General features: G+C 37.7%; 3 protein-coding genes, 1 long non-coding RNA gene and 1 other non-coding gene across 5 annotated transcripts; 3 read left to right on the top strand and 2 right to left on the bottom strand.

The window, feature by feature from the left end:
* Window positions 1–269: 269 nt before the first annotated feature.
* LOC142170486 (uncharacterized) lies at window positions 270–851 on the top strand. Its single transcript, XM_075232409.1, has one exon. It carries the CDS (start codon window positions 270–272, stop codon window positions 849–851), a length of 582 nt encoding a protein of 193 aa, XP_075088510.1.
* Window positions 852–19,081: 18,230 nt separating this feature from the next.
* On the top strand, window positions 19,082–19,187 carry LOC142170829 (small nucleolar RNA R71). The gene has a single exon (XR_012700442.1). It is a non-coding gene; the product is annotated as a small nucleolar RNA R71 (small nucleolar RNA).
* A 4,074-nt stretch (window positions 19,188–23,261) lies between these two features.
* LOC107820610 (uncharacterized) lies at window positions 23,262–26,453 on the bottom strand. Its single transcript, XR_001655958.2, has 2 exons — window positions 24,570–26,453; window positions 23,262–24,451 (listed from the first exon to the last, which is right to left on the bottom strand). It is a non-coding gene; the product is annotated as an uncharacterized LOC107820610 (long non-coding RNA).
* A 1,010-nt stretch (window positions 26,454–27,463) lies between these two features.
* LOC142170485 (uncharacterized) lies at window positions 27,464–31,111 on the top strand. The gene is made up of 6 exons (XM_075232408.1): window positions 27,464–27,788; window positions 28,413–28,799; window positions 29,335–29,945; window positions 30,095–30,370; window positions 30,910–30,983; window positions 31,081–31,111. Exons 1-6 carry the CDS (start codon window positions 27,464–27,466, stop codon window positions 31,109–31,111), a joined length of 1,704 nt encoding a protein of 567 aa, XP_075088509.1.
* Window positions 31,112–43,577: 12,466 nt separating this feature from the next.
* LOC107825522 (protein SOSEKI 5) lies at window positions 43,578–45,441 on the bottom strand. The gene is made up of 3 exons (XM_016652385.2): window positions 44,591–45,441; window positions 44,399–44,468; window positions 43,578–44,301 (listed from the first exon to the last, which is right to left on the bottom strand). The coding sequence occupies exons 1-3, from the start codon at window positions 44,820–44,822 to the stop codon at window positions 43,710–43,712; spliced, it is 894 nt and encodes a 297-aa protein (XP_016507871.1). The 5' UTR covers window positions 44,823–45,441; the 3' UTR covers window positions 43,578–43,709.
* Between the last annotated feature and the right edge of the window lie 15,374 nt (window positions 45,442–60,815).

Raw genomic sequence — 60,815 nt, 5'->3', positions numbered from 1 at the left:
CGGACCAAGAATTTTGTGCAAGCGGGTTCAATCGGAGAAGTCCATAACTAACATAAGCGGTATAAGCCGTATAAGCGGGTTGAAAAGTAATTTCTATACAAAATTTACCTTGCTTTAGCCATAATTTATACATATATACAGTATTATTTTTTGACGAAGCAGGTTCAGTTGAACCCACTTCTCACCACTTGGGTCTGCCCCTGCCTGGAACAATATTGATCTCGTTAAAGCTCACAGGGCCAAAAAATTATGCCCTGTGGAGCAGAGCAATGAGGGTTGCACTGTTAGTGCAGAACAAGTTAGATTTTGTGGACGGTACATGTGTAAAAGGATCGTACAAAGGAGAATTGGAGATACAGTGGGAAAGATGCAATGATGTTGTGGTTTCGTGGTTAGGTAGAACTGTAGCTAGTGAATTGGTGCCTAACATCATGTATGCTTCTAGTGCAAAGAAGGTATGGGATGAGTTTAAAGAGAGATTTGATAAGGATAATTTGACCAGTATCTATCAACTTTGGGTTGAGATTGCAAGTCTGAAGCAAGGAACTGAGTCGGTTGCCTCATATTTCTCTAAAATGAAATATCTATGGGATGAATTGGACATTTTGGCACCATTGCCCTCTTGTGACTGTGAAGAATCGAGGCCCTATATGGAACATCTAGTGAGACAAAGATTGTTGCAGTTCCTTATGGGTCACAATGAGAGCAACAGTCAAGTGAGAAGCAATGTACTGCAGAGAAAGCTAGTTTTATCAGTAAATCAAGCTTATGCAGTAACTGTGCAGGAGGAGAGTCAAAGAGCACTAGGTGTTGTGGAACCAAACAAGGAACCACTGACAATGCTTGCATGAAGAGGTCAGATGTTCAAAGGCAAGAAACCAAGGCTGATTTGTGAGCACTGTGGTTATAAAGGTCACCTGAAAGAGAACTGCTACAAAATAATCGGCTATCTTCCAAATTTCAAAAGTAAGAAGAAAGGGCAACTAGGTACATATAAACCTTTTGCTAATAATGCTAACATAGATGCAGGTATTGAAACTAAAAATCAACCACAAGGAAACTATCTCACAAAATAACAATACAAACATTTGGTAAACTTGTTGGAGAAGACTTCTCTAGCAGAAAGGAGTGCAAGATCATCAGAGTTAACAGGATCCTCAAACATGGCAGGTGTTATGTCATTGATGTCTAATATATGTATCCAATTTATATGTATATGATTGGATAATAGACTCAGGAGCATCACATCACATAACCTTCTGCAAAAATGTATTGGATTTTATTAGACCTATAGAGGGACAAAATAGTTATGGAGTGCAAACATCTACATGAGATAGGTCTGAAATCACACATGCTGGAAATGCTACAATCTTAGAGAATCAGAAAATTAAGAATGTCTTATATGTGCCAAACTTTAAGTTCATCCTGCTCTCAATGTCCAAGTTGACTAAGGATCTATGCTGCTATGCATGTTTTTCCCTGATTTTTGTGTGTTTCAGGGACTATATAGTGGCAGGGTGTTGTGGATTAGTAAAGAGGATAGTGGACTCTACATACTTAGTAGAGGAGTTGTTGCTGCTGCTGGTTAAGGAAGGGGTGACAACTACACTGTGACATTAAAGGCTAGGACATGCCTCTACACATGCTATGCAACATTTGCCAGACTTGAAGAATAAAGTGAAGCTAGAGATGCAAAAGGACTATCAAATTTTCCCTCTAGCTAAACAAAGTAGACTAAAATTTCCCATCACTAATAGTAGTTCAAGTTGTGTGTTTCAATTAGTGCATGCTGATGTATGGGGCCCTTACAAGGTACCAACCTATGATAGAAAATAATATTTTGTCACTTTGGTTAATGACTATAATAGGTATACTTGGACTTGTTTGCTGAAATCAAAATGTGAAGTCTTTGTTGTATTGAAAGATTTTCTTTCCTTGATCAAAAATCAGTTTGGTACAATGGTTAAGACATTAAGGACAGACAATGGAACAAAAATTTTCAACAATTAGTGTAATGAGTTGTTAGTTCACTTGGGATTGTTCACCAAAGCAGTTGTCCATATACTCCACAACAGAATGGAGTAATGGAAAAGAAGCACAGGCACATCATTGATGTGGCTAGAGCACTTAAGATTCAAAGTTATATGCCAATCAGATTCTCGGGGAGAGTGCATTAGGACAACAGTATACCTAATCAACAAAATACCTACAGAGGTCTTAAATAAAAGAGCTCCTTATGAATTGCTATATGGTAAACAACCAAGTATAGATCATTTGAGAGTATTTGGTTCTTTGTGCTATGCAAGTACCCTCCCTAGAGGAGATAAGTTTGCTCCTAGAGCAAGAAGGGCAGTAATGATAAGGTACTCAGAGAAACAAAAGGGGTAAAAAAATATTTGATTTAGAGTCTAACATTTTCTTTGTCAGCTAGGATATAAACTTTAGAGAAGATGTCTTTCCTTTTCAAGGTAAAGAAGCATGTCAGGAGGATTTGTTCACTCTTGTTCCAGTAGACATGAATACTAGTGCATCAAGAACAAATGTTGATGATGTTCTTGTTGCAACTCTGGAAGACTTGCAATGGAAGTATGAATACAGAGGCAATCCCTGCCATTCTCCCTCAACCAAGCTAAACAGCAACAGACTCATCAGATACAGACTTGGATGAGTCAGCAAGAGCAAATGTATATATGCCAAATGCATTAGAAGATGTTGTAGTTGAACCTCCAGCAGTTATGAAGAAAACTGAAGCAAATTACAAGAGCAGCAAGCAACACCTCAACAATTACAGTCATTTGAACCTGTTGATAATACAGAAGCTCCCACTATTAGGAAATCTACCAGAGGCACAAAACCAATAATTTGGCTCAAAGATTATGTTACTAGCTGGAAGTCATGCTATCCCATCTCTCATTATGTCAACTACACATATTTTCCACAACACTACCAAGCCTCTACAGATTTTTCTGCCCTTACAGAACCAAAAACTTTCTATGAAGCCTCTACAAATGAGAGACGGATTAAAGCTATGCAAGAAGAAATTCAGGCACTTGAAGCCAACATGACCTGGGAGATAGTAGAGTTACCACCAGGAAAGAAGGCAATTGACTCAAAGTGGGTATACAAAATCAAATACAAGGCAAATGGTGAGATTGACAGGTTCAAGCCACGCTTGGTAGCTAAGGGTTATACACAATAGATAGGTCTTGACTACTATGAGACTTTTTCACCTGTTGCAAAAATAGTCACAGTGAGGACTGTGATTAGCCTTGCAGCCTCTAAGGGGTGAAAGTTATTCCAAATGGATGTAAACAATGCATTTCTGCAGGGTGATCTTTGTGAGGAGGTGTATATGACTTTACCACAAGGATTCAGTAGGTAGGGGGAGTGTCAGGTTTGCAGGTTACTTAAGTCTCTTTATGGACTCAAGCAAGAATCAAGGCAGTGGAATATAAAGCTGACTACTGTTCTTACTAAGGCAGGATACCTACAAAGTGCCTATGATCATTCCTTGTTTACAAAGAAGTCAGGATCATACTTAGTAATCATCCTAGTATATGTGGATGACTTGATGATTACTGGGAGCAGCAGTGATATGATTGATGAAGTTAAAAGGACCTTACATAAGTCCTTCAAGTTGAAAGACTTAGGAGAGTTAAGATATTTTTTAGGATTTGAAATCATGAGGTCACACAAAGGCATCTTACTGAATCAATGAAAGTATGCATTAGAGATTATATCAGAATTGGGACTCAGTGGTGCTAAACCTACAAGTTCACCCCTTGAGCAAAATTAAAAGCTTACTATTATTGACTATGATAAGCATGTAGGACTCAAAGGAGATGAGGAGCTAACAGATATTGGAGGCTATCAGAAGTTGATTGGAAAGTTGATCTATTTGACTATAACCAGACCTGATATCTACTTTGCAATGCAGGTCCTAAGTCAACTTATGCAACATCCAAAGCAATCACACTTAGAGGAAGCTATGAGAGTGGTGAAATATATAAAAAGAGCACCATGAAAAGGAATACTATTGAAGAAGGGATCGTTAAAAGAGATTTCAGCCTATTGTGATTCTGACTGGGCAGCCTGCCCAAACACCAGAAGATTAGTGACAAGCTATGTCATTAAGCTTGGTGAATCACTGATTTCCTGGAAGCCTAAGAAGCAACAGACAGTAAGTAAAAGTTCTGTAGAAGTAGAGTATAGAAACATGACAGCTGTTAGTGCAGAATTGGTATGGCTAGTAGGATTGCTGAAAGAATTTGGTGTATCTTTACATATGCTAGTGAAGGTTTTCTGTGATAGCAAAGCAGCTTTACAAATAGCTGCAAATCCAATCTATCATGAGCAGACAAAACATATAGAGATTGATTGCCACTTTGTGAGAGAAAAGATCAAAAGTGGACTAATGTCCACTCACTATATTTCTACAAGAGAACAGGTAGCAGACATGATGACCAAGGTCCTTTGAGTTGCTCGGCATCAAATGTTAATGTCCAAACTGGGAACGTTCGATGCTTTCCATTCTCCAGTTTGAGAGGGAGTATCAAGAGCATTAGATTGAATTGGTTAGTTAAGAAACTAATTGAGGGACCTAAGTGTAGACAAAAGAACTTTAAGGGTTATATTGTTAGAGGGGTGTGAAGGGCACGTGATTCTGTTATATAGAACAGTGCCCTTCCTTAATTCAGTTGTATCATTTTTCTTTTACTGAAGCTAAAAATTTTCTCTCTACTCTCCATCTCTTCTCCCCATTTCTCTTCCTAGATTTTGTCATACGCAACCTTAGATTCATTTTACATGTTATGAAGCTTGATTCATAGAGTGTAGATTCAACAAATTGACAGCAATGGACCCGTTAATATGGCACTGCCACTGACTATATGGATCATGTATGGATAGGGTTTTAAACAGAGCTAGAGTGTAGGAAATGGATTCGGTAGAACCTAGTAATTTTAGTGATTCAAACCTTTTATTGTCTTAAAAAAATATTTAATATATATAAATCATTAATTTAGACTCAATAACTCAAAATGATTAAAATCCTGAATCATCAAGATTTAAATCATGACTCCACATCTGATTATAGGTCAGGTATGTACATATATAGGAACACCTATTATTGGTCTGCTATACATGTGTCACGACTGAATAGGATTATAATGGATTAGATGAGGTATGAACATTTATACTAAGAGGTCGTTTGGTAGAGTGTGTTAGAGAAAATAATGCATGCATTAGCTTTGTGTATTAGTAATGCTTTGTTTTGTGCACTTTTTCAACCTATGTATAATTAATACAAGTATTAGTTATACACTCTATTTGGCATTATCCTATGTATAGCTAATGCATAGAAAACCATGGCATTAGCTATACAAAGGCTATTAATGCGTGCATTAGCATGGTTAAAGGCAAAATTATCCTTAAAGTCCCTTAAGTTAAAGAATATGGAGGGCATTTTTGTAAATAATTAAATTTCTTAAAAATTATGCAATGCATTTTAATTTTTAATACACCACACCAAACAATGCATAAGAAATAATTTTTGTATAACTAATGCTTGCATTACTAACCCATGCATTACTAACCCCTGCATTACTAATGCACCTTATTTAGTATTATTTTTATACGCCCTGCCAAACGACCCCTAAGTCTATGACTGGTCTATATTTGGAAGTCATGCATGTATAAAAGGTTAGTCCTTGTTCTAGCGCGTACATTTGAATTTCAAAAATCATAGTGTTGACAATAAGTAAAGTCGTTGTGGGTTCGTTATGTAGTTATAGGAATTTATTGTGTAAATTTTTATTATAATAATACTACTAGAATGAGTTGTATTGAATTGAATGGGACATTGGCTGGCCACTACTGCTATTTGTATTAGTAGGGTTAGGTTAACAAGACCAATTGTACAGCTACTATATGCAGCTAGTCAACAACTCGATATCCATTTTCTTGCTTGTATTAATGTTCACGACCACGTAATATATATATATATATATATATATATATATATATATATATATATATATATATATATATATATATCTTAAGATGTATATATACTCGTACTCTTTGGCATTACACATGTATATATTTTCACAACACGATCAAATTAAATTTCTTGAAAAGTCTATGTAATTGCTTTATAGACCAACTAAAATGAGGTCAACTAATTAAAACTAAAGAAATTCACATGCCGAATACTCATTCAAAAGGGTAAATAATTGGGTTGGGTGTTTAAAAATGGGTAATCTGAGAAATTTCTTTTTAAAAATATTATTTTATATGTAAATTAGAGTCTATTGGCCGGAAGTTTACCTCTCCGGTGACTGTTATATTTTAGTATACATAGGTATATATATATAGTATCATTATATTATATTTACGAAATAAATTTAATCTAGTATATCCACTAGTTTTATATTGTACTGTCATATTTTTTCTTTACTTATATTAAGTGGTGACTTGATACAATTGCACCTAAAAGAGTTGGCGTATTATAAAATTTCTGCGTTTCGGAGTGACTAGCGCGGCCGCGCTCGAACCGCGCATGGGCCGCGCAAATGGCGTTCTACACTGTCGCTGCTTCCTGGACTAGTGCGGCCGCGCTTGGGCCGCGCTAATCGACTTAACACTGCCCCGTTTCTTCTGCTCTAGCGTGGCCGCTCTAAGGCCGTGCTTGGCCCATGCTAGAGTGGATCGGCTATTTATCTCTTCTTTTCTTTCTTCTTTCACTCGTACTCAACTCCGAGAGGCTTTCCTTTCTTTAATTAGCTCCAAAAACTGTCCTAAGTCTTCATAAGCTCAACTTGCTGCTGCAAAACATAAAATTCACAATTAGAGCCATTTTATAGTCATTTAACTTTCCTAGAACAATGAAACATAGTCAAGTTGGGGCATAAATGTCGCCAAACTACATGAATCTAGCCTATTATCAACACCCCACACTTAAATTATTGCTAGTTCCCGAGCAATTCACCATACTCTACAAAGGTTCCTTCACTAAGTTTTTCCTTAACGTATCACACCAAGAACATATCACCAAAGTTGCATCTAGTAGCGTAACATCTTTGCCTCAAGAGTTGACTCTCACGTGCCGTGCAATATTCATACTTACTCAAATTACTCTATACAGAGGTCAAGACTTACCTTTCCTTCGTGAATCAAATGCTCTCACATCCCACAAGAGAGTAGTTCCACAAGTAATAATATTAAGAACAATTAGGAACTGAGATAGACAAAATTCACTCACTCTCATAAAGAACATTCATATGCCACAAAGATGCACCATAGGCTTGCCCGTAGTGTACTACTCTACTAATCGAGCTCATTCAGTCTAAGATTAATTAGGACTTCATTTGCTTGTAATGTAGGCTAAGGGACGGGTAGGATATATTTGGATGTAGTGACTAACCTCCCTAAGTACTTTTAATACAATTACTTTCGCATTCAAAACCATACTTATGTCAGACCAGACATTCCATCACACTTCTATTTATAATACCCCGGCTCTTTTAGGTGCAATTGTATCATGCCACCACTTATCAAAGACTATATTTACTTATTTTCTTTTCACTCTCTCTCTTTTTTTAAGTGTAGCTTATTATTTGATTTTTCAAAATACTGCACCTCTTTTCTCTATTTTATTGGTTCCACTCAAAAACCAAACCACCACCCCACACTTTAACTTTTGCATATTTCATAACCATTCAAGTTCTCATGGGAGGTAAAAGAGTTCAAACAGATGGGCCGTTCAAACAATTGGGTAAGGTTTGTAATGTGGTTTCCAAAGAAACAAGCTTATAGGCTCAACGGGATTAACTACGATGTATCGCATTTAGGTGGGTATACTTTATATATCTAGCTTAACAAAGAAATGTCTATATCACTTCTAAGACTGAATGAAGCTACTATTTTGCTTTGCAAACACACACGGCAAGTTCTAGGCATCAAATGCAGAGCATAGAATACAATACAAATCACATGGCACATGACTCACTCCAGATTGGATTATCAAAACACTCTCGTTTGAGTACTCAAGTCAGTTACAAACATACAATTTAAGGCACTCTAATAAGAATCATTAACTGCGACTAAGCGTCACACTCTAGTATCTACTGTGTTCAAGTATATCAACACTAAGGGATTCTCTTCCTATCTCAGCTCATAGGCCATAAGTACCAAATAAAAATTAGAAACAAAATAAACAAAAACTAACTACACCCGGTTCAAGCAAAAACCTTGGAAAAGAACCGCGACTCAAAGAAAAACCAAGGGGGAGTTACTACACTACCTAAAACAGAAAAAAAATTTGGTATTTTCTTTAGACTTACCTCCCTCAAGAAACTGTCTAGAAGATCCGTCATCAGGAAGAGTCCAACATATTTTTGATTTTTTTTAAAAGGTCGATTTAGACCCTCAAGAACCCCGCCGAATGAGATTCGTCGTCGGGATAAGTCGACTCACCTAATTCGACTGCTACTCAAAGCCACAAAACAAAAGAAAACATAAAACAATCATGTTCTTACATATATACACATACACTGAAGTATCCCCCACCCCACACTTAAAAAGAAGACATGTCCTCATGGCATACAAAATAAAGAAATGTGAGGTAAAGGAACTTCCCTGATGGATCAATCTTGATCGGAGACCGTCCCCGGGTCCAGATGACATGCACGACCTAGAGCTCATAGCCAGCCCATTATTTTCTTCTCAGATTTAACCTGTTGGGTGGACACCGCATCAACATTGTCACACCTCCTTTTACCGGCACCGCGGGGGGCGTAGGAGTTTTTTCCAATTAAAGGACAATCGAAACAGGATTTGTTTATTTATTTCAGAGTCGCCACTTGGGAGATTTAGGGTGTCCCAAGTCACCAATTTTAATCCCGAATCGAGGAAAAGAATGACTCCATCTTACAGTCTGCGCACCAGAAATCCGGATAAGGAATTCTGCTAACCCGGGAGAAGGTGTTAGGCATTCCCGAGTTCCATGGTTCTAGCACGGTCGCTCAACTGTCATATTCAGCTTATTTATCTGATTTTATACAATTATGCGATCATGTGCAAGTTTTAACTCTTTACCGCTTTTATCATTATATTTTTAAAAGAATGTGAACATCGTTTAAGAACATGTCTTTGGATTGCGTCACATAAAATGCACCCGCGATCCGGAACGTATTTTTATTCAATGTTTTGGGATTTGGATTTGGGTCGCATAAATGCGCACCCGTGTTTAAGAATGTATTATTATTAAAATCGTGCCTAAAGCGATTAGCGTATTATTATTTATGGGTAAGACCGTGGAATTCACTAAACAGTCCATCCCGAATTCTAAATACTCAATTAAACATTTATTGAGGGCCCCGCAATTGGTGCATTTTATTGGGCGAGGCTCATCTCATTTTATTTTTAAAAGGACAGTCCTAAAATGCCTACATTTTTCTATTGAAATTTGTCTCTACAAAATAAAAGAGAAAATATCTTAATTTATTTACATGTTATTACCTAGTTACATTATACTAGGCATGTTCTCAGTTTGTCAAAATAAAAAAAAACATAGCAATCTAATTTTAATCCTAGACCATTTACATGCTGAAATCAACCAATATTATTTAACTAAACAATATTTCTACCAAGTTCCTACTAGATGGCCTATTCGTTTGATTTTTGACTCGACGGAGTTACTACACAATTTATTTATTTATTTTTAGGCAATATATGTAGATAGTTCATCTGTTAAGCTATCGTCGGATGATCCACTATATGTATTAAATAGCTACATGATTCTGATTTTTGCAAGCTAAATAATTTGTACATACAAATAAAATTCAGAATATAATTAAAGCAAATTTAGAATTTCAACTCTTCATTTTTCGTATTCATGCTTCATATTTCGGATTACAATAACCAGCGTGTCAGTTGTGTACCTGATATTGGAAGCAAAAGAAAATGAAGATGAGAATCAGCAGCAGTAATAACAATACAGCACAACAACAACAGTCCAGCAACAGTAACAACCCAGGAACAGAGTTTGCAAACCGGTGGAGTAGTAATCCCAAAACAAAAACTCTCAGCTTGTATGAAATAACAATTAATGCTGATTTCAAACAATGAAAGAAAGCAGAAGATTTTTTTTTTTAGTTTTTTTTTATTTGAAAGTTTGAATATTTTTCGAAATTTTTCTCTCTTAAATATTCAGCTCTTTTTTTTCTCTCTCTATTTGTCCGCTCTTTTCTGTCTATTCTCTTCTTATTCTTCTCCTTTTTTTAAATCTGATTCAAGACCTCTTATTTATGTCCCATCCCAAAGTCTAATTAATTTTAATTAAAATCAACTACTTTCTCCTACCAAACTCATTATCTTCTCACTCATCCCCCACTACATTAAACTAATATATCAAACCAACCCATTACATTTTGTCCCTCATGCCTACCATAAACAATTACCATATTCTCCTCCACTACATTTTGTCTTGTCCCCCATTTATATTAAACAACTATATCACCCACACTTCATTACATTTTGTCCCCCATGCTTGACATAAAGAATTATTCAAAAATGTTCAATTACCAAACTACCCCTCCGACCTTATTGCAATTACCATTTTACCCCCGAATGTACTGCAATTTACCAAACTACCCCCATCAGCTATAACAAATCAATTAATCAAACTCAACCAAAATATAGCCAATATGACCAATTTCTACACAAATTCAAACAACAAATCATATGAACACGGATGAACAACACAACAACAATATCACATGAACACAAATTGAACAACAAAGAACAACTAAAATTTTGATTGTACAATATTTTTAGCAACAAACAAACCTACTTTCAGATTCAACAACAACAACAACAACAAACAAGTATATTCAGATTTCTAAATTCAATAATCATTTGAACTTAAAATTAAATCTAACCACATTACAACCAACAATTTCTATATCAAAACTTAAACATGATCATGAAGCAAACTGAAGAAATAATCATAAATGATAAACAACAAACAAGAAAATCAAACTTATACTAATTTCGGATTCAAGAACAATCAAACAAAGTATAAACATAAATGAAAAGATTCAAAAACAATAACAAGCAAGTTTTATTCAAATTCGAATTAAACTTGTATTAAGCTTAAACAAAACAAATAAACATATTCAAATCACTAAACTTCAAATAATCAATTGATTTTTTTTTAAAATTAAATCCAACAAAATATAACAAAGATACATGATTCAAACTAAAATTAAAAAAAAACAAAACATAACTTCACATTAAATTACTGAACTTTAAACAAAGTGAACACGAATTTAATCTACAACAAACAACGGATTCAAGCGATTTAAACTAACATTCTTTTATATTAATATTAAATCCTTTTAAATTAATAAAACAAACTGAAAAATATTTAATTGAATCTTCAACTTAAATCTTAACAACATTATAAATAAACTAATCAATTTTTATCTAGAAATAAACAAGAAAAATGAAACAAAACAAACTGAAAAAATAAAAAATAAAACGATGAACATGAAATTAATATCAACCATATTTGATTTCAAATCCGAAAAATATCAAACAAATTAACGGACAGAAACGAAACTTACAACTAACCGGAAATGAGCAACGATGAACTCGAATGGACACGAACAACTTGAACAAAGCTTGAATAAATGAGATAGTGAGTCTCGTTTTTTTTTGACTGGACGCGCCGGAAAAGGGTGAGGAAGCAGCAAACGGGGTCTGTTTGGTGAAGCTCGACGACGAAGCAGCAGTAACACTGCTGGAGCAGTGAAGCATTAGCAGCTCGACGAAGCAGACGGGGATGAATGAAACTGAAGCAGACGACGCAAGCAGCTGGCCATGGCGAAACTGTAGCAGCTCGACGAGGCAGCTGGAATGGAGCAGCAACGACGAGGAAGCAACAGCGACAGCAGCGTCGACGAGACCGGAAGAAACATCCGCGATAGCAGCGTCGACGAAGCTTGGAAGAAAGCAGTCGCAAAAGCAGCGTCGGCGAAGCTTGGAAGAAACCAGTCGCGAAAGCAGTCGCGAAAGCAGCCATCGACGAAGCTTGGAAGAAAGCAGTCGCGAAAGCAGCCATGGCGGACAGTAGAAACGCAGTAGCAACCATCTTAAAGAAGAAGAAACACGGGCAGCGACGATGGAGACGATGATGAAGAAGATGAAACAGAGGGATCGTTCATGGTGGTCAACAAACATGGAGCTCGACGACGAAGAAGAAGGCAGCTTGCTTGGTGTTTTGTTTGGAGCTGTGTGTATGTCGACAAGGAAAAGCCATGGATGAGCTTTGAGGGGGAAGCCATGGATGAGCTTGGAGAAAAATGGAGAAGAGAGAAAGAGAGGGGGGTGGCGGTAGGATTTTTATGTTTGGGTTTCAACAAAAAAATGAAAAATGGGAGGGGGTTGGGCGGATGGTTTAGTTATGGGGCGGACCGGGTCGACCCGGTTTAGAATGGACCGGGTCATGAGGAAGGTTGGGCCATTTTTTGGGCCTGTAGCTTGAATTTGAAGAAGAGGTCCAATTCCGATTTTTTTTACATTTTTGTTTTCTTTTTTTCTTTTATTTTTCTAAAACTAAATTCTAAAAATCCTTAAATTATCATATGGAACTAAATTAATTTATAAAAGTGCAAATTAACTTCCAATAACAATTGACACACAATTAAGTAATAATTAAGCATGAATTTGTACAATTGGACATTAAATGCTAAAAATGCAAAAGATGCCTATTTTTGTAATTTTCATTTTTTGTAAAACAAACTCAATTATTAACAATTGTAGAATTAAATCCTACATGAAAAATGCAACATATTTTTGTATTTTTTTATTAATTTAACAAATAAACATGCACAGACAAACAGAAATAATTATCTAAAAATATCACAAAATTGCACACCAAGGAAAATCATTTTATTTTTGAATTTTTTGGGAGTAATTCTCATATCGGGCAAAAATCACGTGCTTACAAACATGCGTACCTAAGTCAGCGACCGAGGTACGCAACCCTGCCACCTCCTGCTCTAAGGTTGCTAATCGGGTAACCTGACCAACCCCAGATGGTCCTACAGCTTCTGCAATCTGCTTATGGGCGGGCGACTCAGCTCTTAGTTCCTCCTGCTCATCCTCTCCCTCCGCAGATGCATCAGAGTCAGCACTATCATCACCACCAGGTGCCACAGGCTCCTTCCCAATAGTCACCTTATCAGCTTAAAACTTTGCCTCTCTCGGCACTTTTCCATCCACACTCAAATTTTCCAGCACCCGAGCTGCCCGGCAAAGCCTAGTGAATAGGGAAGGGAAGAAGAAACCATACCTCTTCACCGGACAACGTGTAAACATCTCCTCGTGAATAAGCTTGGCCACGTCAAAGTTGTGACCATTTATAAAGCTCAAAATTAATGCAGCTCGAGGAGCATTCACTTTCGTGGTATTGGAGGACGGGAGCAGGCAGTTGTTGATGACATACAGCCAGCACTTCCTTTCAAAGGTGAGCGTCGCTGAATGGAACTTCTTCCCATATTTCATCTACACAATTTCCTTGCTAGGTACACATATGGTTTCAAAGAACATCTGCCACAAGGTGTATTTTTTACCACAGAGTTCATAATAGTCGTCCATCTCCGCCACAGGTGCGGTCAGCCGGTATATCCTCCGAATAGCCTTAACAGAGGCATCCACAGCCTTCTTGCGCACTGTGACTACACCATTCACATGTTTTTTAACGTTGGCATAAAACTCGCGCTCAACCATCAAATTCCCATCATCAGGCTCTTCAAAGAAAATTTCTAGCCCACGTCTGACCAACTTATTGTATAAGTTGGGACAGTCATGGTGGAGCGACCCTATATCCATGCCCCTCTCCGATATTGGTTTCTTGGAGGCCTTATCAGCAAACGATCCTGAGCTGCGGCGAAGATGGACTTGTTACTATCAAAAGGACGAGCAAGAGCTAAAGCGCGTGCTCTGGAGGATCCAGGATTGACTGCTGGATGAAGTACCGGTGGTTCGGCATTTCCTAGAGGGTGCCACAGTACCTATTCCTTTAGCGTTTGATGGACTTATCACTCGTCCAAGCTCACCTACACTGGTTAGTACTTACTAAAATCAAAAATAACAAATTCTAACTATACTAAAGTCACTACGCATTGGGTTGCCTCCCAACTAGCGCCTTAGTTAATGTCGTGGAATGACAAATAAAATAAATCAATGGGTTGCCTCCCATGAAGCGCCTGATTTAACGTCGCGCCACGACGCAGATGAGCGTATTTAAGGCTAGCTCGACCTCTGAGGTTCAGTTAGATGGATCACTGACACTTTGTTGGTTTCTAAATGTGTGGGAATCTTTCTCTGAGGCAATCTCTATGGCACCTGAAGGGAGCACTTCGACCACCCGAAATGGTCCAGACCACCGTGACTTGAGTTTACCCAAAAATAGCCTTAATCTTGAGTTATAAAGCAACACCATGTCTCCGGGATTGAAATTTCGCTCAACAATGTTCTTGTCGTGTAACCTCTTCATTCTCTCCTTGTATAACCTCGTGCTCTCGAAAGCAAGAAATCGAAACTCGTCTAGCTCATGCAATTCTGTGACTCTATTTGTTCCTGCAGCCTCAATGTCTAGATTTAGCTGTTTCATTACCCACCAAGCTCTATATTCTAGTTCCACTGGCAAGTGATAGGCCTTCCCAAATACCAACTTGTATGGTGACATACCAATTGGTGTTTTTAAAGAGGTTCTGTAGGACCAGAGTGCATCATCTAGCTTTTTCACCCAATCAAGTCTTGTGGCATTACAGTCTTAGTCGGCACCTCTTTATTTCTCTATTTGACACTTCGACCTATCCACTGGTCTGAGGATGATATGTGGTTGCCACCTTGTGGCACACATCATACTTTGCTAGCAATTTCTCGAAGGCTCGATTGCAGAAGTGAGTGCCTCTGTCACTAATAATAGCTCTCGGGGTCCCGAAATGGGTGAATATATTCTTCATTCAAAAACCCCCCACCACCACCCTTGCATCATTGGTGGGGAGTGCTGCAGCTTCCACCCATTTGGACACGTAATCTACAGCAACAAGTATGCACTTATTGCCAAAGGAGCTGACGAAGGGCCCCATGAAGTCTATCCCCCATACATCGAACACTTCAACCTCTTGAATCAGGTTCATGGGCATCTCATGGCGACGAGAGATGTTCCCGGTTCGCTGACATTCATCACAGCCCTTCACCCATTGATGTGCATCCTTAAACACAGTTGGCCAGTAGAACCCGGCTTCTAGAACTTTTGTTGCTGTCCTAACTCCTCCAAAATGTACGCCATATGCTGATGCGTGACATGCCTGTTCATCCCAATAATACATGCAGCAGTCACTGTAAAACTTTTTCTTTTGCACAGAGGAAAGGTCATAGGGAACTATACTGCTTGCCAGGTAATTTGCAATGTCTGCATACCATTGAACTTCCTCAAGGCTTATGGTGAGTAGATACTCGTGTGGAAAGGTTTCCAGAATATCCTCTGCCTCAACTAAGTTTTTAGCTCCTTCAAGTTGCGATAGATGATCAGCGACCTAGTTTTCTATGCCCTTACAGTCACGAATCTCCAAGTCAAACTTTTGCAGTAGCAGCACACAATGAATCAGGTGCGGTTTAGACTCTTTATTTTCAATCAAGTACCTGAGAGCAGCGTGATCAGTATATATAATTACCTTAGAGCCAATCAGGTATGATCTGAACTTGTCGAATGCGAACACCACAACCATCATCTCCTTTTCAGTCACAGTGTAGTTCAGTTGGAGCTCCACTCAACGTTCTACTGGCGTAGTAAATTGGGTGCATTATCTTGTCTTTCCGTTGTCCTAACACTGCCCCCACTGCATAATCACTAGCGTCACACATGAGTTCGAATGGTTTCTCCTAGTCGGGGGCAACAATGATGGGCATTGTGACTAGCCTTTTTTTCAACTCCTCAAATGCTACCCTACAATCATCAGAAAATACTAAAGGGTGATCTTTTTCTAACAACTTACACAGAGGGTTGGCAATTTTTGAGAAGTCTTTGATAAATCTCTAGTAGAAACCGGCATGCCCGAGGAAGCTCCTGATTGCCTTGACTGATGGAGGGGTGGAAGCTTTGCTATCATATCAACTTTAGCACGATCCACCTCGATTCCCTTGCTTGATACTACGTGTCCCAAGACTGTACCCTCTTGTACCATGAAATAGCACTTTTTCCAATTAAGTATAAGGTTAGTCTCGACACACCTTTTCAACACTCGGGTCAGGTTTGTAAGGCACTCATCGAATGAGTTTCCTACCACTGAGAAATCATCCATGAAAACCTCCATTATGTCTTCAACCATGTCGGTGAATATGGCATCATGCACCTTTGGAATGTGGCGGGTGCATTGCATAGGCCAAAAGGCATCCTCCGGAAGGCATAAACCCATATGGACATGTGAATGAGGTCTTATCTCTGTCCTATAGTGCAATGGAGATTTGGTTGTATCCCATCCAGAAAATTGAAGTGGGACCTCCCTGCCAGTCTGTCAAGCATCTGATCAATGAAGAAAAGTGGGAAGTGGCCTTTCCGGGTGGCCAGATTCAATTTCCTATAGTCCATACAAATTCTCCAGCTTGTGACAGTTCTTGTAGAGATCATCTCATTATTATCATTTTTTACCACCGTCATACCACCCTTCTTGGGAACACATTGCACCGGGTTAACCCAGTTGCTATCAGAGATGGGGAAAATGATTCCCGCATCTAACCACTTAATGATCTCCTTCTTCACCACTTCCTTCATATTGGGGTTCAGCCTTCTTTGGTGCTCCATAGAAGGTTTGTGCCCCTCTTCCAGCAGAAATTTATGCATACAATATGCCAGGCTGATCCCCTTAATGTCTGCCATGATCCACCCAATGGTAGTCTTGCACTCCGTGAGTACCTGCAAAAGCTGTTGTGCCTGCACATCTAACAAACTAGATGAGATAATAATAAGTAATGTGGAGTTAGGTCCTAGTAATGCATACCTAAGATGGGCAGGCAGTGGCTTTAACTCCATCTTTGGTGGTTCTTCTATGGATGGCTTGGCTGGAGGAGTTTCTCTTTTTTCTAAGTGCAGGGGCTCGAATTCAAGTGATCTCTCCCAACAGCCTTTGCCCTCAAGAGCCAGCACCCATTATGCCAATTCTTCCCCATTCACCTCATCTAAATTAATAAGACATGCAGCAAGAGGATCCTCAATAGTCAATATCTCATCATCATCTTCCACGATTACATCCACGGCATCAATAAAAGAATATTTGGCGAATTCACTTGGTTGCCTCATAGATTTCTGCATGTTGAATGTTATCTCCTTATCGTTCAACCTCATCTTGAGCTCCCCAGTTTCACAATCAATGAGGGCTCGCCCTATGGCCAAGAATGGCCTTCCCAAAATTATGGAAATTTCTTCATCCACTCTACAATCCAAAATCACAAAATCTGCAGGGAACACAAATTTCCCTACCTGTATCAACACATCATCCAAAATACCTGAGGATCTTTTCACAGTTCTGTCAGCCAGCTGCAACAACATAGACGTGGGTCTAGCTCTTCCAATCCCAACCTCTTATAGATCACCATGGGCATAAGATTTATGCTATCCCCCAAATCACAGAGTGCCTTGGCAAATGCAAAGTTACCAATGGTGCAGGGAATTGTGAAACTCCCTAGATCAGACAACCTTTCAGCAACTGGTCTAGTGACCACAATACTGCAGGTCTGGGTTAGAGTCACTGTGGCCAAGTCTTGGAAGTCAAATTTTCGGGGCATCAAGTCCTTCATTATTTTTGCATAACCAGGCATCTCCTTCAAAGCATCAATCAATGGAATATTTACCTAAATTTGTTTTAACATCTCCAAGAATTTCTTGTACTGTTCATCTTTCTGGTATTTGGTCAGCCTCTGTGGGAATGGTGTTGGAGGTCTCTTCTTCCCAGTGATTTGGGTTTTTTCTTTGTTAGAAACCACCTCAACTACCGGTTCCTGGGCTGTCTCAGCTTCTTTCTCAGCCTCAATCTGTGTGTTGGTTTCTTCCTGGGCAGGCTGTACTATCAGCTCAGTCAGTTTTGTTAAATCATCTAGCTCAATGGGAATTGGTACAAGTGTCTCAGTCTGTCTGCTTTCTCGAGCCCTCTTTTTCTCTAAGTCTAGGTCTCTGCCATTACGTAGACTCACTGTCATCAGCTGCTTTGGGCCTTGAGCTTTTGGATTTACCTGAGTATCTGCAGGCAATGTCCCATGAGGACGATTATTCAAAGAGATCGAGATCTGGCCCATTTGCACTTCAATATTCTTTATGGCTGACTCGTGTGCATCTACTCTTTTACTCATTTTCGCATTTGACCCAATAACCTGCTGCATCATTGCCTCGAGTCTAACAAACCCATTTTCCTGTCTCCCACCATGTTGCTGTTGAAGAGGGTGATAACCCTGCTACAGATTTTGGTTGTTGTACCCTTGTGGCCTTTGGTAGGGCACCATATTATCGTGAGGTCGCATGGCTCCCATATTTCCATTATTGTGTTGTGGCTGGACCGGTCTGTATGACTGATTTTGTTGGCCCCAATTCTGACCACCTTGTCTCTGGCCCCCATAATTAGACACATAATTCATGTTCTCAAGGTAATGATGATGATCACTTTCCGCATTTCACTGGCTACCAATTTGCTTACTAATGCAAAATATGCATAAGCCCCCATTGGTTGTATCTATAATGTGCACCTGCTGCTTGTGCCCTGACTCTTCCACCTTTTTGATGAGTATGCTCATTTGTGTCATTAAGGTGGCCATATTTTCAGCAAGAGTGTTGGCTGGATCTAAGGCCACTGAGTGAACTACTGGAGTGATAGGTGCATTCCTGGTTGTCCACCCCGAATTTTGTGCCATCTTGTCAAGCAGGATCTGGCTTTCTCTCCATGATTTGCTCAAGAATGCTCCACCAGCTGAAGCATTAACATTAGCCTTCACGCTATATGTCAGACTCATCTTCTCTGGAATACCGTGGTGCGGACATATAACCAACATCCCCTTGAATCGTTCCCATGTTTCTTGCAATGTTTCTATTGGTTTCTGTCTGAAGCTCAAAATTTCATCAATTTGCTGAGCAGTCTTATTGAGTGGATGAAACTTATTCACAAATTGCTTGACTAACTCCTCCCAAGTCATGATGGAATTAATAAGGAGTGAATTTAGCCAAGTCTGGGATGCTCCTGTCACTGAGAATGGAAACAACAACAGCTTTATTGCTTCCTGAGTTACGTTGGGTTGTCTTTGAGTTTTGCAGATTGACAGGAAATTCTTCAAGTGTTGTTGAGGATCTTCAATGTATGATCCCAAAAATAGTCCCTTGTTTTACAACAAGTGCAGCATGTTGTTTGTGATTTGAAAAGATTAAGCCTGTATCTGCGGGACTACTATCGTTGTGGCCAAATTCTCTGTTGTGGGTTGCGCCCAGTCATATAGAGTAGCCTCTGGCACAAGAGGCTCTACTACCTACGCAGTTGGGTCTACCACGTTATCCCCGTTATTATTTTTGTTGTTTACCAGCTCTCCCATGTCTGGTTCAGGTTGTTCAGTTGATTGTTGTTGTTTGTTTTTCCAGTTGGCCCAATTCAAGGCCTTGAAAACTTTCTCGGGATCTGATAATGCTTCTAACACCTCACTAGTTCTCGATGAGTTTCTAGGCATGCACCTGTATAACCAAGTTAGCAAACGTTAAAATTTCAATGTATGGATTGAAAATAAAGAAAACTGACTACACTAAGAATTTTTGTATTTCTTTCAACTATAATTGATAACACCGTTAATTCCCCAACAACGACACCAAAATTTGATCACGCCCAACTATGCCTTATAAAAAGGACAAGCAGTCATTACAAATATAATCTGGGTATTTAGCTCAGAGTCGAATCCCACAGGGAACTAACCTACCAACTACTTTTGTCAGATTCACTGAATTTTCCATAATCAACTTCCCAGATATTTTGAATAACATTTGGTGATATTTATACTAACTATAACTGAATAAAATTAAGTAAACTAAAAGCTAACTATGACTGAGTTGTAAATAAATAAGAGAAGGATCTAAGGTTGTGATTTCCCCAATTGATGGAATCCCTTCCTGTAATGTTTCGTATAGATTTGCCTAATCTTCTCTATCGATCATGAGCACTCTTACTACCGTAACTCTCTCCCGAGTAATTACGACAATTTACTAGACGTACTCTCCCGAGTTACGCTAGCTGGTTTTTATTACAGCTCACTTAGATTGCACCCAAGGTTTCGTTATCCCTAATCTCACCTTTAAACCCTCGGTTATTGATTCCTCATATACTTTGAGAGTGGTGTTGTTCAACAACTACCTAAATATGCACTCTCTTCTGAGTAATACATATTAAATAGGCACAGCTAATTGATGATCCTATCAATTAACTACACAAGAATGTAGTTGAATAAATAGAGAATAAACTGGGCAAATTATATTGACACAACAAGAAGTTCATCCCTCAACATGTTCCATCAAAACCTTAGACTAAATAATTAGCTGCTCATAATCGTGTTCATAATAACAACAAAATTCATCATGAATGATAAAAACAAAAGAAATAGAGGTAGAATTCAATGCCGAATTATCCTCCTTGCATGTTGCCTCTTCTTGCCTTCAACAAAACTATAAAAACCTTGATATCCTCTTTTTGGGCGAGCTGGAACTCTTATAGGTTAAGTGGAATTGCCCCCAAACTTCTAAGTTTACCCCTAAAATTTTTGCGTTTCGGAGTGACTAGTGCGGCCGCGCTTGAACCGCACATGGGCCGCGCAAATGGCATTCTACACTGTCGCTGCTTCCTGGACTAGCGCGGCCATGCTCGTGACCGCGCTTGGGCCGCGCTAATCGACTTCAACTCTGCCTCGTTTTTTCTGCTCTAGCGTGGCCGTGCTTGGCTCACGCTAGAGTGGATCAGCTATTTATCTCTTCTTTTCTTTCTTCTTTCATACGTACTCAACTCCGAGAGGCTTTCCTTGCTTTAATTTAGCTCCAAACATTGTCCTAAGTCCTCATAAGCATGACTTGCTGCTGCAAAACATAAAATTCACAATTAGAGCCATTTTATTGTCATTTAACCTTCCTAGAATAGTGAAGCGTAGTCAAGTTGGGGCATAAATAGTCGTCAAACTACATGAATCTAGCCTATTATCAATATAGTATCACTATATTGTATTTACGAAATAAATTTAATCTAGTATATCCACTAGTTTTATATTGTTATATTTTTTCTTTACTTATATTAAAGAGAAAAAAGAAAAAGAACTGCTACTCCGTGCAGTTATATATATGTACAATCAGAGGCAGACTTGTGTATAACATTGAGGGGTTACCGGACCCTATAAACTTCAGCAGACTCTTTTATATGTATATACGTATATCTTGAAAATGGTTAATTTAAATAACTTGACACCCTGAATACTAAAGCCTTTAGGGAATACTGAAGCAGAATACTGATGTTACGATTGCGTTAAAATCGTGGGTCCACCTCTGTGAACAATGGTGATTATCTAGTATTTATCTTACAAAGAAAAGAAAATCCTATTTACTCTTCCAACTTCGATTCAAGAAAATAGGCAAGTGATTATTGGAAGAAGTGGTATAATTTTATTTCATCAAATAATAAGTACATGTGTTTTGACTGAGGTTAGTGATGACATCAAGACGAAGCCCTTAAAGCTTCCATTGAATATGTAGTTATCAAAACGAAAGTCAGTATCAAACGTTATGTTAGTTGCTATGCTTGATTTGAATCGATAAAAAAAAAATTGTTAGTCGCTATTCTCAATTTCAATCGATTAAAAAAAACTCTGTTGAACTTTTCTAACTTTTTGTTGGTTCTTCAAGTAGCTATTGAGAGATTATATCCTATTTGACAATATTGACCTTTTAATGTACAGCAAGCAAGGTACTAACTAGTCTTTTTCTGTTTTCTTTACTTTTCCGGTAAAACACACTACATACGTAATTCTGAAAGGGGAAACCTACCAATGATCTTGGCGGGATGAATAAGATCCCTCCATGTTAACACATATTCCTATCTTGGATTTAAATCTTGAGAATGAAAAATATCCTAATAGAGCACTTATGTAATAACTCCAAAATACAAATTATATTGATGATAATATCTAACGATTACAACTCAACAAAATAGAGCAACAGTAATGGAAATACAAAAGTGCAGAAGCTAAGTAAGATAGAACAGAACCAAAGAAGGGGATGAGAAGCTAGACTCAAAATTGGGAGGAGAGGATTCAGACATTTCTCTCAACAGTTCGCATGCCCTGCATATCCCCCTGGATCCCAAATATAACTCCCCGGTAATCTATTCGGTTGTTTAATCCAATGTTTTAAAAGGCGGGGGCGCGAGGCGAGGCGTTTTACCTCTGACAAGGCGAGGCGTAAGCCCTGAGACATGGGGCGTAAGTCCCACGGATCTTTAAATTTTACTAATTTCAAGAATTTTCAGAAAGTATAAAATAAAAAATAATTATAAAAATTTAAAATCACAAAATTATAACAATAATCTATTTAAAATATTTATAAATTATAATTCAACTATGAATAATGCGAAAAGTATGACATATATCATAATATGCAAATTAGCTACAACGTCGTTACAACTAAAACATCAAAAGTAATGTATTCGGTACGAAATCCTATATGTATCTCTTAAGGACGATATTATAATTTTATATTTTTCTTAAAATACTCCTTTTATTTAATATGCTTTCTATTTGAAAGAGAATTTATATAAAAACATAATTCACAATTTAAATATGATTCTCTAGCATCAATTATTTTTAAGTTTCAATAAGTTAATAAAGTGACACATAAGTCACTATATAATACCATGATAACTAATTATTTGTAAATAGTTACTAGCTAATACTGAGCTATTAAATTAACAAGTATTGTATCTCGTAAACATGATAAAAATAATTATAAAAAAATTATGGACCATATTATATAGTAAAGACGAAACAAAAGTTAATAAGTAAATACTTTTTAAAATGAAGGATTTATTTAAAATTAACTATCATAGCAGTCTTAGTGGATAGTGTGTAATAATTTTTATTTTAATTATGACATAAAATACTCTCAACTTAATGATTTATGAATAAGAAAAAAGTAATTTTGAATAGTCAACGATTTATTAAGAAAATTTGAGGATTTACAAGGTTAATTACATACACTTGCATAAAGTTCTATTAGGCGAGCCCAGTACGCTGGGCGTTGGGCGTGTCCGGGGCGTAAGCCCCGATGGCCGATGCGTAAGTCTCGCGGAACTAAGCCTCACACATAAGCCCAGGGGCGTTTTACGAGTGCTCCGCCCCGGGGCGAGTCCCGGACGAGTCCCAATTCTGTCTTTTAAAACAGAGGTTTAATCCTTGGGCTTTCTCTTAAATTAGGTCCTGGCCCAATAGTCCTAACTGGATCAGTCTTGTTTAACAAATTTGGCCCATAAGTCCTTATTGTGTTAGCCTTGTTCACAACAATACTACCTCCTCAAAAAGAACCTTGTCCTCAAGGTTCGAGTTAGGAACACTGCTAGCAACATGTCCCCCACCAAATATTGGCCCGATGTAAGCGAGCATTGAGCCTCCAGTAAGAATGGAGTGCATATACAAGTCTTTCAAACAACACGACCAAATATCCATTGTGATTGTTGCAGATTCTGCAATTACAAGCAAAGGCCTATCTTTTGAGATGCTTGGTTCTCTGTCTATACTCTTAGTACTGCCATGATAAGAAAGTAGATGGCTAACAAGTGATTTTGTCAAGAAGCCAAAGACCAGTGTACTAATGAGCATAACAATAGTTGTAAGGGTATATTGAAAAAGAGCCCTATCTTGATAAAGAACCTGCAACATACAAATAATTTCTATTGACGAGAATATTGCTCCAATATCTGCCACCACCACAGATTCAAAATATTGTAACACCCCACCATCACCTATAGTGACAATATAAGTATACCAATTTTTTCTTCCAACAAGTCCACGTAAACAAATCTTGGAGGACCAGTTGTTGGCATACACGAATTTAACTAAATGTTCATCACCATTTCTTTCTACTATTTACACAGGACCACGAACACTAGTTTGAATCTCGTCAAATTGCGCATAGTTTTGGAACCCAATAACAGCATGAAGTGGTGCAATATGATTCATTCCAACAAGCACCTGTAGCAAATCTCAGTTTCACAATCAAGGGCAGTACTAAAGTCATGTTGTGAAACTATTGACCATATGAAGTTCTCCACCGAAGCTTTATGTTTAACGTCCAAATATTCATCCAAGACTAGTATATATTCTTCCCCTGCAATTGAAGGACATGTGGATGCAATGGAGTCATAGATAACATACAGCCCACTGGATAAGGTGTGACTACCTACAATTATGAAATAAGACCAAAAAGGTTCAACTGGAACCAATACCAAGTCATGTTCTGGTGAGTGCAAGCTAAAACAAGAAAGCGTTGAAGCTTCAACTTGAGAAGTATCACCGTCACTTTTAAATGCCTTCAGTAGCATGTCCCTAGTCTCTATGTCTTTAGGCTCCAATGCATAGGCATCAAGCAAGACATGGCACCCATCTTCATATGTCAAACTCATGCACTGATAAGAGAACACAAACAGTTCCATCTTCTTTCTTTTTTTATTCAGGTTATTCTTTTCTAAGTAATTATCAAAGAGATTAAAAATTGAAGATGTAGCAACTACCAATGCAAAATCAGACAAAAAAATGGAGAAATACATACACCATTGCCATCCCGGATCCCACAACGTGAGTCATAGAGTTAGAAACCACATACTCTGAATAGGATCTTAGAGTTAAGGTCTTGGAATTTATCTCTGGTGCCGTGATAATGTGATTTCTATGAGGGTTCAACTCAATTTCCAGCTCAGTCATAGTTTGGTTGATAAGAGATTGAAGACTTGGAACTCGACACTTGATAATATACTCCAAATGTTTTCACATGATTTTCTCAAGATGTTCTGTTTCCGTCCTGTGAGCGAGATGCTGTAAGATTGGGCAAAAATGCTCTGGAACCAATTTCTGTTCAATATTTGCAGCTTCCTTGATTAGGCTAGTAGCAGTCAGCTGCGGTTGAACCGCAGGCACTGAGCCTTCGACTAGCACTTTCACATCGCTCTCTTCCTCGGACTTTCCATCCTTGAAGGCAAACTCAATTGGTGTTATAGGGAGTAAGGTAGTTACGTTTGAAAGAGAACTAATGTTGAATACTTGGTCATTGGTATTGCCAACATTCATCTATGCTTACGATCGATCTCCTTTTCAAACATTTCATCGAACACCTTGCACGCTTCCGTTTTGCCTCTGTATTCGGATTGCTCTGACTCGCCAAAGCCTAATAAAATAGCCTCAAAACGACTCTGGTACTCAGACACAGTAGTTGTTTGTCGGAGCTTCGCCAATCGTCCTTCGACTGATTCTAGTCCCTTTCGACGGAATCGAATTCGCACCTTCGCAATAAAATGTTCCCAATCCACCAGCTGCTTGTTCTGAAAGAGCCATCGGTACCAATCTAAAGCTTCTCCATCGAGATAGGACGAGGCGAGAAGTAACATGTTGTTTTCTGAAATTCCATAGAATGCAAAGTATCGTTAAGCCAGAGAAATCCAGAACTCTGGATTCTCGCCACAGAATCGTCGGAATTCCACCGGAGTGGGCTTATTTCCAAGCAACTCCTGTAACAGTGAACGAATTTCAGCCAAATCCTTAGACCATGAATACTTCATGACATTAATTGAATCATCGATAGTTCGAATTATTTGGTCCTCCATTGAAGACCTCCGGATGAAAGCACCAATGTAACAACTCCAAAATACAAATTATATTGATGATAATATCTAACGATTACAACTCAACAAATTAGAGCAACAGTAATGAAAATACAAAAGTGCAGAAGCTAAGTAAGATAGAACAGAACCAAAGAAGGGGATGAGAAGCTAGACTCATAATTGGGAGGAGAGGATTTAGACATTTCTCTCAATAGTTCCCATGCCCTGCATATCCCCGGATCCCAAATATAACTCCCCGATAATCAAACTGGATCAGTCTTGTTCAACAAATTTGGCCCATAAATCATTACTGTGTTAGCCTTGTTCACAACAGCTTTCATCTTTTAATGGGCCTTACTCGATCTGAATCTGAATTAGTCTAGGTAACATATATCGGATGGAAAAGAAAAAAGAGTCATAATATATTAATGTACATTTTTCCTTTCTTACTTTTCATTTTGTGAGTACAAAAGTTGGCGTAGCATCATTTGGTGTTGACATGCCAAACGTGCATGTATTAATATTTTCTTTGGCTGGCATGTAATTGAGACTTCACAGATGACATCGGTCCAAGATTGTAGTTTCTTTTACTCTTTCAATTTCATTTGGAAATTGGAACTAGGATCCGATGCTAGGACATTGCAAAAATCACTAAGAGCCACGTTAAAAAAGATCGGTCGGTATAATATGTAGGCCGAAGGTAATTTATGAATCTTTGGAACTTGAATGACCTTATACATTAACTCATTTTTTAGGGAATTTTTTGGGGAAAAGACAGGAGTACCTACAAAAGTGAACAAAAGTGAAACTATTTATCCAGCCATACTCATTAAAGAATTCTACCCACTAAATAATTACAATCTCCTACCCATTTAATAAATAAACGGGAATATTAAAATAACTACCCCACGCTTAATAACCTACCTATAAAAACGCAAAAGCTGCTCAAAATTTCAGAAAATCAGCACACAAAATTGAGATTTCCACCGATATTCCCTAATTTGAAGATCACTAAGTGTGAAAAAATAGATCGAAGATGTTGATTCGCATCTTCTTTTCAGATTTTGATTTCGCTGTTGTTTTCAGATTTTGATTTCGCTGTTGTTTTTATTTTGATTTCGGAGCTAAACTTCTGAATTTTAGCTGAAAATTCTAATCTAGGTTTGGAGATCCGGAGATCTAGAGGTTTGATTTCGAAAAATCTGTTGCAGCTATATACTGTTGAAATTTCGAACACTGATGATTTCGAACACTGTTGAAATTTGCATTGTTGAGATTCAAGACATAAAAGTGATTATAACTTCAGAATCATGGAAAATATTCCAATTCTATTGCAGCATAGTGGAGAATGAGATGATAACAATAATTTCATAAATTTTCATGTTGATGCAATTCTAATAAAGACCTCTTGGAAATTTGAACAACTTCTCAGAGAAATTGCAAAGCAACTGCAAAAGGACAGTAAAACAATAGTTATTCAGTATGTTATTGCTCAAAGATATCCACCAATTACAATTTGCAGCGATATGAGTGTTAGTGTTTACATGGAATTGAAAAAATCAAGTGCAGGGATGACAACACTTCCCATGTGTGTGTCGTTTGCTAAAAACACTATAGCTGCAAGCACCTCCAGTTTTGATGTTGCTCCAATTTCATCAGAAATTGCACAATTTGAAAGCACTGATATGATTACTACGTTTGATGTGCAAGAAGGAGATGACGCCATTTTAGAACTTAATGATGCAAACATCATAACTGATCAATTTCATCAAAATGTTGAAAAGGGACAAATTTATGAAGACAAGAACTTGCTGGCTCTCGTTATGAAACAGTATGCTGTTAGAGAAAAATGTCAATATCGGGTTCATAAATCATGCCCAAGAAGGTTCGTCTGCATGTTTTCAAGTAAAAAAACTATGTGATACCTATATAGTATATAAGTATGCTAAATCAGTATACTATGAGAGTATGGAATTGTATTGGTTTGTCTGTGTTTTTTATCAGTGATACTGGTATAGTATATAAGTATGCTATATCAGTATACTATGCGAGTATATAACTGTATTGGTTTGTCTTTGTTATTATCAGTAAAACATAATACCAATATAGTATATATGTATGCTAAATCAGTATACTATGTGAGTATAGAATTGTGCTGCTTTGTCTATATTTTTTATCAGCAAAATATGATATTGATACAGTATATAAGTATACCAACAGAGTATACCATGTGAGTATATAATTGTACGGATTTTTGTGTGTGTTTTTCATCAATAAAACATTATACATAACTGTATTTGTATTATAAACAGGTATATCCTTGAATGTGTGGATGAAAGATGCACTTGGAGACTTAAAGCATCAAGCCTGCGAGCATCAAATCTTTTCAAAGTGACGGATTTCAATTCTGTCCACAGTTGTTTAACTGATAAGAGATTTTGTTCACAAAAGCAAGCTGTCTCAGCTTTGTTGCAGTTGTGGTACAAGATAAACTTGTTGACCCGAAAATCATATATACACCAACAGATATCCAGAGAGACATCCAAAAAGCATATGGTATGGACTTAAGCTACATGCAAGCATGGAGATCAAAAGAAAAAGCAATACAATTATTGAGACGGTCACCAAGTGAATCAAACAAGAAAATGCCAACATATCTTTATATATTAGAGTACGCTAACCCAGGATCAGTGACACAACTACACACTGAAGGAGATGGGAGCTTCTTGTATGCATTCATAGCTATATATGCATCGATTAAAGGATGGGTCTATTGTAGGCCAACAATTGTAGTTGATGGAAGTCTTTTAAAGTTAACATATAGAGGGACCATACTCACGGATTCCACGCAATACGCAGAGGGTAAGAATACAATCCAATTACATTCAGTTAAAGAAACAAAAAACATTTTCAAATATTATATGATACCAGTATGGTATACAAGTATACCAACAGAGTATATAGTTGTTTTGCTACACACCTGCGCGTACCTATAACTATACTACTATATGAAATGCTAAATTAATATTTTGTGTACAATCCAATTACATTCAGTTAAAGAAACAAAAAATATTTTCAAATATTATATGATACCAGTATGGTATACAAGTATACCAACAGAGTATATAGTTGTTTTGCTACACACCTGCACGTACCTATGACTATACTACTATATGAAATACTAAATTAATATTTTGTGTACAATCCAATTACATTCAGTTAAAAAAACAAAAAATATTTGCAAATATTATATGATACCAGTATGGTATACAAGTATACCAACAGAGTATATAGTTATTTTGCTACACACCTGCACCTACCTATGACTATACTACTATATGAAATGCTAAATTAATATAGTGTGTTGTAATTGATATTTTGTTCTTTGGATTTACAGGACAAATTCTACCCCTTGCATATGCAATTGTTGATTCGGAAAATGATGCATCGTGGGAATGGTTCTTCGTGCAGTTCAGAGAAACCTATGGACAAAGAGAGGGAATGTGCATTGTATCAGACAGGCATGATGCTATATGGAAAGCAACTTCAATTGTCTATCCAAAAGTCCCTCATTGTGCATGTATGTTCTATCTGTGGAACAACATAAAGACAAACTTCAGGAAGAGCCAAAAACAAATCAAAGAAATATATTTTGCGTTAGCAAGAGCATACACTGTTGAAGAATTCAACAGGCATATGGCAAAGTTAGAAGCTATTGATAGTAGAGTGAAAACATACCTGATGGATATTGGATATGATAAATGGTCCCGGACGCATTCCAAGGCAAATAGAACCATGACCATGACATCGAATATTGCGGAATCAGTAAATGCAGCAAACAAGCACGCAAGAGACCTCCCAGTTGTGAATTTGCTTGACTTTATGACAACATTGATTCAAAAATGGAATTACACCAATCGGAAGGATGCAGTGGAATCATTTATGAAGATTGGTGCAAAGTATGAAAAAATATTGGCAGATAATACTATCTTATCACAGACGATGACGGTATGCATTTTCAAAATCATAAAAACACTGCATGTACTGTATTTTTACTTTTTTACCTTAGTGATTTCACTAAACAACTGAATATTGTTATTTAAGAAATACTATTACTTCATATAGCTAATGACTTTTCTTAATTAAAATTATACTAGGTGTTGCCATCAACTGAATTCTTACATTTAGTAATTGATGGCCAAACAAGAAATGTGGTGCGCCTACATGAAAGAAACTGCACTTGTGGGAGGTTTCAGCTAGACGATATTCCATGTCCACATGCAATGGCAGTTATACAAAAATTCCATATGGATTCATACAAGTATTGCTCGGATTACTACAACATAGACTACTTGCTGAAAACATATGAGATACCAGTAAATCCATTGCCTGATGAAACAACGTGGCAAATTCCAGAAGATCTCTCTTCGCAGGTGGTACTGCCACCAAAAGGAAAAATCAAACCAGGAAGACCTAAAATGAAGAGAGGCATAGGAGGCTGGGAAGGAAATACAGTTACATGTGCACTATGCGGGAGAAAAGGACACAACCAGAGAACATGCCGAAATATTCCAAAGAGAGATTGATATAATGCTTCAATGTTTTTATAGAACTCATATATCGTAGAATCATAGCATTTGAATTGCAAAAAAATAAAATGCATTTCTTGCACTAGACATATATTTGGTATGATGATTCTTTGAGAAATTACTTTTTGGCAACAAATTTATATGGCTACTTGTATTTTCAATAAGAATCTATTTATTTTCTATTTTAGTATATAAAAGTGGGATGCATTTACATCTAGTTGCTGCAGGAAAAAGATGCTAAAATATATATGTGATACCCAAGTGGTATATCTGTATACCTTATTGGTATATCTGTATATCTTATTAGTATCAAAATATGTGTAGAAATAGAAGTGGTGCTGCAAATGTAACATTTGTACATACTTTGTTAACAAAATGGGCAGGCTTTGCAGCTCATGTTGGTATTGAAGTATAACAAATTGGAAGCCATTTACATGCAGTTATCGTACATCATCAGGTACATTAATACAAAGTGATACCCAAATGTTATATTTGTATACCTCGCTGGTATATAGTGGTATTGCACTAATATGGCTAAAACAAAATATGCACAGAAATACAAATGGTGCACCAGATACAATGTGATACCCAAAATGCGCACGCTTTGGAACTCATGTCAGTACTTACATCTAGTTGCTGAAGGAAGAAAGGTGAGTCAAATACAACGTGATACCCAAATGGTATATCAGTATACCTGATTTGTATATAGTTCTACTACACTAATACACCATCTATGCTAAAACTACAGATGAACATTAAAGCTTAGACCATCATCACATTTGAAAGCAGATCATTTAACTTTTGTCACAACTACTTTGTATGTTGTTGGAAGTGTTCGCTTCATCTGCCCCTAATTTTCACTTGCAGAATCCATTAAACCTTACCCTCTGGCAAAAGAATGGACCTCGGCATCCTAATAAACCAACAACTTTATGGAAGAAGCCTAAGAAAAGCCTAATAAAACAAGCTGAAATCAGAAACAAAATCAGCAAATTTTCAGCATCAAGAGACATAACTAAACTGATAACCCCCATGTACTTGAAGAAATTTATACCACATATTATGAACCAGAATAATTAAATATGACAAAAGAAACATTAGTAGCTGGAAATATTTTATAAAGGCACAAGTTTCCTACAGTCTTCAATCAACAGAAGGTCATTTACTACTAATAATACCATACTTCACCAAAAACTATTAAAATCCTGCAAAGTTTTCATGATACGATTAACTAAAACCAAAAAGAGACCTATACTACTTCTTGTGTTTCTTTCCACGAGTCTTTTTAGGTGCTACTGGAGCCTCATATTCACTTGATTCGCCATGCAACTGCTTGTTCCTCCCATAGTGCCACAACAGTATACCAAACCTAGCTCGAAGACCATCCACATCAAAATTGGCAACAGGGATTGGAAGATCTTCAATAATATACTCAGCAAAGCAAGCAACATATACTCCACAATCTCTGAAATAAAACAAATGAATAGACTATAAAAATTAATTAGAAGTGAAAATATTAATATGAATGAGGAAAACAAAGTAAAAAAAAGTAACTATTCTTACGAATTTTGCTGTGTTGGCAGATTTGTAATCAGTTCAATCTCAAAAGGATCAGTCAACTTCTTTCCCATGTGCAGATCATTTTCTACTACAATGTCACTTCTTTGGTTATAAAATTCAATACTAACTAGAAATAGGGGGATCACCACAGCATAAGACTCTGCCACTTTTTGAATAGCTTTTTTGTGCTTTCGACTACGTAGCGAGTCATATACGTAAAAACATCTCTTGTGGAATGACACACACCCTAATATCCAATGCCAAATTTCTGCCAAATTAATTGGAAAAATGACATGATCAACCTGGTGCCATGGAGTGTTGCAATGCATCTTAAATCCTTTCATATACTCCATGATATCGTCTGATCTATCAATATGATCTTGTTTCCCACCTTTTACAAATTCTGTGAAAACCCTTTGAATGATATTATTAAAAAGAGTATCTGTAGTTGTGACTTTGATTGGCATATTAATTTCATATTTCGCCTTCTTCCTAAGATAGTAGAATATAATATTCAAGTGCTGCAAAGAAGAGAGGAAGAAAACATGACTACCATTAACAATATGAATGAACTACTACAACAACAAAAGTAAAAAGCAGTACACATACCGAACTAGAGAGAAGCCTACCAGAATAGTTTAAGGTATGGAAAAATGTCTTATCATCAATCTGTTCAACTTCAAAGTCAAAACAAGGCTCTAGCTTTTGATCACCAGGTATATACACTTCCCTATTTCGTATAAAAGAAGATATGGATAAGAAATATAACTACAAACATTAAGAAAAAATGAAAACAAAAGTACATGGAAACGAATACGCACTCTCCCAATTGCATGTTTGCTTCAACAAAGTTTGAGAATGTAGTCGTAAGCTTAAAATCAATAGTCTCTGAAATGTCATTTATAAATGGAAATCTTCCTTTGATAATCTTCGAGGATCCCCCAACTGCACTAACACCAGATTGCCAGTCATTCCTATACGACGACTGTTTTACAGCTGCGGGGCGCCTTCTCCGTGCGAAAACTGCAGGAGTAGTTTCAACGTCTGTTTGTATCTGGACAATACTTCTTGATACCGACTGATTAGGTTTAGACTTATTTATAGCATGAGTTGTCAGTTCATTTCCAGATTGATTTACATTACGTCTTCCTCCTTATGTAATGGCAGCAATTAGATCAAGTTGAGAATCAGTATATTCAAAATCAGAATCCAAGTGAAGATCACCCTCGTGTCGACATGGAGCTTAAATTAGGAAATGCTAGTGAATAAATAAATATACAAAGTTAAGAAATTTAGAAAAAAAGAATGAAAAGTTATATATAGAAGACATTACCAGAAGGCAAATTCACATTACTTCAACCAACATCCACTTGACCAACACCATCAACCCGACATGTTGAACACATAAAAGCATTATCAGCATCACTACTTAAATAAAAATTTAAAAACTATCAAGAACCTATCATTTACATACTAACTACAGAATTAGTAACATCAACATCGTACCCTGTGGAGCAGTATTAGACTCAATAATAACATCTGCTCGTGTATGTACAGGGATTCCTGATAGCAGCGGAGCAGGACCCGACTTTTTAACATCATGAGATGACTGCTTATATGTTGCTTGTTGTGTAATGGCGGTGATTTGATCAATTGCAGATGCAGACAGTTTAAAGTTAGAATGTAAGCCAAAATCATCATTAACTACACCATCACTTGTTGTGACGTTCTTCACATTGACACCAGTGGCACCTCCATCTTGACCAACCTCACCAAAACCAGATACTAAACATATAAAAGTATAAGCAAGAGTACTATTTTCAAAAAACAACAGTAAAAAAAATCAATCAAATCTGTGATTTACATACTAGAAGGCGCTTTGGGCGTGCGATCTCCAAGAACTACAGGATCATTCCCAATGTGGCCACTTTCAAACTGGTCATAATCATTATGCATCTCACGAAAGTCAGGATCATTATCCTGTTGCTTATGCTGAAAATGAGAAACTAACAATTTTAGTATTATGTATATTACAAGAATACTATGTGCACTAAAAGTAAAGAATGGAATAGTATCCTATAAGCATATATTGCATCTTTGAACAATATACTATAGCATTATATTATATAAAAGATCAATACCGCTGAATTTCCCTCTGGTTTCATTGACTGCCTACCAATAGCTGCAAGCACCTCCTCAAACTTGGTCTCTACAAAAAGCTTCAAAGCTTGTAACTCCTTCATTACCTCAGCATTGGTAGGTTGGGAATCACCTCTAGTACTTTCATGCATACTTTGTGTCTTTGGTAATTGAGTGCCAAAAACCTGAAAGCTATCGGGCTGACTGTCAGTGCACTCAACTTCAATTTCAAAGTTTAGACCACGCACATCAAATAGTTGCTTCTCATCATCAGTTGGGGTGATGTTCTTTAGCTGCAATTATTAAGCACACTAGTTAGAAATAGAAATGATAATAAAGTATGGAAAGATAAAAGATCCCTATTACCATATGATACCAATATAGTATACATGTATACCAACAGAGTATATCACTGAACTGGATTATAGTATACATGATACCAATATAGTATACATATATACCAACAGAGTATATCACTGAACTGGGATATTGCTACAACTGTGACTAAACTACTGTACCAAAACATTAAGAGAGGCAATAAAACTATGAGAAAATTACCTGCTCGCGTTGCAAGCTACACATTTGTAAAGCAACTCGCTCATTCGGTATTTGACCCATGACTACCTAATTCAAAATTCGTGGAAGTTTGTTTCCAAGATGATCAGCAAAGTGACCATCCAAACTTGGGCAGCATTCATACAACCAAGTCTGTAAAGCCAACGGGAAGCCACCGAGTCTATAAAAAGAAGGCTTATCTTGAAACTTGTTGGAACACGAGTCAATTGTAGCTTTATAAACATCTATACCCCAGGGATAATTATTAAAATCACCGCACTCAACCAAGTCAATGTAAGATCGTGAAATAACCTTTGTTTTGAGTTGAGAAAGTAAGAAGTTGTTCACAAAATAAAGAACTGCTATCTTCAATGCATCATCATCTGTTTCCCATTTCTTCTTCTTAAAACAGTCTGCTAGTTGGGCAAATGTCACGGATGCAGTCCCAAAATATTTTGAAATTAACCTATTCTCTGTTATGCTCTCTATACTTGTATCACCCTTACATTTCAACCCAGTAACAAGTGCAAATTCACCCAAGCCAAAGCGCAACCTAGAATCATTCACTACAAACCGCATCTCATTTTTTACCTCGTGATGTACTTCTCTAATAAGCAAATGGTGCATAACCCGAATCTGCACAATAACTGGTGGCAGATCCAAAAAATTGCCAAAGCATGTTTTCTTAAACACTCGAAGTTGCCTCTTTGATAAATTCACTTTCAATTGATGAATAACATGGCAGTTGGTATCCCAATCAACCTTTGGTTTATAATCTAAGTCCATAGGCACAAGGAAATCCCAACACTGCAAAACATGTTCATATAAAATAATTTCAGAAATAGAATTCACTTAAAATGCAACTAAACCAACTAAAAATATTACAACTACCATAGGATACCAACACGGCATATAACTATACCAGCAGGGTATACAATTCTACTGACTAATTTCCGGCAACTACAAATTTTACTTATAAGGAAACAAAAGGAAAATAGTGTGGGAACAATTTGCAGCAATACTAAGTGACCATCAATGCATAAACTTACTTTAAGTTGTTTCATTTGAAGATGCATATTCAATATTACTAGGGAGGGAAAGCCAAAAGAAACTTAGCTATTAAATCTACAGTATCCGGAAACTATTCTATCAAATACATATTTTAGAGGATAGTAGCAAAATACTTTTCATCTTGCATATTCTTGAGATTACTAAGGAAGTAAAAGAATAGCATAAACTCACATCAAATTGCACTACAAGATAGCTAATATTCGACAAGGAATTTATGCTACAGTACCAGCGCTTCTCGCCCATTGACCCCATCCACACAATGCCACCTATAAAGAAAAGCTCATTCTGCACTCCTAACTTACACGGTCCCATTCCTTCCATGCTTCTCTCCACCACTGTCAACTGGCTAAATACTAAATCATGTACAAAACCATCTAATGCAAAGCTGAAAATCAGAAATCACACAGAGCAACTCTGGCTTCAATAAATATGGTTGACTACAATAACTACTGAATCAGTGACCCTTTTTAAACCTCAAGCAGAACATTAATTTAATCTGTCTATATTGATTCAAAAACATTGAGAAATTAATAGCAAAGACAAATAGGCCATCCAAAATTAACAAGCCCATTATTGGAAATTAACTGGTCTGTACAATATACTAGAAAAGATCACTCAATTCCTTCATGCTCAAACACAATGTATACAAAATGATATCTTTTACTTCTTCTAAGCAGAATGATAGGCCTAAATTTTGCTAATATCACAGAAACATACACATAGAACAACTCAAATGAACTTTACCCGAAAACTCAAAATTCGCTGGTACTTGATTTTCTCTTAGTTAATCATCTAGTGATGGATTTTGACAGCTATAAACACTGTTACGTCGCACTGAACATTGATGAAACGGATAGCTGGAATAAATAGATAAATGGAAATCGTAATAAATTTACAACAATTCTCTTAAATGTACAGAATGAACTTGAAGAAATAGAATTCACTTAAAATTAACACAACTGACTATAACTATAATATAATACAAAAGCATAACAGGAAATCAAAAAATAACAATGTACTATACATTAAAAATCTCAAAGATCATAATTGTAAGAAAATTACCTTCTTGGGTGCAATACCAATTTTTTTCTTCTTTAACTGAGAGTCATCGCTACAATCAACATCTACTGGTTGAGTCTCTGTTTTAGGCACGGATTCACGTCGGCTTCCCCCTAACTCAGAATCCTCAACAACTTTACCTTTTTCCTTATTAGTCACAGGAACACCTCCTATGACTGGTTCGGAATTTTTGTCGGGTAATGACAGGTAGGGAGTTTCATCGACTGGCGAAGCATTAATATTGTTGCCTTTTCCACCCTCTAATTCTACATTTTCAGTTGTGTTTTCAACATGACTACTGCTAGGATTACGACTAAATAGAGACTGAGAATCAGAAAATAAGGAAAAACTAGGAACAGACATGGTTGAGGCAACGAATACAGCAGCTACTTGTGTTGAAGAATGATATTGTCCACGGCGCCACCATCTACGCGCACAATGCTTCCGACCCATAGAGAAAACAACAACCCATAGACATTGATTCACAAAAGTACAAAGGAAAACACAAAAATCCTATGATTTTGAAAACCCACTTTCACTAAAATGTACTTTCAGAAGCAAAAATTTCACCCAAAGCAAAAATGTCACCCAAAAATAGGTACTAGACGAAGAGATAGAACGAAATCGGAAAAAAAATTAAAAACTCGAATGTGGGTGAATTTTGCGTTCTCATCGGTTGGCTATGGAGATTTGGAAATTGTACTCTAGTGTACTTGTTAACTGTTAAAGAACGAAGAAAAGCGTGGGAAGCTTGTGCCGGGTGAAATAGGTGGGCTAGATCGAAGATAAGGAGAGATGGGTAGATTGGGCCGCGTGAAATATGGGGTCCGGGTAAATAAATTGGGCCGATTGAGTAGGCAGGGTAAATAGTTTGGGCATAGGTATTAAAAGGTAAATAGTTTGGGCTTAATAGGTATAAAGTGAGATTTTCACTTTTTTCCACACTAGTGGCCAAACCATCTACCAGCAGTGTGAACCAATATTAGATCATAAAAGGGAAAATAAGTGATGAATTTTACCAAACAAATCAACAAATTATTTTCGTTTCAGCACTTATATTCCAACACATAGCTGCTTATTTATAAATTAATTTCAATACTTTAAAAATATTTTTCTAATGCTTATTGCTTATAAGCTGCTTAAATTCAACTATGCCAAACGGACTGCTAATCTTACATTAGAGTCAGTTTGAGTATTTGTTATACAAGTATTATTTTTAAATTAATTCATAAACTTTAGAAATGTTATAAAATAAAGACTTTAAAGTAAAGAAATCAAAGACAAGTAGAGAGAGAGAGAGAGAGAGAGAGAGGGATTTATTATTCGAATTTCAAATTCATGTACATAATGAACTGAAATCTCTTCTATTTATAGAAGAAAGGAAGCTGTTGTGTAAGCTGTTACTGCAAGCTGCTGTGTAAGCTACTACTGCAAGATGTTGTGTAAGCTGTTACTGCAAGCTGCTACTATAAGCTGCTACTATACCAGATATGGATAATCTTCTACTGAGAGTAATGTTTATCCATAACGGAGTACTGAAAGGATAAGCTCATTGTACCATGTGTAGATAATCTTATACTGGGGGTAATGTTTATCCATAATGGAGTACTGAAAGAATAAGCTAATTGTATCTGGTATGGATAATCTTCTACTGAGAGTAATGTTTATCCATAACGGAGTATCGAAAGGATAAACTTATTATACCCGGTATGGATAATCTTCTACCGGGCGTAATGTTTATCCATAACCGGGTACTGAAGTGATAAGCTTCTCCAGGATGCTTGTTTCCAATAGAGTACTAAATAGATAAACATATTTACGACGGAGTCCCATATGGATAAACTTCTTCAGGAAGCTTATTTACAATGGAGTACTAAATGAACATCCATAATATAATATATTTATAACACTCCCCCTTGGATATTCATTAAAAGATAATGTGTCTCATTAAAACCTTACTAGGAAAAACCACATGGGAAAAAAATCCTAGTGAAGGAAAAAGAGTATACATATTTAGTAATACGCATTGCTAGGTGCCTCATTAAAAACCTTATAAAGAAAACCCTGTGGGAAAAAACCTTAGTAAGGAAAAAAGAGTGCGTCGTATATTTTACTCCCCCTGATGAAAACCTTGTTTCAAATATTTGAGTCTCCGCATTCTAATCTTGTATCTGCATAACCAATACGATCTGCACCACTTATAAATGCATAACAATCACACTGAGATAGAGTATTTCAGGACCAAGGAGTTCATCATCCTCTTCTGGAGGTCGGAACGGATCTTTATTCACTTCAAGTGATCGAACACCCATTGATGTACTTAATGGGTGCGCTTTGTCCATGAAAAAGCATTTAAAGACCCTTTCTGTATAGGCAAATTGATGGATAAAGATCTCATCTGCTAAATATTCAATTTGCAGACCAAAGGCAAATTTTTTATTTTTCCAAGATCTTTCATCTCAAATTCTTTCTTAAAATATTCAATGGCCTTTTGGAGCTCTTCTGGAGTTCCAACAAATTTTATGTCATCAACATAAACAGCAAGTATAACAAATTTTGATGACATTTTCTTTATAAAATACATGGACAAATAACATCATTTATGTAATCTTCTTTCAGCAAATATTTACTGAGGCGATTATACCACACGCGCCCAGATTGCTTTAAACCGTACAAAGATCTTTATAATTTGATCAAGTACATTTCTCAAGACTTTGAATTATATGATTCAGACATTTTAAATCCTTCAAGGATCTTCATATAGATTTAATCAAATAAGTCATATAGGTTATGACTTGTATCTAAATGGTATGACATCTTCAAGTGTCTGGACTGCTGGTTCGATCCTCACAATCTTTTACAATATTATGCACTATATTGTATCAAATATATCGTCGACGATCATATTGTATCAGTTCCTAAGTGACATAACTTGTTGAGATCTCATCACTTTCTTTATTTTCAGGTACCTGAACTTCTTCGGGAGTTTCATGAAATGTTATGTTGTGGCATATTCTAGAGTTTATTTCCTCCTCATTATGATCATTTTAATCATTAGCTCCTACTATTTTTTCAAGGATTGTTACCTTTGGAACCGATTGGTCTACCACGCTTCATGCGTACAGTAAACTCTATCCTTCAGTGACTTTAATTTTAATAGGAGCATTTGCAGCTAAAATATGGTATTAAATTTTGGATCAACAAATGCTTCTGTCATTTGACTTGAATTATCTTCTAAGTGAGGATCATATTAATGATAATTTGATTCATGTAGCATATTTTTCAACTGTTTATTACATTCCCCAAATTTTAGAAAAACTAACATATATCCCCAATCTTCTTTGGGAACCATATCTTTGTGTATTGTGGTAGAGAAATTAATCATATACCACACATCAAAAGATAGTAAAAATATTTGATTTCTGATCCTAAACCAATTGTGAGAGGAGGACTTATTCATATATTGTTGGTCTGATGCATACAAGTGGTGCTATATGCAATTTAGAAAATCTTAGACCAGCACATGAAGCTTTGTTCTCATAAGCAATGGTTTAGCCATTAATATGAGGTATTCAATGCTAAACTAGCTTGGATATAAACCAGCATTATTGAGATGAACTGTCTTGATTTCATAATCTGAAAATTATGCTCTTAATCGAGAAAAGCAATTCCAAATGCCAAACTGTAGGTTGACAATAATTACACATGTAACCATCTCATATATGCATCTATAAGTGGTTCACATAATAGGTGAATGGGCCCATATTCACCTTTTATATATTTCAAAATCAGGGGTCTTAGTCCCAACTTTAGCTGGTATAATCAATTTATTATGAGAACAAGCAACACAAGAGAATTCTTGAAGAATCTTCTAGTTCTTCAGTTTATGCTTATCTGAATTCTCAAATAGCTCATTTAAAAATGGCAAATGAAATCTTCAAGTTTATCATGGCATGTGCTATCTCTTAGTAAATTTCTGGTTTACTATGGCATAAACTTTTGCATTAGTAAACTTCTGGTTGACTGTGATACATGATATAGTACAAATTAAAGAATAAGGCGGGTAACTTCTCACATACATATTATTTTACCCCCTATGATCATGGAAATATGAAGATTTTCAATCTTTCAATCGTTTGTAGTCTCAATATAATAGCCATTTGTATTGGTAAACTTCAGGTTTACTACAACATATTATTTGGTCATAATCATATAATATGAATGACATATTTGTATATAAGCTCTTCGAGAACCTTCGTTTATTATCCACAATCTAATATTTATCAGACACCACTTGTATCATGTGTCTTCTAGACAAACAGTTAGCTCTTCAGGAGTTATTGATATATTTTGTACTATCAAATATTACTCAAAAACTTCTGGTATCATGAGAGAAAATCATAATCAAATGAATATTATAAAGACAATTCTAAATTTATAAATGTAAGAAATTAAGAATTTCAGTATTTTACCACCAACTTTGTGACAAATATCTCCTTCAGGGAGAAACGCCATTAACATCTGAATATTTTATATCAAAGCGGTAACCACATAGTCATTACATACTTCAGGGAAAGATATACGAGTTGTTATTTTCTTAGGGAAACTCGATAACTAACCATAACATATTAATGTGGTTGTAGTAGAAAACATTCTACAAGAATACTTTTGCCTTGGAGTGATATTTAATAAAATTATCCAAGATATTTTATATACAACGAGTACATGCGACAATGATCTTTATGCCACAAAAACAAGATTTTATCCTTTGTTATTCTACCTCTTCAGGAGGTGAGTTGTAGTATTTCTTCATTCACTCCAGGGAATGACAATGCGCTTCAAAAATAACTTTGAATAGCTTATTATTTTATTTAAGCACAGAAAGACACTGTTTCATAATCATCAGAATAAGGTAAAGCTTGAAGATAAGTTTTGTACTCAATTAATTTCTCAGTCCCTCTAGTCGGGTGGGCGCCGGCCGGTTTTTCGACCAGATCCCCCTAAAAACCGTACGTGCGGGTCTCCCCGCATGCGGCTCACGCCATTCGAGGTGGCCCAGCCCAGCATTCATTCGCAAATCCTGTAGTGAAATTGAGACTGCTCAACCTCGGAAGCTAATTCGCGTGTAGGCAGCGCTGTCTGTCGTACCGTTGACTCTATCTATTCATGGAATTTTCTTTATTTCATTTTCGATTTTATATAGTATTTTTCTGCTTCAGGAGAAAATTTCAATTGTGTTACTTCTTCAGGAGCAAATTGAAAAATGAATATATATTCTCTCAATCATATTACCTCTTCTGGAGGTGAATTGTAATATATTTACATCAAAAGCGCATTCATATTTACGAGCTTTATTAATATTGTTACATTCACTTCAGGGAATGAATTAATATTTATCAAAAGTTCCCATCCTTCAGGGAACGAGAACATAATTATCTGAACGTGCATTAATTACACCAAATTGTGTGATAGCTTAGAACCTCTTTTAAGATATTGCTACTTCGGGAGCAAATCGAGGCATGCAAGTAATATAGAAATTTTTTTTTTCTAACTTATCTTCAATTGTGACCATAGAAAGCCTAAATTATCACTTCTGGTGGTTATAGGCATATACCACTTCTGGTGGTTAACAAAATTTAGTTACAATGAGATATACAAAATATAACCACTTTTGGTGGTTATATATTTCTTACAAACTCTGTTGGAGTTTAAGTGGATCTAACAATGTTATCCACTTTATAATCCTTTATTATGATAATTAGGATGAATGAAATAAATACCAAAATAGGTACTGTATACGTAGAATATAACCAAGCAAGCGATGATAAAGATATTAACCAAATATAAGCAAAAGGCTCAAATTACTTCACACAAATTTGGCCACTCCAGACGTAAGTGATATCCACATCTCTACCGCCAAGAAGAAAAGCTCACCACCTCAAGGATATAATCTGCCTTATGATGCTCGGAATGAACAAGATCTACCACGGATGTAAGAGCGACGCCATACATCGGAGATGAACACTGAAATTAAATTTGAAGTAAGTGCTCAAAATGGCAGAGTCTCGTGCTGATAACGTGTTATAAAATAAAGACTTTAAAGTAAAGAAATCAAAGACAAGTAGAGAGAGAGGGAGATTTATTATTCGATTTTCAAATTCATGTACATAATGAACTGAAATCTCTTCTATTTATAGAAGAAAGGAAGCTGCTACTGCAAGCTGCTGTGTAAGTTGCTGCATGCTGCTACTATAAGCTGATGTGTAAGCTGCTACTATACCAGATATGAATAATCTTCTACTGAGAGTAATGTTTATCCATGAGGGAGTACTGAAAGGATACACTTATTGTATCAGGTATAGATAATCTTATACTGGGAGTAACGTTTATCCATAACGAAGTACTAAAGAATAAGCTAATTATATCTGGTATGGATAATCTTCTACTGGGGGTAATGTTTATCCATAACGGAGTATCGAAAGCATAAGCTTATTATACCCGATATGGATAATCTTCTACCGGGGGTAATGTTTATCCATAACCGGATACCGAAATGATAAGCTTCTTCAGGAGGCTTATTTCCAGTAGAGTACTAAATAGATAAACATATTTATGGCGAAGTCCCATATGAATAAATTTCTTAGGAAAACTCATTTACAACGAAGTATTAAATGAACATCCATAATATAATATATTTATAACAAGAAATATATTAATTCGCATTACATATTGAATGATTGACAAAAAGAAGAAAAAGTTAGATAAAGTTGAGGTCCCTTGGACAGCAGCATTATTTTAATTAATATTTGGACCTATTTTGGCCTTTTGTCATCGAGCAGTCAACTGAGGTGGACGATCCACAAGTAATAAGCTGCATCACAACACGAGACGCCCTCATTCTACCACCACTGCTAAACTCATTCCCAGCCGTTTGATCAACGCCCTTCGATCCACTCCCACCCTCGATTCCATCAGAACTATCCATCGACAGTGGCGGAGACAATTCTTCTCTGCTCAGCTCCACACTCTTATTCTCCTGTTCCCTCCGCTTCTCCTCCGTTTGTGTCGCCGCGTCCGCCGCCGCAGCCTCCGATGAATTGAATTTTCCGGCTATTTCTCGCCCGGACTCACACTTGTACACTACACTATACTCTTGTCGAGGATTCTCGAATGAACTCCACGACTGATTCCTCCTCCTCATGATCGCCGTAGTCGAAGAAGAAGAATCGCGATTTTCATCCGAGTGATCAGAACGTGAAATTTCACAAAATCGGGAACTCATTGAAGTTTCTAGAAGCTCCGATCCTTTGAGAACGTAATCGTGACCGTTAGTTGGATGAATCAATTCGTTCTCCGATAAATCGTGCCACACGTATCCATTTTTGTAGCTCCTGTAGAAAATCATCAAATTTTATACATAGAATTGCAAAATTTCGTTTATTTTATCTGAAAGATAAATTATTATTTTTGTTGCAGAAACTAAAGTACCGCTTGCAAGACCAGGAGAACAAGTAAGCCATGCCTTTTCCTCTCAGTAAATTCAACCGATTTAGCACATCTGAGAATAAGAGCAAATCAAAAATCAACACTTAATATAGTGTTATATTTGACAACTCTTTAATTTTAACACACGGAAAATTCCATAAATCACAGTCAATATAGTGTTATGCAATTAATTACCTGGGAGATAGAGTCCATCGGAGGAAGAGAATGGAACTTCAATGAAATGAGGATGCTCAAGTTGGCCATTTCTGCAAAGATAATAAATAACAGGGACAGTTTTGAAAGCCTTAGGTTTTGGTTCAATCCAAATCATGTTTCTCTCAGGAGAAGTGATCTCCCTATGATTCCATTTCTTAGGGATCAAAAGCTCAGTGCTTGATCGGGAATTGGAACTCGTTGCGACTGCCATCGATCACTCTTTTGTTAGAATGGAATTTCAACTCAGTACCTTTTGAGTGAGATTTTGAAAAAAATTGCTCGTATGTGAAAGTTGTAAGCTGTGGTCGGGAGGAAGTTATAGTTTGTAGTTTACCGGGAATATATGCAATTGAATATAAATATAAGATTGAGGGGTGGCGGGTAATGAAATTCAAGTCCGTGAGAGGGATATCAAGTCTCAAAAAAAGAGTGCCGTAAATCAAGGGAGTTGAATTTGATGGTATTTGCCTATTTGGTGTGTTAGTTTAGTTGCAGACTCAAAGTTCAGACCTCAAGAAGTGATATTGTGGGACATGTGATGTCTGTATTAGTTAGAAGCTCTTTGCTTCTTCAGATTGTTTAAAGATTTGCATTCCCCTCTTCACCACCTACCAGAAAAAGAAAAAGAACAATTATTTCAAGTTTTCTTTATTCGACCTTAGGTCATTAGTATGGGAGTTGTAAGTATCTTGGATTTGGCACCACCAAGGGATAATGGTGGAATAAGGAATGGCTGAAATCTAGAGCCTGAGTCAGGATTTTCACTAACAATTTGTTTGGATTGTTGTTACACGTCGTTTCATAATGTATCGTATTGTATTGTATTGTTTGATGAACACAATATTTGGATAGATTGTATTGTTTACCGTCGTTTCGTCACTAACAATATGAAGAATAAACTTGCTATATTATTACAAAAAAAATAGGATATGGAGTAGAATTATTATATAAAAAAGTAGGATAAATAATAAAATATGAATATTTAATAATAAGTAAGGGCAAGATGAGAGAAAAGCAAGAAAACGACGTTACCACACCAAATCCGACGTTTCATAAAGTGACACTTTTCGCCGTTACGTAACAATGGATTTAACAATACGATACGATAAAATTTAAGTAACAATCAAAACAAACATTGTATTTACAGTAGTAATAATAACATACAATACAATAGAATATGTAACAACCATCCAAACAAACAGTAAAAAGTATCAAAATATAAAAAAGTAAACACACGAAAAAATCAGGGAGAATCAACCTATAATAATATATTCATATAAAAAAATTTATCTAGCGATGCGGTATAACTTTTCCGACAAAGGGGCCTTTGGATAAGGTGGCACTACCACTGATGGAACCCTTCACTTTTAATTATACGTTTTAGATTCGAGTTTCGGCAACGAAGAAACCCTTAATATAAAGTGTTTGTAAAAATTGCACGGGGCGCCCTATTTGGTCGCCCCATTTAACCTATACCCATTTTTTTAAAAAAGTTTTAATTTGAACCCACTTTTTAAACAATTTCAGCCTCATTTCTCCTCCTCCTTCTCCTCCTTCATTTTCTTCTTTTTCTTCTTTCTTCTATTGTTGTCGGTGCTGCTATGAAACTTCAGTTCATGAGATGACTGCCATAAGTATGTTTATCAGAATATTTAAAAATAAATTATAAATAATTACGTAAGTTAGTAGATAATAATTTGTGAATATTTCCACGTACGAGAAGTTTAAAGTCACACTTAGTGATTCTTTTCATGATAATTATGTTCTTTTCACGTTTATTGTTTCCAAAATTTATGATTTAGATACTGTTGGCAATCTGAAAATTTTATAGTAGTAATACACTATGAAAGAATAAGGTGATTATTTATCCAGTATATCAGAAAGCTTTTTCAAAATTTTTATCTTATATAGTGCTGAAGTTTTTAAAAAAGAACTAAATAACTCTACAACAACAATCAGCTATCATGTCATCGGCCTCAAAAGACTGGTGACGCTCCTCAGCATGTGAAGACTTGTCAGCCATGCCACAAGGACAAGTTGGATCATTCATCACAGACGGGACCCTTGCAGCCATTACATGTCCCACAAAGACCATGGGAAAGTGTTTCCCTCAGACTCATCACGGGATTACCCCAAGTCGGTAATCTTGCATCCATCTTCGTTGTCATAGATCAGTTTTCAAACTATGTAACATTCATAGCAGCCCCACAAAATATCTCCGCAGAAGATACAACTCGACTCTTCTTCTCGCACATTGTCAAACATTGGGGCCTACCCAAAGACATTGTTAGTGGTCACAACTCACGTTTCACTAGCAACTTTTGGACCCATCCCTTCAGGTGCTTTGGGTCGACATTGAGTCACAACTCAGACATCCATCCACTATCGGATGGCCAGCCAAACCAGTTCAATGACATGCTGGAGGAATATCTCCGCAACTTTGCAATCGGGTCACAGAAGCATTGGGTGAAGCTCTTGGATGCTGCTCAACTGTGTTTCAATTCTCAAAAGAGCCATCATACAAACAAAAGCCCTTTTGAAATTGTTATCGGACAGCAACCGCTTCTCCCGCAAACGGTGAATACATCAACCATGCCAAAATCTCCGCGAGCTGCCAACTTCTCGAGCGAATGGGAGCGCAACATGGGGATAGTGCAGAGCTATCTCGTCAAAGCCCAAGAGCGGGCAAAAAGGTTCACCAAACATAATCGTTGCTTTGCCCATCATCAAGCAGGGGACAAAGTAATGTTATGCATCCCAAAGCGATACTTGTTTGCAGATAAGACCCATGACCCTCGCCTGCAACAAAAATACATCGGGCCCCTGCCCATTGAAAAACGCATTGAGAAGTTCACATACCAGGTGAAAACCTCATCCTGGTGGAAGATTCATCCAGTCTTTCATGCCAGCCGCATGAAATCATTGCATCGCTACCAAATCAAACTCAAAGAACAGAGGGGCGTAGACTTCCCAACCATCAACCACCAGAACAATCATCAACATCATCCTGACATGGCTCCAAGGACGATGCCAACTCAGGTGGGGGAGAATGTCATGGGCTGCTTTCCAGATACGCCCCATGACCCCTTGGCCGGGCCCATGGCGGCCTAGCAAGCCTCACAATGCCTAGCGCCATGGTCGGCCCCGTGGTCTTGGCTGCACCAAGTGACAAGCGCGTATGTGCCTCTGTCACCCCACTGATGCCTTTCGCCAGTGCCCAGCGGCTGGCCAATGACAACAACATCGCGCACAATGACAATGTCGCGCGCGCAGATCCTAATGCCTCGCCAGCGCCCAACTGCAGGCCCATTCCAGCAGCGCCTCGCGCACAGACCCTGATGTCAAGCACCATAGCCCAGCCTCAGGCAAACACAACAAGTGTCGCACGCGCCAACAGCACCGCGCGCGCAGACCCTGACCCGCAAGACAAAGTTGCTGCCATCGGACTTGTTTCTACATTGTAATAAACTAAGTCCTTTTCATTGTAATTATAGGCTAGTTTACATCATTTTCATTCAGTGTGCTTCTATAGCTTTATTAGGGCAAGTCATGTAACTTTGGTTATATTTTTTTTAAGCATTGTTAGGGGTAATCAAGCAATCAAATATTTTTCAAGCAATCAATTTTCTGTACTAGTGTCTCTCCCCTCGACACCGCATCTTTTGAAATCAGCTTTCATTCATCAATAAAATCATCATCAGCATTCAAAATCCAATTCTCTCTCAGCTTCCGCAATTGCTCGTGACATTGATTTTCCCGCACGGCAGTGACAATCTAGTGCTGAAGTTTTTACAAATGAACTAAATAACTTCAGCATCTTTTGCTGAAGTTTTTGAAAAAGCTTATCTAGGACAAAAAAACTTCAGCTTATTTTGTGCTGAAGTTTTTACAAATGAACTAAATAACTTCAGCATCTTTTGCTGAAGTTTTTGAAAAATCTTTATGACAAAACTAATGAATCTAGGACAAAAAAACTTCAGCTTATTTAGTGCTGAAATTTTTACAAATAAACTAAATAACTTCAGCATCTTCTGCTGAAATTTTTTGAAAAACTTAAGCAAATAGAGAACAAAACTTCAACAAATAGGAAACAAAATTTCAGCACTAGAATGCTTAAGTTCAACAATTACAAACAAAAACTTCAGCACACTTGGTTCAACAATTTTTGCTACTTCAGGCTCGTCTACTAGAATGCTGAAGTTCGCGTGATTGTCTTTGCTACTTCAGGCCCGTATGCTGAAGTTACGCGAAAAAGTGGGTACGCTTGCAATTTTTTTTGCAAAGTGGGTACAAGTTAAAACGTGACCCAAAAAGCGGGTATAGATACAAATATCACTTTAATGGGCCTTATGCATTATTGAGGAATTTAGTTTAGTCAAATCAATAAGTACCACATACAAAATGGTATAAAAGAAATATTTTGGATTTGACATAGAAGTTTCTGTAAAAATTGAATGGGGTGCCCTATTTGGTCGCCCCCATTTAACCTATACCCATTTTTTTTAAAAGTTTTAACTTGTACCCACTTTTTAAACAACTTCAGCCCCCTTTCTCCTCCTCCTTCTCCTCCTTAAAGTTTTATCTTTTCTTTTTCCAGAAGTAAGGTTCATGAAACTAGGTGGGGAGATGAATTTCGTCAAAGAAGGGGACAAGTTCTCTGTCTTGGTGTACTCTTAAATGTTACCTTCTCTTGTTTTCTTTACAAGTTATCAATTCCTACTCCTTGAAAGTCTTTCTTTGCATCAAATACCTGAACAATAGACATCAGATGCAATTCATGCATCATTAGATGAACAACCAAGATCATGGACTACTGGAATATTACTGATATGGAATTCCCAATAGTGGGAGGACTAGTTACCCCAACTGGACCAAAATAATATGCCAGCATAAAACTTAAGAAACAGACAGTAGGGAATATAAGCAGAGCTGAGGATAAACAAAAGGAGACGCGAAATGCCCCTAGAGCTCTAGAGCGGAAGTTCGCCAGTTACAAAAGAAAAACTTCAGCTCTAGAGCTGAAGTTCACCAGTTATAAAACAAAAACTTCAGCTCTAGAGCTGAAGTTCGCTAGTTACAAAAACAAAAACTTCAGCTCTAGAGCTGAAGTTCGCCAGTTACAAAACAAAAACTTCAGCTCTAGAGCTGAAGTTCGCCAGTTACAAAAACAAAAATTTCAGCAATTACAAACAAAAACTTCAGCAAATAGAGATCAAAACTTCAGCTACTATGCTTAAGTTCAGCAATTACAAACAAAAACTTCAGCACACTTGGTTCAGCACACTTGCTACTTCAGTCCCGTCTACTAGAATGCTGAAGTTTTGCGTGATTGCCTTTACTACTTCAGTCCCGTATGCTGAAGTTACGCGAAAAAGTGGGTACGCTTGCAATATTTTTTGGAAAGCGGACACAAGTTAAAATATGACCCAAAAAGCAAGTATAGATACAAATGCTCGAAGCTTCTTGACTTCTAACAATCGTGCAATATTGAAATTAATGATAACAAGCAAAAAGGATAATCAACTTAGTAATCAAAAAGGGACTGTACAATAATCTTCAAATTAATTGATTTAAGAGGGCTTAATGTGTAGGGCCAAATACAAACATGACTCCCGAAATACATAAGGGAAGTGAGTGAAAAAGACGACATTAAAGCTCACCGACCAAAGTTCACACACCTGCTCAGACTTGACTGAAATATTTGAAACTTTCCAAGCTAGCTTCCCTTTCTCAAAGTCAAACCCAACTCCCGTGAAACTGGGTTTTGAAAGTCTCATTTACAGTTGCAAATTTTGGATGTTCCTACAAATTTTTCTTGAACTAAAAATAAAACAAATTTGCTCACGTTAGCCTACATAGTGGAAGCTAAAGACTAGGGGGAGCTAGGATATACATATACATACATACACACACACACATATATATATATATATATATGTGTGTGTGTTTTTTTCTAAAATGTTATGGTACATTTTAGTCTAGTACCATAACATATATATGTGTGTGTTTGTATTTTTAGTCTAGTTCTTTGCTATTATAATAATATAATTCTTTGTCTTTATATTCTAGTTTGATCGATAGTATTCTTTTGCTAAATACAAGAATTTATTTCATGTTAAAAAGAATCGATTTTTAATTGAGTACTTAAAATTATTCATCACTATTTGATTCAATTATCGTTAATATATCTTGGTAAATGACAGATCTCTCAAAGAGCAATTAGTTTGATAGTGTTACGTTGAAAATGTAGTCACTAGAATATGTGTTTGGTATGTATGTATCATATTTAAGAAAAAAATTATAAATAATCTAAAAAACTGAAAAACAAACAAAAATTAAATTAATAAAAAATTGACTTAATTTTAATTTGGTTCCAATATTTGAAAAATCAACTTACTTGGCTTAATTTCTTTTTTAAGAAAAAAATCAACCAAATTAAACCATGAACATCCCTATTTGCATATGATTGAAAGAAAAAAAATATTTAAAGATAATCAATGATTATGTCAGAATGTTTGGCAATGAGGATAAGTTTTGGACTCATTTACGGAACATGACATGCATTTTGGCGAACAAGCCCATAACTTATCATAATTTCGTTAACATCATTAATTCTTCTTTTTTGAATTTTTTTCATAAAATACTATCTTTTAGTGGTAATTAGCTATTTATAGATACCATTTGCTATATTATAGATTGTAGATACGTTTTCTGTTGTTATAAGATGTATTAGATGTATTTAAGCTATTGTACTCATGAATACAGTAGCAAAAATAAGCGTGAATCAGGGAAGTCCAGCTAATTAGTTGTTGTATTCGACTGTATTCCTGGCGTGAAACATGAGATTACAGCTGGACAAATTATTGTATTCGACTGTATTCACAACGTGAAACAGGGGATTACACTGTTTTTAAACGGAAAGTGAATCAATTAACATAATAGACTCCTAACATAACTCAACAAACTCAATTATAACACACAAATTTTGTATTTTCGGTTATAAAAAAGATTCTCAACCAAAAAATACCCCAAAAATATTGCAATCTTCAGAGAAATTGTATAATAATCTGAATATATAAATTATATTAATTAAAAAAACATATGAATGCATTCATGGCATATAGCGAGACAGTGAATACAATGAAATACATAGAATACAGCGAGATATATTGAAATACAATGAAAAAAAGACAGTGAATATCATGAAATACATGAAATACAACGAGGTACATTGAATTACAATGACAAAAAAGATAATGAATACAATGAAATACATGAAAATATAGCGTGATACATTGAAAATACATTGAAATATATTAACAGAAAATCAAGTTACTCAGCCCCAAACTCCGCCGTCTTTGTTCAAAAATAAACCCTAATTTCCAGCGAATCCGTCGTCGAGGCAAAATCCTGAATCTCACTGTTCCCACGCATTACTATTGTAGCAGAATTTGCATATTTGTTTGTGGTTTTAGCAATCTTGTTCTTGCTAGGAAAACATCCACCTCCTTTTCCCATGATTTTTTTTCTGAATTAAAAAAGTAGAAGTTGATGAGCTATTTAAGGTGGAAGATTAGGATGTAACTAGAATGACGAAAGCTGGAAGATTAGGATGTAACTACACTGTTCCCACACGAAAACAAATTTTGTATTGAAGATGACGGAAGTTGAAAAAGGTTCGTGGGTTTGTTGTGTTGTGCGCGCCGATCGGAGGCTTAATCTCCTTTGGATTCCATTTGGGTTGCACAAAATTGAGGGACAAAGTTAGAGAAATTTTCGTGGCATACCGCTTTTGTAAATTTTGCATTTCAAGACCTTAAAAATCTCTTTCGGTATCACATCGATTTATATGCGTAGTCCGGGCGCGTAGCCGGAAAGCCAATATGTGAAAATCTGTGAAAAATAATAAATTTTGACTATAAAATAAATTAATTTGACTTTGGTCAATATTTTGGGTAAACGAACTCGGACCCGTGATTTGACGGTCCCGGATGGTCCGTAGAAAAATATGGGACTTTGGCGTATGCCTGGAATCGAATTCCGAGGTACCAAGCCTGAGAAATAAATTTTTAAAGAAAATTATTTTCTGAAATTATTTATGAGATTTGGAAGTGAATTGTGACTAAAACTTGAAGGTATCGGGACTGTGGTCTTATATGTGATTTAAGATAAGTCTGTTAAATTTGGTAAGAAACGGACTCGAAACGATGTGAATCGGATCGTTTTTGAGAAAAATTGAAAATTTGAAGTTCTTAAGAAAATTTCATGATTTTGATACTAAATTCATAGTTGTTGATGTTATTTTAGTGATTTGAATGCACGAGCGAGTCTGTATGATGTACTTAGGTTGGTGTGCATGTTTGGTTTGGAGCCCCGAGGGCTCGGGTGAATTTTGGATAGGCCACGGGATGAATTTTTGGACTTAAGGAATTGTCTTCATCTATTTCTGTGCAGGCCTGCAGGCTTCACAAATGCGAAGCTTGGCTCACAAATGCGAGGGCTATGTCGCGATTGCGAAAGTAGCCCAGGCCAGCCTATCTCGCAATTGCGAGGATTTTAATCGCAAATGCGATCCCTAGCTTGAGGCCAGTTGTCACAAATGCAACATATGGATTGCAATTCCCAGCTCGCAAATGCAAACATAGCAGAGGTCGGGGTTCGCAATTGCAAACCCTGGTCTCAATTCCCATATCTGCAACCTGCAATTTTTATGGTTAGCCGAAAAACTCCCATTATTCACACTCTTTCAAAACTAATACACTCTTGGGCGATTTTTCAAAGACAACTCTTCTTCCAAATCGATTGTAAGTCAATTTTAACTCGTCTTCTTCAATCATTAACATTTTTTAACATGATTCCAACTCAAATCAATGATTTTCATGGGGGAAATTGGGTGTTTTGGGTAGAACCTAGGTTTTTCAAAAAAAAAATGGGGATTTGGACCTCGATTTGAGGTCCGATTTAAAAACAAATTGTATATTTGGGTTCGTGGGAGAATGGGTAATTGAGTTTTGGTTCGAACCTCGGGTTTTGACCCTATGGGCCCGGGGGGGTTGACTTTTTGGGTAAAACTTTGGAAAATTCATTTTCATGCATTGGAGTTGATTTATTTAGCATTTATTGATGTAATTAAGTAACTTGTAGCTAGATACGAGCGAGTTGGTGGTGGAATCAAGGGGTAAAGCTATAATTGAGACGTGAATTGTGTTCGTGGCATCGAGGTAAGTGTTTGGTCTAATCTTAGCTTGAGGGATTAGGAGTCGAGTCCTATTTTCTATGTGGTATTTGTCGAGTACGATGTATAGGCATAGTGCCGAGTATCTATACTTTGGTGTCAAGCATGCCCGTGAGTCTTATGTTTTGATTATTATGGCTTCGTTGTATTATTCATGCTTTGATGATGATTTCTATTGTTAGGCAAAGTTTGTGGAAGTAATTGTGACATTTGAGTATTAAGGAGTGTTGGCTTAAGTTGTTCAATGAAATGTGAAAGTATAACTGGAAATTGAACTTTTTATAGCATTGGCTCAAAGTTGTGAAGTAAAAGTGAAAAAAAGAGAAGAGAATCACTATATTATCTCCCTTGCTAGGAATTTGTTGTTTTTGATGATTATCTCCCTAGCCGAGATGTTGATGTTTCTTTTGATGTTATTCTCTTTGCCGGGACTTGATTGTAGAACTATTGTTCCCTTGCCGGGATTCTTATTGTAATTTCATTTATTCCCTTGCCCTATTATTTGTGATTGTTGTTTGGGTGAGGAAGAGGTTTAAAGCACGAAAGGTGATACCGTGTATGATTTATGAGGAAAGAGTGTAAAGAACAAAGGGTGATGCCGTGTATGATTTGTGAGGAAAGAGTGTAAAGCACGAAGGGTGATGCCGTGCCGCATGATGTACCATTCTGTGCCGATTATATTTGATTATTTGGTGAGGACGAGAGTAAAAGCACGAAGGGTGATGCCGTGCACATTTTCATTACTTGATTGTTTTGGTGAGGACGAGAGTAAAAGCACGAAGGTTGGTACCGTGCACTTATTGATTTCTGGTTCTTTGTTGATATCCGAGATGTATTGTTTCTTTCAATTACCTGTTGTCTTTCTATTCTAAATTGATATCTTCCCCGCAGCATGCTACCCCTCCCATATTTGACTATTTATTACTGTTCTCCCTTCCGCTGTATATAGTAGGATTGCACATATTGTTTGGTAGTCTGGTCCTAGCCTCGTCACCACTTCGCCGAGGTTAGGCTAGGCACTTACCAGCACATAGGGTCGGTTGTGCTGATACTACACTCTACACTATGTGTAGATCCCGGAGCAGCATCATTTAGACCGCAGATTGGGTGGCTGCCTTCAGTCCACGCGAAGATCCAAGGTAGACCTGCAGGCGTCCGCAGGCCCTGGCGTCTTCCTCTATCCTTTTATCCTTATTTCATTTCCTTCATTTAGAAATAGCGTATTGTTTATTTTTCGGACTTTGTATGTAGTAAATCTTAGATCGTCTGTGACACTATGACACCAATTCTGGGTGGTTAAGGCTTAAACATTTGTATTAGTTACATGTTCAGATATTTTATTGCTTTTCTTCCGCTCATTATAAATTTCCGCTGTTTACACATTTTTGCTTTATAATTGTTAAAGAGTATAAAAAGAGTAAAAAAGTTACTTGTTCGATAATTGGCTTGCCTAGTTCACACTAGTAGGCGCCATCATGGCTCCCGAGGGTGGGAAATCCAGGTCGTGACAAGTTGGTATCAGAGCTCTAGGTTACATGGGTTTCACAGTTCACAGACAAGTAGAGTCTGAGGAATCGGTATGGAGACGTCTATATTTATACCCCAGAGGCTATAGAGTTAGGAAAAACTTCACATTTATTCTTTCTTATCGTGCGGTTTGGTTTCTCAATAGTAATTGGATTTCTACTCTGTTCTTTCGCAGATGGCGAGAACACGCGCTTCCTCATACACTGACCAGCAGCCCGAGCCCCCAGCAATAGCTCCCACGAGGGGCGCAGGGCGAGATTGAGGCTATGCTAGAGGCCAAGGTAGGGGCAAAGCTCATCCCAGAGCAGCAGTACCAGCGGCGGAGCCTCAGGTTGATTTTAATGATGAGGTTCCGGCCCAGACAGTTCCGGTGGGCCCAGCTCAGGTCCTAGAGGGGTTTATTGCTACCCCATACTTCAGGATGCTCTGGTCCGTCTAGTGGGCCTTATGGAGAGTGTCACCCAGGAAGGCTTGCTTCCTGTAGCACCAGCCATCTCTCAGGCTGGAGGAGGAGCCTAGACTCCTACTACTCGCACTCCGGAGCAGGTAGCTCCCCAGTTCCAGACTCTAACAGTCCAGCCAGTTGGAGCAGTTCAACTGGGTGTGGTAGCTCAGACCGGTGATGGAGCAGCTATGTCTGCGTATGCTTTGTGGAGATTGGATAGGTTCACCAAGCTCTTCACTACTATTTTCAGCGGTGCATCTTCTGAGAATCCCAGAATTATCTAGACAGTTGTCATGAGGTTCTCAGGAACATAGGGATCGTGGAGACCAATGGGGTCGATTTTGCTACTTTTTGCTTGTCTGGATCCGCCAAGACTTGGTGGAGAGATTATTGCTTGGCTAGACCACCTGGATCACCAGCCTTGATTTGGGAACAGTTTACTCAGTTATTTCTGGAGAAGTTTCTCCCTATTACTCAGATAGAGATCTATCGGAGGCAGTTTGAGCGTCTCCAGCAGGGTTCTATGACTGTTACTCAGTATGAGACCGGATTCATCGACTTGGCCCATCATGCTCGTATCATACTTCCCACTGAGAGAGAGAGAGAGGGTGAGGAGGTTCATTGAGGGACTTATTCAGCCGATTCGACTTCAAATGGCCAGGGAAACTAGGAGTAAGATTTCTTTCCAGGAGGCGGCCAATGTGGCTAGGAGATCTGAGATGGTTTTATCACAGAGAGGTGGTCATGGGTCTGACAAGAGGCCTCGTCATTCAGGCCGATTCAGTGGTACCTCGTCTGGAGGGAGATATTCGTATGGTAGAGGCCACCCTCCTAGGCCTTTTCAGTTAGCACTTTAGGTTTCTCATGGTGCTTCAGGTGGCCGTGGTCCCCATATGCAGTATTTTGATCAGCAGTCCTATAGTGCACCACCAGCTCCTATCAGTGCACCGCCATTTTAGAGTTTTCGAGGTGGTCATTCAGGTCGTCAGGGTCAGCAGTCTTAGCAACCGAGGGCTTATTATACTTGTGGTGATATGGGTCACATTTCTAGGTTTTGCCCTCGAGCACCGAGTAGCCCTCAGCATCAGGGTTCCTATGCCATGGTTCAGGCACCGAATGTTCCATAGCCCGCCCAGCTAGCTAGAGGTGGGGGTATAGGTGCTAAAGGTGGAGGTAGAGGTACTAGAGGTGGAGCTCAAGCCGTTAAAGGTGGAGGCCAGCCAACAGCAGGTCGTCCCAGAGATGTAGTTCAGGGTGGTGGGGCTCAACCCCGATGTTATGCTCTTCCAGCCAGGCCCGAGGCTGAGGCTTCCGACGCAGTTATCACAGGTACTGTTCTGGTTTGTGGTAGAGATGCTTTAGTTTTATTTGATCCAGGATCTACGTACTCCTATGTGTCATCTTATTTTGCACCGTATCTGGTCATGCCTAGTGATTCTTTGAGTGCTCCTGTTTATGTATCTACACCGGTAAGTGATTCTATTGTGGTAGATCGAGTCCATCGTTCATGTGTAGTTGCGATTGGGGGTCTTGAGACTACTGTAGATTTGCTTTTCTAGACATGGTTGATTTCGATGTCATATTAGGGATGGACTGGTTATCACCTTATCACGCTATCTTAGACTGTCATACCAAGACTATGACCTTAGCCTTGCCGGGTTTACCTCGTTTAGAGTGGAGAGGGACTCCTGGTCATTCTACCCGCAGTGTTATCTCGTATATGAAGGCTCAGCGTATGGTCGAGAAGTGGTGTTTGGCCTATTTGGCCTATGTCCGTGATTCTAGTGCCGAGGTTCCTTCTATTGATTCTGTGCCTGTTGTTCATGAGTTCCCTGAGGTATTCCCTTCAGACCTACCGGGGATGCCACCCGGCAGGGATATCGACTTCTACATTGATTTGGCTCTGGGCACCCAACCCATTTCTATTTTGTCGTATCGTATGGCCCCGCCTGAGTTGAAAGAGTTGAAGGAGCAGTTGCAAGACTTGCTTGAGAAGGGTTTCATTAGACCGAGTATTTTGCCCTGGGGTGCACCGGTGTTATTTGTTAAGAAGAAGGACGGATCGATGAGAATATGTATTGATTACCGACAGTTAAACAAGGTTACAAGCAAGAATAAGTATCCATTGCCGAGGATTGATGATTTGTTTGATCAGCTTCAGGGTGCCAAAGTATTTTCGAAGATTGACTTGAGATCTGGCTACTATCAGTTGAGGATTAGGGCATCTGATGTCCCTAAGATAGTTTTTCGCACTCGGTACGGGCATTATGAGTTCTTGGTAATATCATTCGGGTTGACAAATGCCCCAACAACTTTTATGGATTTGATGAACCGAGTGTTCAGGCCTTACTTGGATTTGTTCATGATAGTCTTCATTGATTATATTTTGATCTATTCCCGTAGCCGGGAGGAGCACAAGCAGCATTTTATAGTGGTTCAGACTTTGACGGATAGTCAGTTGTATGCTAAGTTTTTGAAGTGTGAGTTCTGGTTGAGTTCAGTTGCATTCCTGGGTGATGTCTTATCAACATAAGGTATTCAGGTTGATCCGAAGAAGATTGAGGCAGTCAAGAACTAACCTAGACCAGCATCAGCTACAGAGATCCGAAGTTTCTTGGGATTGGCAGGCTATTATCGCCGGTTTGTGAAGGGGCTTTCGTCCATTGCAGCCCCGATGACCAGGTTGACCCAAAAGGGTGCCCAGTTCAGGTGGTCAGACGAGTGCGAGGTGAACTTTCAGTAGCTCAAGACAGCTTTGACTATGGCACCAGTGTTGGTTTAGCCCACAGGTTCAAGGCCTTATACAGTTTATTGTGATGCATCTCATATTGGACTTGGTGCGGTGTTGATGCAGGATGGCAAGGTCATTGCTTATGCTTCACGACAGTTGAAGATTCATGAGAAGAACAATCCGGTTCATGATTTGGAGTTGGCAGCCATTGTTCACGCGTTGAATATTTAGAGACATTATCTCTATGGCATGGCATGTGAGGTATTCATGGATCACTAGAGTCTGCAGTATTTGTTCAAGCAGAAGGAGTTAAATTTAAGGCAGAGAAGGTGGTTGGAGCTATTAAAGGACTATGATGTCACCATCTTATATTATCCCGGAAAGGGCAATGTGGTGGCCGATGGTTTGAGTAGGAAGTCAGCCAGTATGGGCAGTCTTGCTTATATTCCAGTGGATGAGAGATCGCTTGCTTTGGATGTTCAAGCTTTGGCCAATCAGTTCGTGAGGTTGGATATTTCTGAGCCCAGTCGTGTGTTAGCTTGCACGGTCGCTCATTCCTTTTTATTGGAGCATATCCATGATAGACAGTATGATGATCCCCATTTGTGTGTCCTTAGAGACACGGTGCAGCATGGAGGTGCCAAGCATGTTACTTTAGGTAATGATGGAGTTTTGAGATTGCAGGGTCGAATTTGTGTGCCTAATATGGATGGGATTCGAGAGTTGATTTTAGAGGAGGCTCATAGTTCCCGGTACTCTATTCATCCGGGTGCCACGAAGATGTATCAGAATTTGCGGCAGCATTATTGGTGGAGAAGAATGAAGAAGGACATCGTTGCATATATGGCTCGATATTTGAATTGTCAGCAGGTTAAGTGCGAGCATCAGAGGCCCGATGGTTTGTTCCAGAAGATTGAGATTCCTGAGTGGAAGTGGGAGCGTATCACTATGGACTTTATTGTTGGACTCCCACAGACTCAGAGGAAGTTCTACGTAGTGTGGGTTATTGTTGATAGGCTGACCAAGTCAACACATTTCATTCCTGTGGTAGTCTCCTACTCTTCCGAGAAGTTAGCTGAGATCTATATCCGGGAGATTGTTCGTCTTCATGGTATGCCCGAGTCTATCATTTCGGATCTAGGTACGCATTTTACCTTCTATTTCTGGAGAGCAGTTCAATGAGAGTTGGGCACATGGGTCGAGTTGAGCATAGTGTCTCATCCTCAGACGGACGGGCAGTCCGAGCAGACTATTCAGATTCTGGAGGATATGCTCCAAGCTTGTGTCATTGACTTTGGAGGCTCATGGGATCAGTTTTTGCCTTTAGCAGAGTTTGCCTACAACAATAGCTACCAATCGAGTATCCAAATGGCTCCGTATGAGGCTTTGTCTGGTAGGCGGTATCGGTCGCCGGTTGGATGGTTTGAGCCAGGGGAGGCTCGGTTGTTGGGTACAGATCTGGTTCAAGATGCCTTGGACAAGGTCAGGATCATTCAGGATAGGCTTCGTACAGCCCAGTCCAGGCAAAAGAGTTATGCCAACCGTAAGGTTCGAGATTTGACATTCATGGTCGGTGAGCGGGTATTGTTTCAAGTGTCGCTTATGAAGGGCGTAATGAGATTTGGGAAGAAGGGCAAGCTTAGCCCTAGGTTCATTGGCTCGTTTGAGATTATTGATCGAGTGGAAGAGGTGGCTTATAGACTTGCATTGCTGCCAAGCTTATCAGTCATGCATCCAGTGTTTCATGTGTCCATGATTCGAAAATATCACAACGATCCATCCCATGTGTTAGATTTCAGCACTGTCCAGTTGGACAAGGACTTGTCTTTTGAGAAGGAGCTGGTAGCTATTCTAGACCGACAGGTTCGTCAATTGAGATCGAACAGTTTTCCTTCTGTTCGTGTTCAATGGAGAGGTCATCCCGTTGAGGCATCAACCTGGGAGTCCGAGTCCGATATGCGGAGCCGTTATCCCCATCTTTTCCCCGACACAGGTACTTTCTTCTTATGTCCGTTCGAGGATGAACGGTTGTTTTAGAGATGGAAGATGTGATGACCCAAAAGGTCATTACTTGTTTTAAAAGTAAATTTTGCATTTCGAGGCCTTAAAAACCTCTTTCGGCATCACCTCAATTTACGTGCGAAGTCCGGGCGCATAGCCGGAAAGACAATATGTGAAAATCTATGAAAAATGATAAATTTTGACTATAAAATAAATTAATTTAACTTCGGTCAATATTTTGGGTAAACAGATCCGAACCCGCAAT

The sequence above is a fragment of the Nicotiana tabacum genome, chromosome 16 (assembly GCF_000715075.1).
Source record: "Nicotiana tabacum cultivar K326 chromosome 16, ASM71507v2, whole genome shotgun sequence".
Taxonomy (NCBI): domain Eukaryota; kingdom Viridiplantae; phylum Streptophyta; class Magnoliopsida; order Solanales; family Solanaceae; genus Nicotiana; species Nicotiana tabacum.
The sequence above is the reverse complement of the archived record's forward strand: the minus strand, read 5'-3'. Positions and strand labels throughout refer to the sequence as shown.

Coding starts and splice junctions, on each gene's coding strand:
- LOC142170486 (XM_075232409.1), top strand. CDS start 270: ATGAGGGTTGCACTGTTAGTGCAGAACAAGTTAGATTTTGTGGACGGT.
- LOC142170485 (XM_075232408.1), top strand. CDS start 27,464: ATGAGTGTTAGTGTTTACATGGAATTGAAAAAATCAAGTGCAGGGATG. Junction 28,800..29,334: donor TTCCACGCAATACGCAGAGG/GTAAGAATACAA, acceptor TTGGATTTACAG/GACAAATTCTACCCCTTGCA. Junction 30,984..31,080: donor CAGTTATCGTACATCATCAG/GTACATTAATAC, acceptor AAATATGCACAG/AAATACAAATGGTGCACCAG.
- LOC107825522 (XM_016652385.2), bottom strand. CDS start 44,822: ATGGCAGTCGCAACGAGTTCCAATTCCCGATCAAGCACTGAGCTTTTG. Junction 44,469..44,590: donor CGATGGACTCTATCTCCCAG/GTAATTAATTGC, acceptor TCTTATTCTCAG/ATGTGCTAAATCGGTTGAAT. Junction 44,302..44,398: donor TTCTCCTGGTCTTGCAAGCG/GTACTTTAGTTT, acceptor GATTTTCTACAG/GAGCTACAAAAATGGATACG.